Source organism: Oncorhynchus keta, chromosome 28, assembly GCF_023373465.1.
Source record: "Oncorhynchus keta strain PuntledgeMale-10-30-2019 chromosome 28, Oket_V2, whole genome shotgun sequence".
Classification (NCBI taxonomy): domain Eukaryota; kingdom Metazoa; phylum Chordata; class Actinopteri; order Salmoniformes; family Salmonidae; genus Oncorhynchus; species Oncorhynchus keta.
In genome coordinates, this window is record NC_068448.1 from 66,792,522 (window position 1) to 66,864,610 (window position 72,089).

General features: G+C 44.3%; 2 protein-coding genes and 1 pseudogene across 6 annotated transcripts in view; 1 reads left to right on the top strand and 2 right to left on the bottom strand.

Moving 5' to 3' along the window:
* Nucleotides 1-9,020: 9,020 nt before the first annotated feature.
* qtrt2 (queuine tRNA-ribosyltransferase accessory subunit 2) lies at nt 9,021-28,673 on the bottom strand. Its single transcript, XM_052484202.1, has 2 exons — nt 28,464-28,673; nt 9,021-10,238 (listed from the first exon to the last, which is right to left on the bottom strand). The coding sequence occupies exons 1-2, from the start codon at nt 28,586-28,588 to the stop codon at nt 10,007-10,009; spliced, it is 357 nt and encodes a 118-aa protein (XP_052340162.1). The 5' UTR covers nt 28,589-28,673; the 3' UTR covers nt 9,021-10,006.
* Nucleotides 28,674-44,487: 15,814 nt separating this feature from the next.
* LOC118361185 (coiled-coil domain-containing protein 191-like) lies at nt 44,488-67,543 on the top strand (annotated as a pseudogene).
* A 3,242-nt stretch (nt 67,544-70,785) lies between these two features.
* The window catches only part of zdhhc23b (zinc finger DHHC-type palmitoyltransferase 23b), a 7,991-nt gene continuing 6,687 nt past the window's right edge, over nt 70,786-72,089 (bottom strand). For all 5 annotated transcript variants that reach the window (XM_035741883.2, XM_035741881.2, XM_035741884.2 and 2 more), the window contains exon 5: nt 70,786-72,089. This exon is cut by the window's right edge and continues 785 nt beyond it. The gene's annotated coding sequence lies outside the window, so the exon portion shown is untranslated.

Genomic DNA, 72,089 nt, shown 5'->3' on the forward strand with positions numbered 1-72,089 from the left:
TAGGGTGTAGAAAATAACATGGCTGTATAGGGAGTACCAGTACCGAGTCGATGTGCAGGAGTACGAGGTAATTGAGGTTGCTACAGTGCCTTGCGAAAGTATTCGGCCCCCTTGAACTTTGCGAGCTTTTGCCACATTTCAGGCTTCAAACATAAAGATATAAAACTGTATTTTTTTGTGAAGAATCAACAACAAGTGGGACACAATCATGAAGTGGAATGACATTTATTGGATTTTTCAAACTTTTTTAACAAATCAAAAACTGAAAAATTGGGCTATGTCTCTATCAGTTTTGCACATCGAGAGACTGACATTTTTTCCCATTCCTCCTTGCAAAACAGCTTGAGCTCAGTGAGGTTGGATGGAGAGCATTTGTGAACAGCAGTTTTCAGTTCTTTCCACAGATTCTCGATTGGATTCAGGTCTGGACTTTGACTTGGCCATTCTAACACCTGGATATGTTTATTTTTGAACCATTCCATTGTAGATTTTGCTTTATGTTTTGGATCATTGTCTTGTTGGAAGACAAATCTCCGTCCCAGTCTCAGGTCTTTTGCAGACTCCATCGGGTTTTCTTCCAGTCCTGTATTTGGCTCCATCCATCTTCCCATCAATTTTAACCATCTTCCCTGTCCCTGCTGAAGAAAAGCAGGCCCAAACCATGATGCTGCCACCACCATGTTTGACAGTGGGGATGGTGTGTTCAGGGTGATGAGCTGTGTTGCTTTTACGCCAAACATAACGTTTTGCATTGTTGCCAAAAAGTTCAATTTTGGTTTCATCTGACCAGAGCACCTTCTTCCACATGTTTGGTGAGTCTCCCAGGTGGCTTGTGGCAAACTTTAAACAACACTTTTTATGGATATCTTTAAGAAATGGCTTTCTTCTTGCCACTCTTCCATAAAGGCCAGATTTGTGCAATATACAACTGATTGTTGTCCTATGGACAGAGTCTCCCACCTCAGCTGTAGATCTCTGCAGTTCATCCAGAGTGATCATGGGCCTCTTGGCTGCATCTCTGATCAGTCTTCTCCTTGTATGAGCTGAAAGTTTAGAGGGACGACCAGGTCTTGGTAGATTTGCAGTGGTCTGATACTCCTTCCATTTCAATATTATAGCTTGCACAGTGCTCCTTGGGATGTTTAAAGCTTGGGAAATCTTTTTGTATCCAAATCCGGCTTTAAACTTCTTCACAACAGTATCTCGGACCTGCCCGGTGTGTTCCTTGTTCTTCATGATGCTCTCTGCGCTTTTAACGGACCTCTGAGACTATCACAGTGCAGGTGCATTTATACGGAGACTTGATTACACACAGGTGGATTGTATTTATCATCATTAGTCATTTAGGTCAACATTGGATCATTCAGAGATCCTCACTGAACTTCTGGAGAGAGTTTGCTGCACTGAAAGTAAAGGGGCTGAATAATTTTTCAGTTTTGATTTGTTAAAAACGTTTGAAATATCCAATAAATGTCGTTCCACTTCATGATTGTGTCCCACTTGTTGTTGATTCTTCACAAAAAAATACAGTTTTATATCTTTATGTTTGAAGCCTGAAATGTGGCAAAAGGTCGCAAAGTTCAAGGGGGCCGAATACTTTCGCAAGGCACTGTATGTACTGTACATATAGGCTATGTGTGCCAGTTCTGTACTTGAGCAGTTCTTGTCTATTACTGTTCTTTATTATGTTATGTTTCCTGTTTTGTGTTTTCCCCAGGAAGAGTAGCTGCTGCTTTTGCAACAGCTAGTAGGGATAAAAATAAAATACCAAAATACCAAATCGGTAGGGGTAAAGTGTCTACCAGCAGCATATGTGGTGAGTGTGTGTGTGTGGGTGGGTGTGCATGTACGTGTGTCTGGAAGCGTATGCAATGTGTGTGTGTATGAGTCTGTTGGGGTGTCAGTGTAAGTATGTGTGTGTGTGGTTAGAGTTCAGTGTGTCAGTGCAAGAGAGTTAGTGTAAAAAAGTGTCAATGCAGTTAGTATGTGTAGCCATTTGATTAACTATTTAGCAGTTTTGTTTATACGTTTTATGGCTTGGGGGTAGAAGCTGTTCAGGGTCCTGTTGGCTCCAGACTTGGTACCGCTTGCCGTGAGGTAGCAGAGAGAACAGTCCATGGCTTGGGGGTAGAAGCTGTTCAGGGTCCTGTTGGTTCCAGACTTGGTACCGCTTGCCGTGAGGTAGCAGAGAGAACAGTCTATGGCTTGGGGGTAGAAGCTGTTCAGGGTCCTGTTGGTTCCAGACTTGGTACCGCTTGCCGTGAGGTAGCAGAGAGAACAGTCTATGGCTTGGGGGTAGAAGCTGTTCAGGGTCCTGTTGGTTCCAGATTTGGTACCGCTTGCCGTGAGGTAGCAGAGAGAACAGTCTATGACTTGGGTGGCTGGAGTCTTTAAAAAATGTTTGGGCCTTCCCTTGACACCACCTGGCAGAGAGATGGAGGGAGTTCGGCCCCAGTGATGTACTGGGCTGTACACACTACCCTCTGTAGCGCCTTGCGGTCATCAGTAGCCTACAACTATGTTGTCAGTAGCTGCAGGCTACTGATGTTTCAGAAACCAGCTATATTTCCCCAAGAACATTATTTACGCAGACATACAGTAGATTACACTCCATGTTTCCTCAACCAAGGAACAGTAGGCTAAAGGCGTATCCATACATAGGTTCATTTGCTCCTAGCAGAACTCGGCTAGGCGAAGTGATCGTCTGTGCTCGTATACTCCCTTAAAAGACCCTTGCTTGAAAAACTAGAAAAATGCGGAAATATTACAATTTGTCCTTCTTGAGACACCGTAGCCTGTACACTAAAATAACTCAAGAAATCTGTAATTAATTTAGACGTTTTTGCCGAGGAGGTCTAAGTCACACAATTTCACATCTAAATAAGATGTTTTGGCGCAGTATTTCTCAAGTGAAAAAATGTGGAGGAAAACTAGTCATCTGTCATTTAATGACAACAAACACTTCATTGAAGAATACCTACTGTCGACCAATCATCAACGAAAGGGCGAAAGGTCAAATTTTGACAAGCCCCTCCAAAAAAAACGGTTTGCTCGAACAGACAAAAAACTCTGCCGAACAACAAACAAACAAAAACATCAGAAAATGTCACAATATAAGCTGTCATACTTGAGTAAAAGTAAAGATACCTTAATAGAAAATGACTCTAGTAAAAGTAAAAGTCCTCCAGTAAAATACTAATTGAGTAAAATTCTAAAAGTACTTGGTTTAAAATATACTTAAGTATCAAAAGTAAAAGTATAGATCATTTCAAATGTCTTATATTAAGCAAACAAGATGGCACCATTTTCTTGTTTTTTATTTATTTCTGGTAATCCAGGGGGACACTCCAACACTCAGACATCATTTACAAACGAAGCATGTGCGTTTAGGGAGTCCGCCAGATCAGAGGCAGTACACGGGATGACCAGGGATGTTGTCTGTGTTTGATGGTGTGATTTGTTTTCTTATCTTTATTCTCTGGTCTATTTTTGTCCTGTTGTTTTGGACTGGCAACCTATATACGCCCTGTGTGTTGGCGTGATCATTTTTCGGTTGCACCGGTGTACTAAATTTGATAAAGGACAGAACCCTGCTCTCTGCGCCTGATTCCATCCACCACTATTAGTTTTTCATAACAAGTAGTACTTTAAAGTATTTTTACTTTAAACCACTACAAGTGTGTTTTGAAATGTTTTATCTGCGTTCTCTGTGTCATCCAAGATAGATGTCACAATCTCAGAGACCTCCGGTCAACCATGAAAGAAGCCATTGTGGCGGGAGACTGCTGCGGCCGTTGCTAACAGACTTTTTACTTCTCTCCCCTGACCTAAGCCTAGGTTAGTTATGAGGGGTTTTCTTAACTAAATTAATTAATAAATACATCATGAAACCGACACAGAGACACTATAATTATAATTTGATAGGCTACATATGAAGAAGTCATATGTTGCCTAAGTTTACAGTAGTTTACTAAAGGGTAGACTAAATAACCTAGTGTGAATCGAGGGAAAGATGATCAAATCTTTTGTCCATTTAGTTTAATTGGAATTAAGATGACCTTAGTGCTACAATGATTTTAGGAAACCCAAGCGAGAACTCTTATGTCACGCTGGTTTCCATGGGGATTGGAAGCTCATTAACTATGAACATGGTAATCAGAAGTAATTAGTCCTGTTTTATATAAGCCTCATCATGAGCATCATCATCACACAGACAACGTGTTAATCCCCCTGCCTGCCGAGCCTACGGCGTAAACACATGACATTCACAGTGGGTTCTGGAACATATGTAGGCTATACATGACACTCTCATGTGAAGCCCTCATTATGCATGAATTACCCATCATTGTGCAACAGAACTAAAGTGGTTCTCCGGAGTGTGCTCACATCTTACACTTACATGTAGGATCTCTATGGCTCACGTGATGAATTACTTGGGGGATATGAGTGGTCATTTAGGCTCCTACAGATCATACCTAATGCTCAATGGGGTAACGAGTCTCCAGATGGCTCAGGGTGGAACTCCTGTAGCTAATGACTATAGGGGCGGCAGGTTGCCTAGTGATTAGAGAGGCGAGCTGGCAACCGTTCGAATCCCAGGTCCAACTGGAAAAAATCTGTTGAGAAGTGAGTTGGCAACCAGAGGGTTGCTGGTATCAATCCTATATGCCATTGCCTGCTGTTGTACCCTTGAGCAAGGTACTTAACCCCACACAACCCTGGGCGCCCAGTGTGGCAGCACCTCTCAAAAAACCTGTACACTGTATGTGTGTCTTTCAGAGGGGTTGGGTGAAAAGCGGAAGTCAAATTTCGGTTGGATCATTAAAGGCATCTGAATCATTCTGTCAAAGCACGTTCATGCTGTTCCCTCCTACCATATCACTTCTCCATCCAACCCAGACATGAGCTGCTGGATGACAGTCAGCTGCTTAGGAAAAAATTTACGACATACGAGACCTTTTCATTGGTTCCTGCAACAGAAGACACTTTGACCTTTCATACTTCTTCCTGTGACATCTGAGGCCGCGGAATGCCAAGGCCTGGAGGCGAGGGCCTGACCAAGTAACCATAGCAACATAGTACTGTTGTACATACAGCCGACATTCAAACAATGAAATTCCAATGAGTACGGTCAGATGTACAGCACTCCCTTCCCTGCCCCTCTCCACTATAGGGAATCTAAGTACTAGAATTAGTAGAACCTGTCTTCAGTAGTAATGTATTTTTTACCATATACTGTGAGAGGCAGACTACACCTTGCTGTCTGGAGCACAAAAAAGCAGGTTGACCAATGGAGATTTCCCATCAAGTCCTATTTGGATCTACTTCTGCAGTAGGTGAGTGCATAGGGCCTTGGGATGCATTAACCCAGAGCTCTTTGAGTGGTAATGTCTTACAACATTTCAACATATATCGCTCAAACCTTATCCATTTTAATTCTGAAAGCCAGAGCGCCCATGATAAAACATTAACGTTGGGGAGGTATACTGATCCCAGAGGCAGAGATGGGCAGCAAAGGATCCCTGTGGATTCAGAGCCATGCTTCGTGACCATTCTACGTGGCTAAATGAATCCTGAGCCCTATCAGTGGAGTAATCATGACAACTGGCCCCTGGCTCTCTTCCCTCTTCATCCATCATTCAGGCCAGTTAAAACACCCAGGACTGTCACGGCGACAGCTCAACAGCCATTTATTAACTGCCAACGGTCAGGTGTTACCATGGGGATGGTAGGGGTCAGGTCGTCAGGGAGATAACTTAGGAAACAGTTGCCACGACAGTTAGAGATGTCCTGCTCAGTTCCCGTTGGGTGAAATGAGTTCTGGTTATGAAAACTGACAGTTTAACTCAGTGTTGTGTGAATGTGTTTTTTCTGAGATGAAGAAAACCCTGACTGGCCATAATGACACTATGTCAAATCATCAGTTACACAAGCTGACTTGGTGGTGCGTAGTGCTACTAGGAAACTGTTGTCTGCCAGCTGTCAGACACTTCCTCAGTGTCAGTCTGACAACACCAGTCCTGCTCAACATCATAGTCACTTAGCAGCCCTTGTAATGGCTTTATTTTGAAAATGCCTAACTATAAAACAGCACCCTGTGTAACTAACCTCCATGGCTTTATTTTGAAATGGCCTAACTATAAAACAGCGCCTTGTGTAACTAACCTCCATGGCTTTATTTTGAAAAGGCCTAACTATAAAACAGCGCCCTGTGTAACTAACCTCCATGGCTTTATTTTGAAATGGCCTAACTATAAAACAGCGCCCTGTGTAACTAACCTCCATGGCTTTATTTTGAAATGGCCTAACTATAAAACAGCGCCCTGTGTAACTAACCTCCATGGCTTTTATCCTGATTACACACAACCTTCCTAGCTCTGTCAAACAGAGGTTAAAGAAGAGGGCCCATTGTTCTCAGCAGCGTGCTGCTGCCACTGAAGTGGATAACAATCTGTCTGGCATGTGAAGTCCAGAACCGATGTGTGAGACCTCACAAGGGAAAGTTGTGGAGAATGGAGGAAACTTTTAATGATCCTCTGGAGTTGCTCTCAGTCGGTGTAATTAGTTCAAACGAGCTGTGGGTCCCACCTGCTGTGTGTGTCCCTCACGAACGCCTTTTAAATGTAAATACTACCCGCCGTCAATCACACTCAATCACATTACCAATCCCATAGCGAGACACACACACACACACACACACACACACACACACACACACACACACACACACACACACACACACACACACACACACACACACACACACACACACACTATAACTCACACTGTGACACATGTGCCCACCTGCATTAATGCTCACTCACACAATTCAGTGACATTCATACACGCACACGCACACACTATTACACACCAATGCAATAAATCCACCCACCCACCCACCCACCCCCACACACACACACACACACACACACACACACATCCATACGCACATTCGCAGTCCAGCACATTCAATTAGTCATGATCCTTCAAAAGGTTCTGATATTCTCTCCATCCCAAACCGCTGACTGGCTGCCATATCTTTATGTTCTCGGCAGGAGTTGCAATGGAACTGAAAAGGAAACCATCCAGGTAACCTCAACCAAACCTCTGGGGAACAGAACAACCGACACAGCCAAAACCAGCGCATTTGTATGCATCACAGGAGACTGGTGAGAGGAGGACAGACTAATAATACAGTGCCTTCAGAAAGTGTTCACACCCCTTGGCTTATTCCACATGATGTTGTTACAACCTGAATTCACAATGGATTCAATCTATATTTTTTCTCACCCATCTACACACAATACCCCATAATGAGAAAGTGAAAACATGTTTGTTTTAAGTGTTGCAAAGGTTGTGAAAAGAAATACAGAAATATCTAATTGACATAAGTATTCACACCCATAAATCAATACATTAGAATCACCTTTGGCAGTGATTACAGCTGTGAGTCTTTCTGGATAAGTTTCTAAGAGCTGGATTGTACAGTTTTTGCCCATTAAACTTTTGACATTTCTTCAAGCTCTTGTCTAATTGGTAGTTGATCATTGCTAAACAACTATTTAAGTCATGCCATAAATTTTCAAGCAGATTTAAGTCAAAACTGTAACGGCAACATTCCACGTCTTCTTGTTAAGCAACTCCAGTGTAGATTTGGCCTAAAAGGGTAATTAATCTCCCGGTGTCTGGTGGAAAGCAGACTGAACCAGGTTTTCCTCTAGGATTTTGCCTGTGCTTAGCTCCATTGCATTTATTTTTTATCCTAAAAAAACATTACTCCTTAATGATTACAAGCATACCAATAACATGATGCAGCCACCACTATGCTTCATAATATGGAGAGTGGTACTCAGTAATGTGTTCTATTTGATTTGCCTCAAATACAACCGTTTGTATTCAGGACAAAAAGTGAATTGCTTTGGCTTGTTGCAAACAGGACGCATGTTTTAGAATATTTTATTCTGTACAAGCTTCCTTTTCACTCTCATTTAAGTTAGTATTGTGGAGGAACTACAAAGTTGTTGATCCATCCTCAGTCTTCTCCTATCACAGCCATTAAACTCTGTTTTAAAGTCACTGTTGGCCTCATGGTGAAATCCCTGAGTGGTTTCCTTTCTCCCCGGCAACTGAGTTAGGAAGGACGCCTGTATCTTTGTAGTGACTGGGTGTATTGATACACCATCCAAAGGGATATTCAATGTCTGTTCACAAAGAAGGCGCCCTTGGAAACCATCCCTGGTCTTTGTGGTTGAATCTTTGCTTGAAATTCACTCCTCGACTGAGGGAACATATAGATTGTATGTGTGGGGTACAGAGATGAGGTAGTCATTAAAAAATCATGTTAAACACTATTATTGCACACAGAGTGAGTCCATGCAACTTTTTATGTGACTTGTTCAGCACATTTTTACTCCTGAACTTATTTAGGCCATAACAAAAAGGTTGAAGACTTTTTGACTGAACATTTCAGCTTTTCATTTTTTTATTAATTTGTAAGAAACAAAATCTACATAATTCCACTTTGACATTATGGGGTATTGTGTGTAAGCCAGTGACCCCCCAAAATCTCAATTGAATCCATTTTAAATTCAGGCTGTAACACAACAAAATGTGGCAAAAGTCAAAGGGTGTGAATACTTTCTGAAGGCTCTGGAATGGCTGGAATAGAATGGTAACAAACACATAGATACCATGTGTTTGATTCCGTTCAATACATTATTATGAGCCCATCTTCCCCGATTAAGATGCAAACAGCCGCCTGTGGTATGCACGTAGGGGTATGAGTGCATACATAAGACACCAGATAGAGTATCGAACATGGACGTGCCCCAACAGGGAGTCATTCTCCACGGGTGTATAACAGTGTACAGTTATTTTTACATATACATCTGGGTGTGTGTGTGCGTGTGTGTGTGTGTGTGTGTGTGTGTGTGTGTGTGTGTGTGTGTGTGTGTGTGTGTGTGTGTGTGTGTGTGTGTGTGTGTGTGTGTGTGTGTGTGTGTGTGTGTGTGTGTGGTGTGGTGTGGTGTGTGTTTGCATTCGGAAAATAAATGGATAAAACCAGCTGGCACATCTCATAAAATGTATTAGACAGGGGAAAATCACATCCCCATCCTACATCAGATACTTGGATCGAGTGTGAAAAATATGAATTACAGAAAAAAATGCATGTGAGGTTGATGTAAATGAACCAGATAAATAAAGCAGTAGCTGACTGCGCTGACAGCATCAGAGGTAGTGCTCAACGGAGGCCAGGCCACACACCAAAGATCAACATGTCTGCAGTGGCTTCCTTTCCTCTTTACCATAGCCACTGCCCTAGCAGCGGGGTTGTTTCGTACACATCTTGTTAATGTATTTCAGGGAGAAGCAGGGCCATGGAGGTTTCCTGCCTTTTTCTTACAAACTCTATTTGGGTTGTTTGTTGTCCCACTGGTCTGCGCTCCACTTCCCGTTATGTTAATGAGTCCTCGGACCTGGACCCGGGGGCAGCAGGCAGGCTCAATGGGAGAGGGCTCCCATAGTTAAAACGATACTCAACTGTCCTCCTTGGCTCTTTTCACCTCCCACTCCTTCCATCTTCCCTCCTCCTCACCCCAGGTTTCCTCCAGCCCTCCCTCTTGTCATATCGTTTTGATTTGTTGACATGCTTGTTTTGTTTTTATGGATGACTTCCGCCCACTGCAAAGCCAATTTCCCCTTAAAGTTCTCTAAAAATGCATCCTGACTACCTGGAATGAATGACTGATCTGACATGATTGGATAGGTGAGAGCAATTCAAAGGTAATGTTGCTTTCATCTAGTCAACTGTCAAACCCACTGATCACTCTTGAAAGAAGGAGAGAAAGTTCTCCCTACACTTTCACCTGGATCCCTCTACACTCCCTGCTTTTTATGCTATCTTCCCCATTCCCAATAACCCTTCAATTCCATCCTCTCCCCATGCCCTCCCTACCTTTACCTCTCTAACTAATCTACCTATCCTTCTCCCCAGCCGCCTCCCTGCTCACCGCCTGCCTAGTAGTACTCTCTTCTTGAGGAGGTCCAGTCTGTCGCTGGCCAGCACCCCCCTAAGGGCGGTGAAGAAGGCGCAGTAGTGGGCCATGTTGTGGAGCATGAGCAGGACTCCAGCCAGCAGCTCATTGGTCACTAGCAGGTGGCGTAGACACGCCCTCTTGTGGTTCCTGCAGTGGTAGCAGCCACATCCCTCCACTAGCGGACTGAAGTCATCTCTGTACCTGGAAAGGAGAGCGGGGTGGCAGGGTAGCCTAGAGGTTAGAGCATTGGACTAGTAACCGAAAGGTTGCAAGTTCAAATCCCCCAGACAGGTGCACACACACACCCACACACAAACACACCATGTCCCATTGAGTAGAGTGCAAGGGACAGAGGCACGTGTGTATAGTACACACACTAACTGACACTCATGGACACAAACCTCTCATCTTTCAGGTTGATTTTAAAAGGAGTCATCTTGGTTTGGTCTTCTTGGGGATTATCAGTTCCAGTCGTCTCACCTACACCAGCATCTGGCTTGTCCTTGTCCGACTCCACAAAATACGCACCAATCAATAAATCCCTTATGCCACACCCATTAAACTACACCAATCTTATATTTTCACTAAACCCACACATTCCAAAATCCACAGCAGTCAGATCATGCCCTAAAACCATACATCCTAAACCAATTATGGTCCATTGTGTTCTAATTTCACGCTCTTCTCCTCTCCGACAAAGGAATATCAGTATTTGCTGAATTCCACTCACCGTCCACCAAAACCCAACCCCCCCCCCCACACACACACACACACACTAAGTCACACACAAAGATTTACCAGGCATCACCACCCAGAAAGAGCAACTGAGGTCAACAGGAGGGCAAGCAGAATGATACAGAGAGAGAGAGGGAAAGAAAGAGAGAGGAGCAAGGAAGAGAGATAGGGAGCGAGGAAGAGAGAGAGAGAGAGAGAGGGGTGAGAAAGAGAGAGAGAGTGAATAAGAGACAGAGAGAGAGAGAAAAAGAAAGTGAAAGAGGACATAAACAAAGGGGGAGCAGATTGCGGGAGAGAGGACAAACTGATTGATCCTGTTAGAGAGAGAAATAAAGAAGAGAAGAGATAGGAATGGAGAGAGTGATACAGAGAGAGAGAGAGAGAGGGTGGCATAGCAAAGCAGAGATTGGTGGAGAAGAGCCCATGTATATAATAAATAGGTAGGAGAGTGAGAAGGGGATGGATGAAGGTGAAAACAAGAGGGAAGAGAACAAACATGACAAGGAAGGAGGGGGATGAGGGGACAAAGGAGGTGGGCAAAGAGAGAGGTAAAATTGTACATGGGAGGGAGAGAGGGAGGAGAGATGGATGTACAAGGCAAGAGAGAGAGAGAGAGAGAGAGAGAGAGAGAGAGAGAGAGAGAGAGAGAGAGAGAGAGAGAGAGAGAGAGAGAGAGGGGGATTAAAAGAGGGGGGAAGGATGGCAGGTGGATTAAACCAAGGCCTGTGGTGCCAGAGAAGATGGCTGTGACGCCATTTCCTCATGGAGCCCTCTAGTCAGCTGAGAGGGGATTTGGACGCTCTCGCCTCTTTAGCTGATGGACCCCAGTCTTGTCCTCACACTCACCTCCAGTGAACCCCATTACACTCCCCCATACAGAATGTATTACTGCTGTCTGTCTAAACCAGTCTGATCCCCAACTTTTTAATCAGAATCTGTTACTTTGGCCTGATATAGAAACTTTTACAGCTATCAACCAGAAAATGTATTTCTCACGGGAGGCTTCAATTTCCCTCATGAATGCTTTAATCATATTGAGTTTTCTTTTCCTTTATCAAAAACTAACGACGAGCATAATTCAATAGTGATCCATTTCCTGGGGTAACAGTGAGATCGTCCATTGATTTCATTTCACCATCCGACCCGTTGGGTTTGTTTCTTCACCCAGTTATTTTATTTGACTGATACTGCCTCTTATTCCAACAAACAAACATCAATATTTGTGGTCACACACACCTTCTATCTACTAAAACTGCTCTTTTCCAATCTCTCCTTAAAAACCCAATCTAGACCCCCCTCACTGAGCAGTAATAGACCTCTCTCTCTGAACTTCCTTTTTTAGCCAAGATTTTAGAAAAAGTTGTTTTCAAGCAATTGGTGGCTTATTTGAGTATGAACAACTTATTTGAGTATGAACAACTCATTTGAGTATGAACAACTCATTTGAGTATGAACAACTTATTTGAGTATGAACAACTCATTTGAGTATGAACAACTTATTTGAGTATGAACAACTAATTTGAGTATGAACAACTTATTTGAGTATGAACAACTCATTTGAGTATGAACAACTTATTTGAGTATGAACAACTCATTTGAGTATGAACAACTTATTTGAGTATGAACAACTTATTTGAGTATGAACAACTCATTTGAGTATGAACAACTCATTTGAGTATGAACAACTTATTTGAGTATGAACAACGTATTTGAGTATGAACAACTCATTTGAGTATGAACAACTTATTTGAGTATGAACAACTCATTTGAGTATGAACAACTCATTTGAGTATGAACAACTCATTTGAGTATGAACAACTTATTTGAGTATGAACAACTTATTTGAGTATGAACAACTCATTTGAGTATGAACAACTTATTTGAGTATGAACAACTCATTTGAGTATGAACAACTCATTTGAGTATGAACAACTCATTTGAGTATGAACAACTTATTTGAGTATGAACAACTTATTTGAGTATGAACAACTCATTTGAGTATGAACAACGCATTTGAGTATGAACAACTCATTTGAGTATGAACAACTCATTTGAGTATGAACAACTTATTTGAGTATGAACAACTTATTTGAGTATGAACAACTCATTTGAGTATGAACAACTCATTTGAGTATGAACAACTTATTTGAAAAGTTCCAGTGGCTTCCGCTCACTTCACAGCACGGAAACTGCTTTATAGAAAGTCAGTAATGACTTCTTCTGTTGGGTGCTGAATGCTTTAGTTCTATTGGATCTCAGTGCAGTGTTTGATACTATTGATCATAACATCTTTGTTGACTGGCTGGAAAGATGGGTGGGAATCTCAGGCTTTGCCATCGACTGGTTCAAAATTAAAGTAGCACTTTATTGAACTCTGCTTTCCTGCGCCTGATTTCACCCTCACGCCACCCAGGACCTTACAATAGGAGCATTGCGCCGTGATTGGCTCAAGTCCTTAGCCAGGGTAGACATTCAAAATTTCACTGCCATTGATTTAAATTACAACTACCCTTCCAAGAAGGCTCAAGGTCATTGGCCACAGATAAAATTAGGTAAAATCATTTTATAAGTACAGTAGCTTTGATTGGACTGAACATGTCAACATCTTACTTTCAAAGTTTTAGCTAGCAGTCATCATCATGAATCAAGTTGACAATCTACTGGCAAATCATTTTTAATCCTTGTCATATGAAGATAAATAATAAAGAGAAATTAAATATACAAATAATCGGTGCTCATCGGCCCTTGGATATAAAGATTAACGTTACACAACAAGTTGGAAATCGCAAATTCAACAATGAGTGGAAACAGTAGCTAACTGCAAGCATTGCAAGGCAATCACTAGCCTGCTATTCAGTAGAGTGGCTGTGTGGTTTTTTTCAGAGTTCCAACCATAAATCCAGAGAATGACAGACTTTAATAATGACGAAGTTTGATGACGAACACTGCCCACAAAGGACCGCCGCGCCACCTTCACAAGGTGAGTCCAAAAATGTATTGTATGCTGCGGTGTAAATGATGTAATATGCCAGGGAGATATGTATACTGTAGCTAAGAAAGTAATACTAAGTGTATGTTGTGTAGTAAGCTGTTAGTAGCCCATGTGCGTCACCCTAATAATTTGGTCTATTTTCACCAACACGTACAGCTTGACAGTGCTACTGATAGTAGTGGTGGCGCTTGGCTTGCACGTGCAAATTCAGCACACACAACATTCTAGAATAGAACTGTATTATTTCACATATCAAATTATAATCTTATTTAACGTGTCAAAAAGTGTTATATGACGTGTATCTCTCTTTATATGCAAAGACCCAAACGGCATTCAATGTGCCTCACCCTAATCATTTGGTCTATTTTCACCTCTTCATTTGGTCTACTGTTCTAACTTGGTGGTGCACATGTAGACTATAACCTGTTTTAGAGAAATGTAATCATAGAATATTGTAAGAGCTTTCATTGCCCCTTTATTTATCCTACGGTTGTGACTTGTTGTACAGGGAGTACACTGTAAGAACGGCCCATGTTCTGAATTCTGTCGCTGTACTTTTTTCAAAGGTTCTAAACAAATAGTTATATTGACTAACGCTACATCTGTTCTAGCGCACTCATTAATGTCTTAATCAAAATTACGGATTGCCTCTTATCCGCTTGTCGTCCCCTTATCCATAGTTTGTACATCTCAATTGTCAATAGAAACCACATTTGTTTAAGCAAGTCAGCCATATCAGCTATGTTTTTTTAAAGGCAGTAAATGAGGCTGAATGAACTGTTTCGCTGCCAGACAAGGCTCCACTGATAGCCAGGTGTAGCAGTGGTAAGGTGTTGGGACAGCTTTATGTAGGCCCTAATAGTTTGTGGACACCATTTGTCACTGTTATAGTGCAATTAATGTATTGTATAGTGCTGTATTGTGTAGTGGCTTTGCTGGTATGCATACCACATTTGTTTATGGAACACCCTGACCAGTTAGGGATGCCTCTACACCAGCACCTGCGGATTCTGGGTCAGTGGTGATGTTGAAGGGGAAGGACAGGGCACAGCCTCACTTTGTCACCTGAAAGGGGAAGAAGCTTTCAAACAGATCCACCTCCACCTCCACCTCCACCTCCACCTCCACCTCCACCTCCACCTCCACCTCCACCTCCACCTCCCCAAGCCATGCAGCAGCCTGACACACACATACAAACAGACCAGGGTTTCTATTAGTAAAATGTGGTGCCAGACATTTGACCAGCATCATTTTAATTGACCGGACCCATATGAATTGGCTGCGGAACTTGATTAGGCCGTCCAACCACGTTGCTCAGAATGACAGAAATCACATTTAGATGGTATTATGGAAATTAATATTAACAGAACATGCAAGTTGAGGATGCAACGATGTGCAGACCTTCTTACTGAATTCTAATGTACACTTTGAACATGTTAGAACAACTCTCAACAAGACGAGTAACAAACAGCAAAACTACCAGCTTAAATCATTCTATTATCCCCATAGTAGAGAAGTTGACCTATTCTATTGGTCAGCTTGTCGAGAAACAGATAGCCTACTCCAAACACTGACAAGTTGTGGGATGATAGATCCCAAATTCAACCAGTAGGCATAGACTACATTAAAACAAACTTTAAAAAGCAATGAGTCTGATGCAACAGATCAGAACATTTCGCTTAAAATGTTGATTATTTCTTCACATTATCAGTGCATCAATGCACACAAGTCAGGAGCCTATGTGAAAATGTTCGTTCCATGATGCAATTAGCGGGAAAACACAGTTGTCAAAAGCACACCACACATGCAAGCCGTTTCATGTGACAGAGATGGAAATATCCATTAGAAATGTAGAAAGAGGGGAGATCTAAAGATGCAACAACTAACATGGGTTGATAATATGACTAGGATTGTGCCTTTGGCTACTGGACAATGAGAGAAAGTTGATATAAAATAATTGCCTCCGTGGATATGGTCTGATTTTGGCTGCTTTGAAACAAGGTAAGACATGCCTCATAATATGTAGTAAAACAATAAAGTTTATAACTATTAAGTATATGTTTTCAAACTGCAAACTGCCTCCAGTTCATTGCAAAGTGATGTGTGACACAGTAAGGAAGCCTGCCTTCCATTACATATCCATTTTGTGTTTGAGATGCTGTAGTAGCAGCTCTCCTGCTGTCTGACAGATTTTCCTCTCAAAGGCTCTGTATCTGTACGCTGTATGCATGTGATAAGATACATAATGAATATACTGTACACACACACCAATTTAATTCCACTAAATGATGCAAATTTAATCAATAGACTGATAAGCATGACCAGTCACATCTATTTCCATAGACTGGTATTTATCAGCTTTTCTCTTTTTTTTTATAGTCCGAAAGCCGGCTATTACTGGCTAATGGAAACCCTGCTTCAGAGAAACACACATACACGCACGGGTAGGCAGGTAAACAGGCAGACAAACACATATACACACACAGGTAGGCAGGCAAACAGGCAGACAAACAGATATACACACACAGGTAGGCAGGCAAACAGGCAGACAAACAGATATAAATGTATTACACTGTTGATCAATGGTCAATACACATTGGTTGACTTATTAGGCAGTATGCAGTCTATCAGACAAACTGACAACCTCTTACCCATCTATCTCATCTAGCAGTGCTATCCCAGAAGCACTACAGATGCAGCATCTCTCGCTCTAACACGCACGCACACGCACGTAAATAACAAAATCAATACCAACATTGAACATCCACACATAGAGCAGATGCATGCTCACACAGCAGACAAACAGATTGCATCCCCCATCATCCCTCATCCTCCTCCAAGCCACCTCAACCCACCCCACTCTCAAAATCACTCTTTGTTTTCCCCTCTCTCCCGCTCTCCCTTTCAATCTCTCTGTCTTTCTCACTTAGGTTTCAGTTAACCGTCTCTCTCTGGTCCTCTGCCTTGAGGTTCCAGGGCCAAACCCAATTTACCATCCCATAATGAGTCCATGGTGCCCAAAGGGAGGCTGTGTATCTCCCAGTGCCACCACAACCCAGGGGCAGTCTGACCAAGCACAGCCTCTTTTCATTAAGGAATCCCAGTATGGCCTCAAAGGGAGCATCTGGGGGCCTGGGATACGGCATGCAGCACCACTCTCTCTCTCCACTGCCCCTTCGCCACCCCAGAGCCCCAGTCGGCTCCCGCACCTCCAGGGCAAGGGGGAATAGGACAGAGGTCACCCAAATGCTGGGGCACTGGGAGCTCTGGGGGAAGTTTGAGTCTACTCTCCGCCAGGCCAGTATTCCCAGTGCAGCTGGAAGGGGAGTGGGGTTGCCATGGCTCCCAGGAGGGAAGTCAGGGGTTGCCATGGTTTCCTGGGGATTCTGGAGTGAGCACAATGAGCCCAGAGTGATGGGAGAGAGGGGGAGGGAGGGGAGTCTGTATTTTTCTTAGTCTCCTACTGAGAGTAAAATCAGCATGCTTGGGGGTCTTAGGGTTGAGTGTGTGGGGGGTGTGGGATGGGTTAATAACTTATAACAGGAGAGGGGTTAAAGGTAGGACCTGAATGGGGGGGTCGTAATCCGTCACACAGTGAAGGGTGTCACATGATCACTCAATTAGAGCCACTAATTGGCCAGGTAGTCCTCTCCCATCACCTGGTCATATGTCTGTGAGTGAGAGGTGAGGAGAGACACCTGCAGACACACAGACACATTGGAGCAGGGAATAAACAGAGAAAAGTAGAGAGAGATAAGAGAGAAAGAATGCAGAGAGGAGAGAAGAGGGAGATAACTGAAAAGCATTAAGGGGGGTATGGCTTGTTTTGAAAAGCATGCTGCTTTAGGGGTTAAAGGAGTGAGGGAAAGAGAGACAAAGAAAGAATTGGGTCTGTAAGGGTAGGAGTAAGGGAAGGAGTAAGAGTGGGGTGGAATGAAAGAGCATTCATATTATATTTAGGGGAGTGTGGGTGCAAACAGGGAAAGTGTAAAAAGGGCTAAAGCTGGCAACTGGAGCTGGTGTTGGGGGGCACTCAAACCTAGCTAGAGTCTATGAAGAGTTAATGGGCAGGGTAGCCAACTCAGCAGCTTTGATCTTCAGATCCCTGCCAGCTAGTTTTCTTCCCCTCAAAACGATTAGCAACATATTCAGATATTTTTAAGGCAGCCTCAGAGTTTTTAATCTGAGAGTTTTTGATAAATTTAGCCACTAACTTTAACTGCCGTGAAGCAGCCGGGATGAGAGCAGGAGAGAGAAGAGAGAGGGAGAGAAAGAGAGAAAGAGAGAGAAGCTGCCTATTGAACAGGAAGAAGAGCTGCGGCACACGCACACAGACACACACACACACACACACAGGCACACACACACACACAGGCACACACACACAGACACACAGACACACAGACACACACGCACACACACACTGCTGAGAAAGAGCACGGGGGAAGAACCGCAGATGGCTGTTGTGATATGACGGTATAGTCGTAATAGACAGGTTATAATGTCATTTTTGCCAATGCACCCTACAGTGGGAACGGTTATATCACGCTTTATACATTCTTTATAACAGAGGTCCTCAAAGTGGAGTCCACGGAAGTACAGCAGGGGTCTGCAGTCAGATCAATAGGAACACCTTCCTAATATTGAGTTGCACCCCTTTTGCCCTCAGAAAAGCCTCAATTATTCGGGATATGGACTCTACATGTTGTAAAAAAGCGTTCCACAGGGATTCTGGCCCATGTTGACTCCAATGCATCCCACAACTGTGTCAAGTTGGCTGGAAGTCCTTTGGGTGGTGGACCATTCTTGATACACAGGCGAAATTGTTGAGCGTGAAAAACCCAGCAGCGTTGCAGTTCTTGACACACTCCATACCCCCGTTCAAAGGCACTTAAATCTTTTGTCTTGCCCATTCACCCTCTGAATGGCACACACACAATCCATGTCTCAATTGTCTCAAGAATTAAAAATCCTTTCTTAACCGGTCTCCTCCCTTCATCTACACTGATTGGATTTAACAGGTGACATCAATAAGCCATCATAACTTTCACCTGGATTCACCTGGCCAGTCTATGTCTTGGAAAAAGCAGGTGTTCCTAATATTTTCTACACTCAGTGTATGTACAGTTGAATGCGGAAGTTTACATACACTTAGGTTGGAGTCATTAAAACAAATTTTTCAACCACTCCACAAATGTCTTGTTAACAAACTATAGTTTTGGCAAGTTGGTTAGGACATCTACTATGTGCATGACACAAGTCACTTTTCCAACAATTGTTTACAGACAGATTATTTCACTTATATTTCACTGTATCATAATTCCAGAGGGTCAGAGGTTTACATACACTAAGTTGACTGTGCATTTAAACAGCTTGGAAAATTCCAGAAAATGATGTCATGGCTTTAGAAGCTTCTGAGAGACTAATTGACATCGTTTGAGTCAATTGGAGGTGTACCTGTGGTTGTATTTCAAGGCCTACCTTCAAACTCAGTGCCTTTTCGCTTGACATCATGGAAATCAAAAGAAATCAGTGAATACCTCCGAAAATAAATTGTAGACCTCTACAAGTCTGGTTCATCCTTGGGAGCAATTTCCAAACACCTGAAGGTACCACGTTCATCTGTACAAACAATAGTACGCGAGTATAAACACCATGGGACCACGCAGCCGTCATACCGCTCAGGAAGGAGACGCGTTTTGTCTCCTAGAGATGAATGTACTGTGGTGCGAAAAGTGCATATCAATCCCAGAACAACAGCAAAGGACCTTGTGAAGATGCTGGAGGAAACAGGTACAAAAGTATCTGTATCCACTGTAAAATTAGTTCTAAATCAATATAACCTGAAAGGCTGCTCAGCAAGGAAGAAGCCACTGCTCCAAACCCGCCATAAAAAAAGCCAGACTACGGTTTGCAACTGCACATGGGGACAAAGATTGTACTTCTTGGAGAAATGTCCTCTGGTCTGATGAAACCATCGTTATGTTTAGAGGAAAAGGGGGGAGGCTTGCAAGCCGAAGCCCACCATCCCAACCGTGAAGCACAGGCGTGGCAGCATCATGTTGTGGGGGTGCGCTTCACAAAATAGATGGCGTCATGAGGAAGGAAAATGATGTGGATATATTGAAGCAACATCTCAAGACATCAGTCAGGAAGTTAAAGCTTGGTCGCAAATGGGTCTTCCAAATGGACAATGAACCCAAGCATACTTCCAAAGTTGTGGCAAAATGGCTTAAGGACAACAAAGTCAAGGTATTGGAGTGGCCATCACAAAGCTCTGACCTCAATCCTATAGAAACGTTGTGGGCAGAACTGAAAAAGTGTGTGCGAGCAAGGAGGCCTACAAACCTGACTCAGTTACACCAGCTCTGTCAGGAGGAATGGGCCAAAATTCACCCAACTTATTGTGGGAAGTTTGTGGAAGGCTACCCGAAACGTTTGACCCAAGTTAAACAATTTAAAGGCAATGCTACCAAATACTAATTGAGTGCATGTAAACTTCTGTCCCACTGGGAATGTGATGAAAGAAATTACTATACTATTATTCTGACATTTCACATTCGTAAATTAAGTGGTGATCATAACTGACCAAAGACAGGGAATTTTTACTCGGATTAAATATCAGGAATTGTGAAAAACTGAGTTTAAATGTATTTGGCTAAGGTGTATTTAAACATTCGACTTCAACTGTGTGTATGTATATACAGTACCAGTCAAATGTTTGTACACACCAACTCATTCAAGGGTTTTTCTTTAATTGTATTATTTTCTACATTCTGTGAAATAACACATTGAATCATGTAGTAACCAAAAAAGTGTTGTGGAAAGGTAGGGGTGGTATAAAGAAGACAGCCCTATTTGATAAAAGACCAAGTCCATATTATGGCAAGAACAGCTCAAATAAACAAAGAGAAATTACTTTACTTTAAGACACTAAGGTCAGTCAATTTGTAAAATTTCAATAACTTTTTATTTTTTTAAGTGCAGTTGCAAAAACCATCAGGCGCCATGATGAAACTGTCTCTCATGAGGTCCACCACAGGAAAGGAAGACCCAGAGTTACCTCTGATGCAGAGGATAAGTTAATTAGTTAACAGCCTCAGAAATTGTAGCCCAAATAAATGCTTCACAGAGTTCAAGTAACAGACACATCTCAACATCAACTGTTCAGAGGAGACTGCGTGAAATCAGGCCTCCATGGTAGAATTGCTGCAAAGAAACCCCTACTAAAGGACACCAGTAATAAGAAGAGACTTGCTTGGCCCAAGAAACACTAGCAATGGACATTAGACTGGTGGAAATCTGTCCTTTGGTGTGATGAGTCCAAATTTGAGATTTTTGGTTCCAACCCCCGTGACTTTGTGAGATGCAGAGTAGGTAGTAGGATGATCTTCGCATGTGTGGTTCCCACCATGAAGCATGGAGAAGGAGGTGTGATGGTGTGGGGGTGCTTTGCTGGTGACACTGTCTGTGATTTATTTAGAATTCAAGGCACACTTAACCAGCATGGCTACCACAGCATTCTGCAGTAATATACCATCCCATCTGGTTTGTGCTTAGTGAAACTATCATTTGTTTTTCCACAGGACAATGACCCAACACACCTCCATGCTGTTTAAGGGCTATTTGACCAAGAAGGAGGGTGATGGAGTGCTGCATCAAATGACCTGGCCTACACATCACCCAACCGAAACCCAATTGAGATGGTTTGGGATGAGTTGGACCACAGAGTGAAGGAAAAGCAGCCAACAAGTGCTCAGCATATGTAGGACCTCCTTTATGACATTTGGGAAAGCATTCCAGGTGAAGCTGGTTGAGAGAATGCCAAGAGTGTGCAAGGCAAAGGGAGGCTACTTTGAAGAATCTCAAATATAAAATATATTTTGATTTGTTTAACAATTTTTTGGTTACTACATGATTCCATATGTGTTATTTCATAGTTTTGATGTTGTCGCTATTGTTCTAAAATGTAGAAAAAAGTACAAATAAAGAAAACCCCTTGAATGAGTAGGTGTGTCCAAACTTTTGACTCTTACTGTACATAGGGAGTAAAAAAAGAAAAAGAAAGTATGTAGGGAGTAGAAAATAACATTTCCATTGCTATATTTAGGAAGTAGAACACACATACATACGTTTATTTGAAATTTTTTGTCGCTTAGACGATTTACAGTTAGTGCATTCATTTTAGGGGGGGGTGCTTTGAGATTATTTAAGATAATCTTTGAAGAGGTAGGGTTTCAGACGTTTTTGGAAGATGGGCAGGGATTCTGCTGTCCTAGCTTCAGGGGTAAGCTGGTTCCACCATTGGGGTGCCATGACAGAGAAGACTGGGCTGTGTGAGAGCATCCCTCCCGTAGGGGTGGGAGGGCCAAGAGACCAGAGGTGGCAGAACGGAGTTCTCAGGTTGGGGTGTAGGGTTTGAGCAGAGCCTGAAGGGGAAGTTCCTCTTGCACTCCATAGGCAAGGACCAAGGTCTTGTAATGGATGCGACCTTCGACCTGAAGACAGTGGAGTGTGCAGAGCAACGTGGTGACATGAGATTTGGGAAGTTTAAACACCAGGCAGGCTGCAGCGTTCTGGGTAAGTTGCAGGGGTTTGATGGCAAAAGCGGGGAGCCCAGCCAACAGCGAGTTGCAGTAGTCTTGACGGCGCTTCCTGTGTGAGGTAGTGTCATATATTGCAAGCCAGCAGCATACCGCACTGCATCTCACTGCTGGCTTGCCTCTGAAGCTAAGCAGTGTCTTAGTCAGTCCCAGAATGGGAGACCAAATTCTGCTGGAAGTAGTGTTGGAGGGCCAGTAGGAGGCAATCTTTCCTCTGGACTAAAACAAAATATACCAATGCTCAAGGCAGTGATTGATAAAAGTAGGGGTGTTAACCCTGGTGTCCTGGATAAATTAACAATCTGGCCATCATACCATCATGGCCAGCTAATCATCCCCAGCTTCCAACTGGCTCATTCATCCTTTCCCCTGTAACTATTCCCCAGGTTGTTGCTGTAAATGAGAATGTGTTCTCAGTCAATTGACCTGGTAAAATAAGGATGAGATAACATATATAAAAGAATGAACCTGCAGGAGTGAGTCACTGCTTTGATGTTTGCAGAAAACGCCAAGGTTCTTTGCATTCTGGAAGGGGGACAATATGGAGAGGTCTTGAAGTTGGTAGAGCTGCTCTTCCTTGTTAAGGCCTGTCTTGTTAAGCTTGAGGTGGTGGGCCGACACCAGGCTAAGATTCGTGTCCTCACCTGGGTGTCAGAAGGGGGGAAGGAGAAAAGTAGTTGAGTGTCATCCACATAGCAATGATTGGAGAGACCATGTAAGATGTGATGAAGCCGAGTGACATAATGTACAGAGAGAAGAGGGGAGCCCTGGTAGGATCCACCTGCCAGGTAGGATGCAATTCAAGAGTGTGCAGAGACTGCGACATCCAGCCCTGAGAGGGTGGAGAGGAGGATTTGATGGTTCACGGTGTAGAAGGCAGCGGATAGATTAATGAGGATGTGAATAGAGGAAAGAGTAGCTTTGGCAGGGTGGAAAGCCTCGACACAGAGAAGAGCAGTTAGGTTGAGTGACCCATCTTGAAGCCTGACTGGCTAAGGTCAAGAAGATCGTTCTGAGAGAGATAACGAGAGAGTTGGTAAGAGACAGCACGCTCAAGGGTTTTGGAAATAATTCTAGGATTTGTTTTATTTGATTTATTTCACCTTTATTTAACCAGGTAGGCAAGTTTGGAACAAGTTCTCATTGATAACTGCGACCTGACCAAGATAAAGTACAGCAGTTCGACAACACAGAGTTACACATGGAATAAACAAACATACAGTCAATAATACAGTAGAAAAAAATAAAAATCTATACAGTGAGTGCAAATGAGGTAAGATAAGGGAGGTAAGGCAATAAATAGGCCATGGTGGCGAAGTAATTACAATATAGCAAATAGACACTGGAATGGTAGATGTGCAGAAGATTCATGTGCAATTAGAGATACTGGGGTGGAAAGGAGCTAGATAAATAAATACAGTATGGGGATGAGGTAGTTGGATGGGCTGTTTACAGATGGGCTATGTACAGGTGCAGTGATCTACGAGCTGCTCTGACAGCTGGTTCTTAAAGCTAATGAGGGAGATATGGGTCTCCAGCTTTAGTGATTTTTGCAGTTTGTTCCAGTCATTGGCAGCAGAGAACTGGAATGAAAGGCGGACAAAGGAGGAATTGGCTTTGGAGGTGACCAGTGAGATATACCTGCTGGAGTGTGTGCTATGGGGTGGGTGCTGCTATGATGACCAGTGAGCTGAGATAAGGCATGGCTTTACCTAGCAGAGACTTGTAGATGACCTGGAGCCAGTGGGTTTGGTGACGAGGGCCAGCTAACGAGAGCGTAAAGGTCGCAGTGGTGGGTAATATATGGGGCTTTGGTGAAAAAACGGATGGCACTGTGAAAGACTGCATCCAATTTGTTGAGTAGAGTGTTGGATGACATCGCTGAAGTCGTCGCTGACATCGCTGAAGTCGAGGATCGGTAGGATGGTCAGTTTAAAGAGGGCATGTTTGGCAGCATGAGTGAAGGATGCTTTGTTGTGAAATAGGAAGCCGATTATAGATTTCATTTTGGATTGGAGATGCTTAATGTGAGTCTGGAAGGAGAGTTTACAGTCTAGCCAGACACCTAGGAATTTGTAGTTGTCCACATATTGTAAGTCAGAACCGTCCAGGGTAGTGATGCTGGACGGGCAGGCAGGTGCGGGCAGTGATCGGTTGAAGAGCAGGCATTTAGTTTTACTTGCATTTAAGAGCAGTTGGAGGCCACGGAAGGATAGTTACATGGCATTGAAGCTAGTCTGGAGGTTAGTTAACACAGTGTCCAAAGAAGGGCCAGAAGAATACAGAATGGTGCCGTCTGCATAGAGGAGGATCAGAGAATCACCAGCAGCGAGAGTGACATCATTGATGTATACAGAGAAGAGAGTAGGCCTGAGAATTGAACCCTGTGGCACCTCCATAGAGACTGAGGTCCGGACAACATGCCAGAAGTCCGTACAACATGCCCTCCGATTTGACACACTGATCACTATCAGAGAAGTAGTTGGTAAACCAGGCGAGGCAATCATTTGAGAAACCAAGGCTGTTGAGTCTGCCAATAAGAATGTGGGGATTGACAGAGTCGAAAGCCTTGGCCAGGTCGATGAATACGGCTGTACAGTAATGTCTCTTATCGATGGCGATTATGATATCGTATGATATTGGATGCCGGTCTGCAGTTTTTGACATCAGAGGGGTCGAGTGTTGGTTTCTTAAGAAGGGGAGTGACTCAGGCCATTTTAGGGGATGCAGCCAGTGGTCAGGGATGAGTTGATGAGTGAAGTGAGGTATGGGAGAAGGTCTCCAGAGATGGTCTTGAGAATGTTGTCGTGCAGCCAGACCTCACTAGTCGCAGGATTTCATCTGGAGAGACAGGGGGGAACAGGTCAAGGCGCAGGGTAATTCTGCGTGAGTGGAACCAGTGGATTCAATAGGCTGTAAATGAAGAGTAGAAGTCATCAGCCTCATTTTCAAAGTGGTTGACAAAGTCATCCGCAGAGAGGGGGGCGGGGGGGGGGTGGAAGATAAAGGAGGAGGAGGAAAAGAGTTTCCTGGGGTTACAGGCAGAAGCTTAGAGTGACAGAGTGGCTTTAGCAGCGGATACAGAGGAAGAGAAGGTAGAGAGGAGGGAGTGAAAGGATGATAAGTACTCTGGAAATGTAGTTTTCCTACATTGTTCCTCAGCTGCCCTTAACCCTGTTCAGTAAGCTTGCAATGAGTCCCAGCGCAGGAGGGGACAGCCGAGCCAGCCGGGAGGAAAGGGGACAGCGCGAGTTATAGGATGCGGAAAGGGAGGATAGTAGGGTCGAAGAGGCAGAATCAGGAAACAGGAGGGAGAAGGATTTCGCAGAAGGAAGAGATGAGTGGATAGAAGAGGAGAGATTAGTGGGAGAGAGAGAGAGAAGATTGTGACGACGCATGACCATCTGGTTAGGGGCTGAGTGGCTAGGGTTAGAGGAAAGGGAGACAGAAAGGAAAGTAGGGATCAGAGATCTGGAGGAGGGTTGCAGTGAGATTAGTAGGCAAACAGCCTCTCGTAAAGATGAGGTCTAATGTATTGCTTGCCTTTTGAGTGGGAGGGGACTGGGAAAGGCTGAGGTCAAAAAAGGCGTACACATCACGGACAAACTGAAATGGTCCACCCACACAGACAGCGTGGTGAAGAATGCGTAACAGCGCCTCTTCAACCTCAGGAGGCTGAAGAAATGTGGCTTGTCACCAAAAACACTCACACACTTTTTGGCCTTCCTGTGACATCGGGTGCTGTAGCTGTCCTGGAGGGCAGGTAGTTTGCCCCTGGTGATGCGTTGTGCAGACCGCACGTTTGAGGGTGGTGCAATTGCAGTACCAGGCGGTGATACAGCCCGACAGGATTCTCTCTGTGCATCTGTGTGAGTTTTAGATGACAAGTCAAATTTCTTCAGCCTCCTGAGGTTGAAGAGGCTCTGTTGCACCTTCTTCACGACGCTGTCTGTGTGGATGGACCATTTCAGTTTGTCTGTGATGTGTACAACTAGGTAAGATAATCAAGTGAGAGAGTGGTGTGGAGCCTTCCTCTCTTTCCTTCCTCCAATATCTCGGCAGAACAGTCTTTGTTTCGGCCACGGTCTTAGTTGACGACGGGACCACAGTTGACAGCGATTACCAAAACCACAACAGTCACAAATTGTCCTGCCCCTTAATCCTGGTTGATGTGTCAACAATCATCTGCATGTTATGAGCAGTCAGCAGTTCGCACACCAAGTAGGCTACTAGGAAGATGGGCAGGATTTAAAGTAGATGGTCCTAGTTAGCAAAAAGATAGTACTCGACAACAGATTAAGAATTAAAATATAGTGAACAAAAATATAAATGCAATGTAAAGTGGTGGTCCCATATTTCATGAGCTGAAATAAAACATCCTAGAAATTGTCCATACGTACAAAAAGCTTATTTCACTCAAATGTTGTGCACTGATTTGTTAACATCCCTCTTAGTGAGAATTTCTCATTTGCCAAGATAATCCATCCACCTGACAGGTGTGGCATATCAAGAAGCTGATTAAACAGCATGATCAGGACATAGGTGCACCTTGTGCTGGGGGACAATAAAAGGCCACTCTAAAATGTGCAGTTTTGTCACACAACCGAATGCCACAGATGTCTCAAGTTTTAAGGAAGCTACAATTGGCATGTTGACTGCAGGAATGTCCACCAGAGTTGTTGCCAGAGAATTTAATGTTAATTGCTCTACCAGCCGCCTCCAAAATCATTTTTGAGAATTTGGCAGTACATCCCAACCGGGCTAACAACCACAGACCATGTGTAACCATGCCAGCTCAGGACCTCCACATCCGGCTTCTTCACCTGCAGGATCGTCTGATTCCAGCCACACAGACAGCTGATGAAACTGTGGGTTTGCACAACCGAAGAACTTCTGCACAAACTGTCAGAAACCGTCTCGGGGAAGCTCATCTGTGTGGTCGTTGTCCTCACCAAGAGCGTGACCTGACTGCAGTTCGGTGTCGTAACTGACATCAGTGGGCAAATGCTCCCCTTCTATGGCCACTGGCACGCTGGAGAAGTGTGCTCTTCATGGATGAATCCTGGTTTTAACTGTACAGGGCAGGTGACAGTCGTGTGGGTGAGCGGTTTTATGATGTCAACGTTGTGAACAGAGTGCCCCTTGGTGGTGGTAGGGTCATAGTATGTGAAGGCACAAGCTATGGACAACAAACACAACTGCATTTTATTGACGTCAATTTGAATGCACAGAGATAATGTGGCGAGATCCTGATGTCTATTGTCATGCCATTCATCCGCCGCCATCACCTCGTGTTTCAGCATGATAATGCACGGTCCCGTGTCACAAAGATCTGTACACAATTCTTGGAAACTAAAAATGTCCCATTTCTTCCATGGCCTGCATACTCACCAGACATGGTACCCATTGAGCATGTTTGTGATGCTTTGGATTGACGTGTACGACAGAGTATTCCAGTTTCCGACAATATCCAGCAACTTCACACAGCAATTGAAGAAGAGTGGGACAACATTCCACAGGCCACAATCAACAGCATGATCAACTCTATGTGAAGCAGCTGTTGCGCTGCATGAGGGAAATGGAGGTCACACCAGATACGGTCTGGTTTTCTGATCCACCCTTGTAATAATTTAAGGCATCTGTGACAAACAGATGCATATCTGTATTCCCAGTCATGTGAAATCCATAGATTAGGGCCTAATTTATTTATTTAAATTGACTGATTTCCTTATATGAACTGTAACTCAGTAAAATCTTTGAAATTGTTGCATGTTGCGTTTATATTTTTGTTAAGTGTATATTTATCAATTCTGGAGATAACATGAGTCCTCTAGCTATATAATGAATATTACATACAACTACAGATTTAAAAAGGATTTAGGCTGTTAGGTTCTAAATATCAGAGTAAGAAACTGATGGACACAATAAAAGCTCCAACCATGTTAATTCACCCAAAGAATTGAACAGTTGAACAGACAAAAACATATTTCCACCAGTGGTACGTACACCTGTCGTATTCGGTGCATGTGACACATACAAATTTGATTTGATTTAAAATAGTAATGGATAAGTTAAAACCAAAACACTACCTCTGACCTTGTTGATGATGTGACCTGGGGGCCTGAGGTCACAGGGTCATGGCGAGAGCAGTACAGCACTGTGTCATGAAGACCTGTAAAGGTAAACCGCAGCATTACAGCATGCATAACACTACAAATCATTCATCCTACTGCAGAATAGACAGCACAGCAACCATGTTTACAGAAGCAAGAGTAAAAGGTGCCTTGACTACTAAACTAGACAGTGTAAGAGTGCACACAGCAGCAGGAGACAGATACAAAGAGCTGGTGGTAATGTCACATAGTTAGTTCATTCTGTTAATTACACAGTGAACCTGGATGGCGTGAAAGAGAGGAGGCGTGGCCTTATCACAGAGGCCAGCTGTGAGAGAAAATCAAAGGGTGACAAAATCAGAACCCAAACAACAACAACAACAAGCACTGGTGACATGCTCACGTTTAATTAGCCAATCAGGTTGCTCCCTTCCTGCCCTCCTCAAGACAAAATGTAATAATTCCCTGCGTGTGAACAGGTGCTGGGACGGTAATTACATTTTGTCATTTCAACTTGGCTTGCCCAGGGGCAGGAAACATTCGGCTCAGTGGTGCCACACTAAAGCTAGCCATCTCTGTTAGAGCATGATGAGGTTTTACTCTCCAACATGAGGGATGCTTCAAAGCCATTCAGGACTTATCAGGGGAATATATTCGGTGCTCAAAGGCTGCATTTAGACAGGCAGCCCAATTCGGATCTTTCTTTCAATCTTTTGACCAATCAGATCAGTGCTGAAAAAGTGATGTTGTGATAAGATCTGATGGGATTGGTCAGCAGACCAATTAGTTGAAAAAAGATCAGAATTGGGTGGTATGTGTGAACTCAGCTTTAGAAAGGTCTAAGGTCTAAGGCGGATTGCGATTTTCAATAACGCACTTCTGCCTCTACCCCTCCTAAATATTCAGGAGCACAGTAACTTTTCTCTTTATGTCCTTAGCATTTTGTAGTTAAACTGAGAGAAAGCATATAGAATGTTCCGTACATAAGCGTGTGCTTGAAACTAAAGACGCTTTTACCAATGTGCATTTGCATGAAATAATACATGGTCACACAGTACTGTGTGTATAATAGGATATGCACTAAGCTAGAGGTCTGCATTTGTTGCGGGCGAGTCAGGATAAAATATGTTTTATCGTGTTTGAATTCTTTTTATATGTACACTATATGTGTATTGAAAGGCGAGGCTACTGTGTGTTTTTGTGCATTCATGGACAGGTGTGTTGTGGTCTGTATCGGGTGGTTATGTTATGTTCAAATCAAATTGTATTTGTAGTGGCATATTTTCTCTATTCCATCCAATAAATATGACCACTGCCCTGGCGAGAGAGGGGCTGTTTCGGACACACACTCGTCACAGGTTTTACTGCACGTCGGTAGAGATGATGGCAGTGGGGCACTTCGGATTGCAGTGTGGCACTTCGGATGGCAGTATGGCACTTCGGATGGCAGTGTGGCACTTCGGATTGCAGTGTGGCACTTCGGATGGCAGTATGGCACTTCGGATTGCAGTGTGGCACTTCGGATTGCAGTGTGGCACTTCGGATGGCAGTGTGGCACTTCGGATGGCAGTGTGGCACTTCGGATGGCAGTGTGGCACTTCGGATTGCAGTGTGGCACTTCGGATTGCAGTGTGGCACTTCGGATGGCAGTGTGGCATGGCAGTGTGGCGGGATTGCAGTGTGGCACAGTGTGGCACTTCGGATGGCAGTGTGGCACTTCGGATGGCAGTGTGGCATTTCGGATTGCAGTGTGGCACTTCGGATTGCACTGTGGCACTTCGGATTGCAGTGTGGCACTTCGGATTGCAGTGTGGCACTTCGGATTGCAGTGTGGCACTTCGGATTGCAGTGTGGCACTTAGGATTGCAAGTTACAAACAAAAGGATGCTTCTTCGTTCAAGCATTTAAACTTATATAAAATATGGGAAAAAGAAAATGTTCCTTATAATTCCTCTAATTCTAATAACTTATAAGTGCAATAAATGAAGGCTATTCACAATATAATGTGAGTAAGTGCGAGCAAATGCGATCAAAAAACGAGTCCACAATCATAGAGGTTGTTGTCCTTGCACCACACTGTCGGGTCTCTGACCTACTCCCTATAGGCTGTGTCATCGTTGTTGGTGATCAGGCCTGACCATTGTTGTGTCATCGGCAAACTTAATAATGGTGTTGGAGTCGTGCCTGGCCGTGCAGTCATGAGTGAACAGGGAGTACAGGAGGGGACTGAGCACACACACTTGAGGGGATCCTTGAGGATCAACGTGGCAGATGTGCTACCTACCCTTACCACCTGGGGGTGGCCCATCAGGAAGTCCAGGATCCAGTTACAGAGGGAGGTGTTTAGTCCCAGGGTCCTTAGCTTAGGGATGAGCGTTGAGGGCACTATGGTGTTGAATGCTGAGCTGTAGTCAATGAAAAGCATTCTCACATAGCTGTTCCTTTTGTCCAGGTGGGAAAGGGCAGTGTTGAGTGCAATAGAGATAGCATCATCTGTGGATCTTTTGGGGCGGTGTGCAAATTGGAGTGAGTCTGGGGTTTCTGGAATAATGCTGATGTGAGCCATGACCAGCCTTTCAAAGCACTTCATGGCTACAGTCGTGAGTGCTACGGGTCTGTAGTCATTTAGGCAGGTTACCTTAGTGTTCTTGGGCATAGGAACTATGGTGGTCTGCTTGAAACATATTGGTATTACAGACTCAGACAGGGACAGGTTGAAAATGTCAGTGAAGACACTTGCAAGTTGGTCAGCGCATGCTCAGAGCACACATCCTGGTAATCCGTCTGGCCCTGCGGCCTTGTGAATGTCGACCTGTTTAAAGGTCTAACTCACATCGGCTACGGAGATCGTGATCACACAGTCATCCGGAACAGCTGATGCTCTCATGCATGTTTCAGTGTTACTTGCCTCGGAACGAGCATAGAAGTTATTTAGCTTGTCTGGTAGGCTTGTGTCACTGAGCAGCTCGCGGCTGTGCTTCCCTTTGTATTCTGTAATAGTTTGCAAGCCCTGCCACATCCGACGAGCGTCAGAGCCAGTGTAGTATGAATCGATCTTAGTCCTGTATTGACGCTTTGCCTGTTTGATGGTTCGTCGGAGGGCATAGCGGGATTTCTTATAAGCTTCCAGGTTAGAGTCCCGCTCCTTGAAAGCGGTAGCTCTACCCTTTAGCTCAGTGTGAATGTTGCCTGTAATCCATGGCTTCTGATATGTATGTACAGTCACTGTGGGGACTGATGTGGTGTACTCCTCAATGCCATCGGAAGAATCCCGGAACATATTCCAGTCTGTGCTAGCACAACAGTCTGCTTCATCTGACCACTTTTTTATAGACTGAGTCACTGGTGCTTCCTGCTTAAATTTTTGGCTTGTAAGCAGGAATCAGGAGGATACATTACATTACATTTAAGTCATTTAGCAGACGCTCTTATCCAGAGCGACTTATGGTCAGATTTGCCAAATGGAGGGCGATGGAAAGCTCTGTATGCTTCTCTGTGTGTGGAGTAAAGGTGGTCTAGAGTTCTTTCCCCTCTGGTTGCACATGAACATGCTGATAGAAATGAGGTAAAACTGATTTAAGTTTCCCTGTGTTAAAGTCCTCTGCCACTAGGAGCGCCACCTCTGGATGAGCATTTTCCTGTTTGCTTACGGTGGAATACAGATAATGGAGTGCGGTTTTAGTGCCAGCGTCGGTCTGAGGTGGTATGTAGACAACTACGAAAACTACAGAAGAAAACTCTAGGTAGATAGCGTGGTCTACAGCTTATCATGAGATACTTTAAATCAGGCGAGCAAAACCTAGAGACTTCCTTAGATATCGTGTTGTTTCTGTTTGTTTGTGTTAATATATTTTTATAAAATGAAAATATTTTTTTGTCCCACAGAGTATTTGGAAACGGTCGTCATTTTGCTTTGTATGCGTAAGCCGACCTATTGTTCTAAAAGCACCTCTTTGTTGCATTATTCCCACACTCTCAGCATTCACTGCTTCAAGTTCAGTAACCTACCTCTCCTCGTTGGGCGTGTGAGATCAAGTGCACCTATGTGTGTGGTCTTAATTAAATAGAGTAGGTTGCCTATGCATGGGCAGAGAATCACATGGCAGTTATCTTTCCAAGGAAATTAACTAAATATGATTAGACTATAGTTTACTACAGTGTCTGTAAATAAAATACTCTATTGTAGTCATGGCTCCTATATAACTACTGCTGTACACACCTTTTCTATTCATATACTGTCCATATACTGTCCATATACTGTCCATACTGTCTATACACACCATATACAGTGCTATTCAAACCCCTTGACTTTTCCCACATTTTGTTACGTTACAGCCTTGTTCTAAAATGTATTACATTTTTCCCCCTCATCAATCAAACAGATCTGGAGAAAAAGGTCCCCAAGAACACAGTGGCCTCCATCATTTTTAAATGGAAGAAGATTGGAACCACCAAGACTCTTCGTATGAACTGGCCACCCGGACAAACTGAGTAATCAGGGGAGAAGGGCCTTAGTCAAGGAGATGACCAAGAACCCAATGGTTACTCTGAAAGAGATCCAGAGTTCCTCTGTGACGATGGGAGAACCTTCCAGAAGGACAACAATCTCTGCAGTACTCCACCAATCAAGCCGTTATGGTAGAGTGGCCAGACGGAAGCCACTCCTCAGTAAAAGGCATATGACAGCCTGCTTGGAGTTTGCCAAAAGGCACCTACAGGACTCTCAGACCATGAGAAACAAGATTCTCAGGTCTAATAAAACCAAGACTGAACTCTTTGGCCTGAATGCCACGTCTGGAGGAATCCTGGCATCATCCCTAAGGTGAAGCATGGTGGTGGCAGCATCATGCTGTGTGGATGTTTTTCAGCGGCAGGGACTGGGAGATAAGTCAGGATTGTGTGAAAGATGAACGGAGCAAAGTACCTTGACACGAATGAGGTCTGGCAGCCGATGACCTTCCATTTTTTGCAGCAAAAAACAAGAAACTGCGGTTGCAGTGGGCTAGGGAACTAAAACACTGGACACTGGAGAATTGGAAACAAATTGCCTGGTCTGATGAATCTTGGTTCCTACTTTTTCATGCTGATAAGAGGAAAACCAAATGAGTAATTGCATCCATCATGCCGCTTGTCAACATTGCAGGCTGGTGATGGTGTGGCGTGTGTTTTCATGGCAAATACTGGGTCCCTTGATAAAGATGGAGCGGCATTTGAATGCCACAGGATATCTTAACATCATTGCTAGTCAGGTGCATCCCTGGGATGAGATGGAATGAGCTATGAGCTACTCCCACATGCGATTGATATGTGCATTGAGATCTTGGGAGAATCAGCCGCCAACAAACTTAAAACCATCCCCCTATCCAATGACACCATGAGGAGGAGAATCCAGGACATGTCTGAGAACATAACTCGCCAGACATCAGAGAGCATTAGTGCAAATGGCCATTACCCACTGCAGCTTGATGAATCCACGGATGTGGTTACAAACTGGTTAAAAACGTACACCGTTAAAAGCACTTTTCAAGGTTGTAAAACTATTGACATGATAATTGATGATTAAGAATTCCAAATGATTGTTGTTTTTTCTATTTTAAACACTGGTAAATGTTACTGTTCATTGACGTTATTGGACTGGTATGTGTTACTTGGTATGTGTTACTGTTCATTAACATTATTGGACTGGTATGTGTTACTGTTCATTAACATTATTGGACTGGTTTGTGTTACTGTTCATTAACATTATTGGACTGGTATGTGTTACTGTTCATTAACATTATTGGACTGGTTTGTGTTACTGTTCATTAACATTATTGGACTGGTATGTGTTACTGTTCATTAACATTATTGGACTGGTTTGTGTTACTGTTCATTAACGTTATTGGACTGGTATGGGTTACTGTTCATTAACATTATTGGACTGGTATGTGTTACTGTTCATTAACATTATTGGACTGGTATGTGTTACTGTTCATTAACATTATTGGACTGGTATGTGTTACTGTTCATTAACGTTATTGGACTGGTATGTGTTACTGTTCATTAACATTATTGGACTGGTTTGTGTTACTGTTCATTAACGTTATTGGACTGGTTTGTGTTACTGTTCATTAACATTATTGGACTGGTTTGTGTTACTGTTCATTAACATTATTGGACTGGTATGTGTTACTGTTCATTAACATTATTGGACTGGTATGTGTTACTTAACATTATTGGATTGGTATGTGTTACTGTTCATTAACATTATTGGACTGGTTTGTGTTACTGTTCATTAACATTATTGGACTGGTTTGTGTTACTGTTCATTAACATTATTGGACTGGTTTGTGTTACTGTTCATTAACGTTATTGGACTGGTATGTGTTACTGTTCATTAACGTTATTGGACTGGTATGTGTTACTGTTCATTAACGTTACTGGACTGGTATTGTTTGGACATCCCCAAAGAATGATGTTTCCACCTCCATGCTTCACACTTGGGATGGTGTTCTTGGGGTTGTACTCATCCTTCTTCTTCCTCCAAACACGGCGAGTGGAGTTTAGACCAAAAAGCTCTATTTTTGTCTCATCAGACCACATGACCTTCTCCCATTCCTCTGCTGGATCATCCAGATGGTCATTGGTAAACTTCAGACGGGCCTGGACATGCGCTGGCTTGAGCAGGGGGACCTTGCGTGCGCTGCAGGATTTTAATCCATGACGGCGTAGTGTGTTACTAATGGTTTTCTTTGAGACTGTGGTCCCAGCTCTCTTCAGGTCGTTGACCAGGTCATGCCGTGTAGTTCTGGGCTGATCCCTCACCTTCCTCATGATCATTAATGCCCCACGAGGTGAGATCTTGCATGGAGCCCCAGACCGAGGGTGATTGACCGTCATCTTGAACTTCTTCCATTTTCTAATAATTACGCCAACAGTTGTTGTCTTCTCACCAAGCTGCTTGCCTATTGTTCTGTAGCCCATCCCAGCCTTGTGCAGGTCTACAATTTTATTCCGATGTCCTTACACAGCCCTCTGGTCTTGGCCATTGTGGAGAGGTTGGAGTCTGTTTGATTGAGTGTGTGGACAGGTGTCTTTTATACAGGTAATGAGTTCAAACAGGTGCAGTTAATACAGATAATGAGTGGAGAACAGGACGGCTTCTTAAAGAAAAACGAACAGGTCTGTGAGAGCCGGAATTCTTACTGGTTGGTAGGTGATCAAATACTCATGTCATGCAATAAAATGCTAATTAATTACTTAAAAATTATACAGTCTGATTTTCTGGATTTTTGTTTTAGATTCTGTCTCTCACAGTTGAAGTGCACCTATGATAAAACATTACAGACCTCTACATGCTTTGTAAGTAGGAAAACCTGCAAAATCGGCAGTGTATCAAATACTTGTTCTCCCCACTGTAGTTAGGTTTCCATCCAATTGGCAACAGATTTTCATTTGAATATTCTAAAATATGAATTAAAACAATATGTCACGTTCTGACCTTAGTTCTTTTGTTATGTCTTTGTTTTAGTATGGTCAGTGCGTGAGTTGGGTGGGTTGTCTATGTTCTTTTTTCTATGATTTGGGATTTCTGTGTTTGGCCTGGTATGGTTCTCAATTAGAGGCAGCTGTCAATCGTTGTCCCTGATTGAGAACCATACTTAGGTAGCCTGGTTTCCCTTTTGAGTTGTGGGTGGTTATTTCCTGTTTAGTGTTTTTGTCTTTCACCTTACGGGACTGTTAATTTGTTATTTATTGTTTTGTTCAGTGTTCTAGTACGTCATTAAAATCTATGAACACTTACCACGCAGTGCATTGGTCCTCCTCTCTTTCTCCCAACAAAGAACATTACACAATATGCCATTTCAGAGATTACTTTAGGAAAATGTGGCACCGGACAACATGACAGGGAAGATTTTAATTAACCAGACATTTCCGAAACTTAATGGACACCAATATGCATTCAGATCCAACCTGGCACAGCCAGCATCATCAATAAACAAGGGATGTTGACCAAATGAGCCACATTCAGTCGGTACAGTTCGTGGACATATTATGACAACATTTTGTGACGTTTTTGTTTGTTTTGGAGTTCGGTTAGCGTTTTGGCGGCTGTTTGGGCAGACACATTTTTTTCTAAAGGATCAGTCAAAGTTCGTAAGCAGAAGTCTACGCCCCTTTGTTCTAGCCATGCATCATATAAAGACCAGCACATAAATGCCAATTCATGGAGGGAGATTGCTGAGACGCTGGGGTCCATACCCAACATCTTTTTGGGGGCTGGGGTTCGCGACAAGTTCGTCAAGGAAAATAAAATAAACAAGGCCTGTCTTCTTTTGCACGCTTTGTACAAATTAATAAAATGCAGTACTGCATGATATTTCTTAACATAGCTCTTTATTATCTAGCTACAACTGGCATGTTCACATATCTGCAACCATTTTTTTATTTTTTACCTGATTTGACAGATTTGTACCTTGTCAGCTCAGGGGTTTGAACTTGCAACCTTCCGGTTACTAGTCCAACGCTCCAAACACTAGGCTACCCTGCCGCCCCATGATCAACTGACCATAACCTAACCATCTGGGTGGTCCTAACCAATCATAGCACAGTATGATACGGCGGTAAAATGCATTCGATTTCAATTAAGTATGTTTACACATATGAATATTACAAGGCAAGGCCGCAGTGGAGATGCCAGTGGAAAGGCTACTCCAGAAATGTTGCTGCTGGCTTGTTCGGCACATGAAGCATGGGAAGACTGAAAGCAACATGCCGTCTTCACCAAAGGATGGGGTATGTTGTGTTTTCTATTGTAGTCGACGAAAAGAGGAGCCATGTTTTTCTTACAATAGCTAGCGCTATTTACTTGGCTAGTTAGTGGCTAATCTAGCAGCATACTCATGTAGGGTAAGCAAGCCAACTAACTAAACTAAAGATCTTTACAACTTCTGATCAAACAAAATGTTGTCATAGAAAAAAAGTCAGAATCTTCCCACGTTGATAACACCAAAGTCAAGTTTGGTAGGTCTGGCTAATCAAAATGTTGCAAATGTTTGAGCAGAGTTGAGTAGCTAGGTACACAACTCTGCTCAAAGTTTGGAACATTATATAGTCTACTGTTTTCTTGATAAATGACATTTTATGTTCATTACTGTTTGGGATATGTGTACTAAATAGCACTCTACTTTTTATTTTCAAGGCATAAACACCAGTGAATGGAGACAGCACCTGCTCCTCAGCGAGGCCACAGAGCAGCAGCAGTAGTAGCAGGGGTGTGAGAAGAAGAGAGAAAAGAGCTGCAGACTCAGTCCTTGACACATCTCTCACAAAGGCCTTGCAAATGATCTCAAGATCTGGAAACTGTCATGCACAGAGTCACCAGCTTGTCCCAGAGGTAAATAAATAAATACAAATCATTTCAGACTTTACTCTAATCCCCTTTCCTCTCTTCTGGTGTCCTTTTTCCTCCACACCTCACCATGCACACTGCTCCTCAGACACTCCTAATTTTCTCTCCACAGTGTCCTGGCACTAATAGCTGATTTCATGGACGAACTCTTGCCAAAACTCCGGGAAGAATTTGATCACCAGCTGCATGAGATTGTGCCCTCAGCCCACAGTGAAATGTTCTGTTGTTGTTCAGACATCTCAGTAGTCAGATACTAGACACTTTCATGTTATTCCATAGACACTTATTTTATTATTATTTGTTATTTACATGTCTGTTCATAAGACAGTTTTGCTATTGTTGCAAAACATTTATATTGCTCAAAAATATTTGTCTCCACTCAACACTTTATATTTGACCCTTTTGTTGTTTACATGTCTGTTCATAGCAGACACTGTTGTACAGTCGTGGCCAGAAGTTTTGAGAATGACACAAATATTAATTTCCACAAAGTTTGCTGCTTCAGTGTCTTTAGATATTTTTGTCAGATCTTACTATGGAATACTGAAGTATAATTACAAGCATTTCACAAGTGCCAAAGGCTTTTATTGACAATTGCATGAAGTTGATGCAAAAAGTCAATATGTGCAGTTTTGACCCTTCTTTTTCAAGACCTCTGCAATCCACCTTGGCATGCTGTCAAAAGCACTTCTGGGCCACACCCTGACTGATGGCAGCCCATTCTTGCATAATCAATGTTTGGAGTTTGTCAGAATTTGTGGGTTTTTGTTTGTCCACCCGCCTCTTGAGGATTGACCACAAGTTCTCAATGGGATTAAGGTCTGGGGAGTTTCCTGGCCATGGACCCGAAATATTTATGTTTTGTTCCCCGAGCCACTTAGTTATCACTTTTGCCTTATGTCAAGGTGCTCCATCATGCTGGAAAAAGTATTGTTCGTCACCAAACTGTTCCTGGATGGTTGGGAGAAGTTGCTCTCTGAGAATGTGTTGATACCATTCTTTATTCATGACTGTGTTCTTAGGCAACATTGTGAGTGAGCCCACTCCCTTGGCTGAGAAGCATCCCCACACATGAATGGTCTCAGGATGCTTTACTGTTGGCATGACACAGCACTGATGGTAGCACTCACCTTGTCTTCTCCGGACAAGCTTTTTTCCAGATGCCCCAAACAATCGGAAAGAGGATTCATCAGAGAAAATGATTTTACCCCAGTCCTCAGCAGTCCAATCCCTGTACCTTTTGCAGAATATCAGTCTGTCCCTGATGTTTTTCTTGGAGAGAAGTGGCTTCTTTGCTGCCGTTCTTGACAACAGGCCATCCTCCAAGTCTTCGCCTCACTGTGCGTGCAGATGCACTCACGCCTGCCTGCTGCCATTCCTGAGCAAGCTCTGTACTAGTGGTGCCCCGATCCTGCTGCTGAATCAACTTTAGGAGACGGTCCTGGCGCTTGCTGGACTTTCTTGGGCGCCCTGAAGCCTTCTTCACAACAATTGAACCGCTCTTCTTGAAGTTCTTGATGATCCGATAAATGGTTGATTTAGGTGCAATCTTACTGGCAGCAACATCCTTGCCAGTGAAGCCCTTTTTGTGCAAAGCAATGATGACGGCACGTGTTTCCTTGCAGGTAACCATGTTTGACAGAGGAAGAACAATGATTACAAGCACCACCCTCCTTTTGAAGCGTCCAGTCTGTTATTCGAACTCAATCAGCATGACAGAGTGATCTCCAGCCTTGTCCTCGTCAACACTCACACCTGTGTTAACGAGAGAATCACTGACATGATGTCAGCTGGTCCTTTTGTGGCAGGGCTGAAATGCAGTGGAAATGTTTTTGGGGGATTCAGTTCATTTGCATGGCAAAGAGGGACTTTGCAATTAATTGCAATTCATCTGATCACTCTTCATAACATTCTGGAGTATATGCAAATTGCCATCATACAAACTAGGCAGCAGACTTTGAAAATTAATATTTGTGTCATTCTCAAAACTTTTGGCCACTACTGTACTATTGTTCAGAAATATTTATATTCAGAAAGATGTGTAACTACTCTGACAGTTACATTTGATTCCATAGACAATTGTTTACATGTTTGTTCTCAGCAGACACTTTTGAAGGTTTATTTGTGTGCTGAAACAGCTTTGTTGGCATTTCTTCATCTCAACACTAGGTGTTTCAATGCATTCTATTTGAACATCATGTGTTGACAATGTAAAGAAGAGCAGTGTGCTGCAGTCTTCACAGGCTTTCTTCTACTTGTGGTGTAGTTCAATCTAATCTAAATTACTGCACACTGAGATGTCCCAGAATCAGGTTCCATTTTATGAACAAGATTAAAACTCTACTGGTTCACAGTGCACACATAGAACTGAGTCTGTGTGTCTATCAATAATCCTCATCCTTGCAGCCATGATGCCAAATGCATTCTCTGACTCTCAGACAATGAGTGTGATATGGTACTCCCAGGTTTATTGAGATGGACACCTGTGAATGAAAGGTAACTAGAGAATGTCAGATATACAGTACCAGTCAAAAGTTTGGACACACCTACTCATTCAATGTTTTTTCTTTATTTGTACAATTTTCTACATTATAGAATAATAGTAAAGACATCAAAACCAAGAAATAACATATGGAATCATGTAGTAACCAAAAAAAGTGTGTGGAGTGCCCCTTGAATGACTAGGTATGTCCAAACTGCAGTAGCTAAATCTTAATAATAGCCACACCATACCAAACGTTTCAACTTTATTAGGGTCAATGGCAATTTTAGCATGTAAATGTTTCTGGGGCAAACTCCCCTAAGTTTGTTTTTAGATGTATGATGCCAGTTTCTTTTAACGGTTCAAATGTGGTTTGGCTGAGGCCTCTCTTCATAAACAGTAAAACCATCCTAAAGAGGTTACGAAATATACCTCCTATCCCCGAACCGTAGTGGTCGGGGATCCGTGATAGCCGGGTAACCCATTACCCACTTGGTCAACATAGTATGAGACATATCGGTTAGGGTCGAGATGGTGGTTGTGTACCATAACCGGTCTCTTTTTTGCTTTCTTGAGTAAGGCCGCTCCAAAATGCACTGTGATAGTCTCAGAGGTCCGTTAAAAGCGCAGAGAGCATCATGAAGAACAAGGAACACACCAGGCAGGTCCGAGATACTGTTGTGAAGAAGTTTAAAGCCGGATTTGGATACAAAAAGATTTCCCAAGCTTTAAACATCCCAAGGAGCACTGTGCAAGCGATAATATTGAAATGGAAGGAGTATCAGACCACTGCAAATCTACCAAGAACTGGCCGTCCCTCTAAACTTTCAGCTCATACAAGGAGAAGACTGATCCGAGATGCAGCCAAGAGGCCCATGATCACTCTGGATGAACTGCAGAGATCTACAGCTGAGGTGGGAGACTCTGTCCATAGGACAACAATCAGTCGTATATTGCACAAATCTGGCCTTTATGGAAAAGTGGCAAGAAGAAAGCAATTTCTTAAAGATATCCATAAAAAGTGTTGTTTAAAGTTTGCCACAAGCCGCCTGGGAGACACACCAAACATGTGGAATAAGGTGCTCTGGTCAGATTAAACCAAAATTGAACTTTTTGGCAACAATGCAAAATGTTATGTTTGGCGTAAAAGCAACACAGCTCATCACCCTGAACACACCATCCCCACTGTCAAACATGGTGGTGGCAGCATCATGGTTTGGGCCTACTTTTCTTCAGCAGGGACAGGGAAGATGGTTAAAATTGATGGGAAGATGGATGGAGCCAAATACAGGACCATTCTGGAAGAAAACCTGATGGAGTCTGCAAAAGCCCTGAGACTGGGACAGAGATTTGTCTTCCAACAAGACAATGATCCAAAACATAAAGCAAAATCTACAATGGAATGGTTCAAAAATAAACATATCCAGGTGTTAGAATGGCCAAGTCAAAGTCCAGACCTGAATCCAATCGAGAATCTGTGGAAAGAACTGAAAACTGCTTTTCACAAATGCTCTCCATAGGGTAATATCAACATTTATAGGGAAAATATGAGCAACATACCAAATATAAACCAGGTAAAAACACACTACCCTTGCCTGTGCCCAATATATATATATATTCTTAAACACAACACCAAAGCAAAATAAATACTAACAACCCTCCTTTATTTTGGACCACTCCCCCCAGTCAATTTCAATCTGTCCCTTATCTTTCCAACTTCCCAAATATGATTAGGCTATAGTTTACTACATTGCCTAGAAATAAATATTGGTCAGATATGTGTCTCTGTCTAAAAGTCGTCCCTCTCCTAAAAGGTAGGCTATATGCAAAACGTAACTCAAGAAAAAGTTAATGTGATCTCTCTCCAACTCTGCTCTCTCCAAACTATGTTTAGCCTATTGGCTAATGTAGCCTAATACTACTGATTGCCTAATATAATAGGCCACGTAAGGATCTCTGGTAATATAACCTCTTTCTTATGCTATTTTAGCATATTTTGATATTGCCTACAGGGTGCAAAATAGCTGCAAGCAAGCTCTGTCATGCACACCGAAAATAACATTGCGGTACTTGTGGTTGGGTCCCACCGATCTTGCTGAGTGGGTGGGAATCGGACAGAAGCCAGCGGGAGCCGGTGGGTGCAGTATGAAAAGCTGTGTGTGCGGGCGGGCGGGCGGGAGCGCGATGACCAAATCCGTCCCGCTGAGACCTTTACACCAGTGATGGAACTAGAGTTTTATACATGGGGTGGCCATGGCTACTTCAGGGGGTCCACAGACTGTGACAGAAAATGACTGTGTAACCCTAACCTGGCATCTAAGGAGCATGAATGAATCCTATGATTGCTGATAAGTGATAATTCCCTGAACCCAGAGTTCTTCAATGTGGCAGATAGTGTGGTTCAAAGGGTTACTTCACTAGAATTCTTTAACATAATATGAATAGACTCACTCACTCACACAGTACTCACATACTGGAGAGACTTGGGCCACTGTTTTCATGAATATAAACTCAGCAAAAAAAGAAACGTCCCTTTTCAGGACCCTGTTATTCAAAGATAATTCGTAAAAATCCAAATAACTTCACAGATCTTCATTGTAAAGGGTTTAAACACTGATTCCCATGCTTGTTCAATGAACCATAAACAATTAATGAACATGCACCTGTGGAACGGTCGTTAAGACACGAACAGCTTACAGACGGTAATCAATTAAGGTCACAGTTATGAAAACATAGGACACTAAAGAGGCCTTTCTAGTGACTCTGAAAAACACCAAAAGAAAGATGCCCAGGGTCCCTGCTCATCTGCATGAACGTGCCTTTGTATTACTGCATGGAGGAATGAGGACTGCAGATGTGGCAAGGGCAATAAATTGCAATGTCCGTACTGTGAGACAGCACTACAGGGAGACAGGATGGACAGCTGATCGTCCTCGCAGTGGCAGACCACGTGTAACAACACCTGCACAGGACTGTCCACAATAGGCTGAGAGAGGCTGGACTTAGGGCATGTAGGCCTGTTGTAAGGCAGGTCCTCACCAGACAACACCGGCAACAACGTCGGGCACAAACCCACCGTCGCTGGACCAGACAGGACTGGCAAAAATTGCTCTTCAATGATGAGTCGCGGTTTTGTCTCACCATGGGTGATGGTCGGATTCGTGTTTATCGTCAAAGGAATAAGCGTTACACCGAGGCCTGTGTTCTCTGGAGCGGGATCGATTTGGAGGTGGAGGGTCCGTCATGGTCTGGGGCGGTGTGTCAGAGCATCATCGGACTAAATTTGTTGTCATTGCAGGCAATCTCAAGGCTGTGCGTTACAGGGAAGACATCCTCCTCCCTCATATGGTATCCTTCCGGCAGGCTCATCCTGACATGACCCTCCAGCATGACAATGCCACCAGCCATACTGCTTGTTCTGTGCGTGATTTCCTGCAAGACAGGAATGTCAGTGTTCTGCCATGGCCAGCGAAGAGCCCGGATCTCAATCCCATTTAGCACATCTGGGACCTGCTGGACCTGCTGGTGAGTGCTAGGGCCATTCCCCCCAGAGATGTCCGGGAACTTGCAGGTGCCTTGGTGGAAGAGTGGGGTAACATCTCACAGCAAGATCTGGCAAATCTGGTGTAGTCCATGAGGAGGAGATGCATTGCAGTACTTAATGCAGCTGGTGACCAGATACTGACTGTTACTCCGTTTGTTCGGGGACACATTATTCAATTTATGTTAGTCACGTGTCTATGGAACTTGTTCAGTTTATGTATCAGTTGTTGAATATTTTTATGTTCACACAAATATTAACACATATTACGTTTGTTGAAAATAAAAGCAGTTGACAGTGAGAGGACTTTTTTTTGCTGAGGTTATTATCTGGGTTTATGAGTGTGAAACATCCAAAATATTTTCAGAACATAAAGCTCAAGTACCAAGGACATAAGATACACAAATGCAGTTACATAAATTGCATAGTTTATTTACAAAAAAGTGTCCTAAAAACATGACACAAAAAGGATTGAGGAAGAGAGAGAGTGTGTGTGTGATAATATAACAGGTTCTCACAGTGTGTCCAAGGTGAGCTGTGTGACGGAGGGCAGGTTGTTCAGTGTGTGCAGAGTGTCATGGGTAAGCTGTGGCATGGTGCAGCAGCGGGTGTACATACAGCAAACACCTCCAGGGAGTGCTGTCCTGCCATGTCCCGTCAGCACACCCACCCAACAGCCCTGCACCACCAGGGACAGCTCCAACTTCATCTTGCTGCCTGACAGGCAAGGGAAACAGGGGGATGATGAAAGAAGATGAAAGAGAATGGGCTTGTTCAACATTGCAGCTGACATTGCAGGCGACTGGTGGCTGACTGATCTACAAATCACATGCATCTTAAACAACTAACTAGTACATCAGTCAGACCCACAATGCATCACGGATTTGATGCTGTCAAACACGGTCAGTGTAAATAATTTTTATGATAGAATATTTGTGGTGCAAGCAAAAATGTTACAGAAGACCATGTAATAGCATATACTAGAAACGGATATATACCAGTTAACAAATAGGTGTTCCGTTCATTATATGGGCAAACAACTGGCTAGCTTGAGGATGTTATCAATTGCTTGCACTAGTTCAATTAAGTACTAGTTAAGAACAAATTCTTATTTTCAATGACGGCCTGGGAACAGTGGGTTAACTGCCTGTTCAGGGGTAGAACGACAGATTTGTACCTTGTCAGCTCAGGGGTTTGAACTCGCAACCTTGTCCAACGCTCTAACCACTAGGCTACCCTGCCGCCCATTGGCAGTCTTATAGAATCCGGCAGACTAACAAAGGTTTCCATTTGTCTGATTTAAGCATTCCTCTACAAAGCGCAACAGAAAATATTTTAAAATAACTTTTAGATATTTTTAAAACATAAATTAAGGACGTTCAGCATATTTTTGCTTACCAGGAACCAGTGGTGGAAAAAGTACTCGATTGTCATACTTGAGTAAGAGTAAATATACCCTAATAGAAAATGACTCAAGTGAAAGTCACCCAGTAAAATACTACTTGAGTAAAAGTCTAAAAGTATTTGGTTTTAAATATACTTAAGTATCAAAAGTACATGGAATTGCTCAAATGTACTTAATTATCTAAAGTAAAAGTATAAATCATTTCAACTTCCTTATATTAATCAAACCAGGCAGCACAATTTATTTGTTTATTTTTATTGACAGATAGCCAGGGGCACACTCCAACACTCAGACATAATTTACAAATGAAGCATTTGTGTTTAGTGAGTCCGCCAGAGGCAGTAGGGATGACCAGGATGTTCTCTTGACAAGTGTGTGAATTGGACCATTTTCCTGTCAAAATGTAATGAGTACTTTTGGGTGCCAGGGAAATGTATGGAGTAAAAAGTACATTATTTTCTTTAGGAATGTAGTGAAGTAAAAGTAAAAGTTGCCAGAAATATAAATAGTAAAGTAAAGTACAGATACCCCAAAAACGACTAAAGTATGTTTTACTTAAGTACTTTACACCACTGCCAGAAACCAAATCACGTCGCGGATTATTGAGCAGCACGCGCCTCGGTCACTTCTATATAAAGTGTCATTTTGTGCGTTTGCAAAGATCTCATTAGAATATCAATTTTGCTGTTGAATAAACATTACTGAGAGTGTGTGCATACTTTATAAGATCTGCAAACATTTTCTGTGGGACTATAATATTGTTATGTGGACTTTGCACATTCAATGTTGACTTTGGCGTCTTTTTACAACACTCAAATGTTTAACATTTGGGGAAGGGTCCAAAGTTACTATAGTTACCAGACGCTTCGGTTGACAAAAAGTTTAAAGGGAACTTGTAGTTTACTAATGCCACTGTCAAGCAGCCAGTGCGTTTGATGAACGTGGCTAATTGACTAGATTACCCACGCACCTCGTTCTATTTTCAGCGTTTTGAGCAGTCGCAGTACCAGCAACTGTATAACTAGCAATACATTACTTTTGTATTAGCTTAAAAAAGTGACTTCTACGTTGTTTTCTGTAAGTCTAGTGTTATAAGTTGTGGTTAATATAACTTTGATGAAGGTATATACATGAGGTTTTCTGTATTAGCCAGTAGTAAATAGTTTCTTGGTTTAAAAAATTGCATACTCGCATAATCCTGATATGTTTCGCTGGAAAAGATTCACGGAGACTAAAAACCCCACTGCAGATAAGGTAAGGTGTTAATGATTGTGTGTACTTTTGACAGGTGTGAGGTAAAGTAAAATGTTGATGACTGTCACCTAGAAAGTGGTGCACAAATCATTCATTGATTACAGGGTTAGAGCGTTGGGCTAGTAGAAAAAAAAGGTTGCTGGATCGAGTCCCCTGAACAAGGCAGTGTTCCCCGGTAGGCCGTCATTGTAAATACGGATTTGTTCTTAACTGACTTGACAAGTTAAATAAAAGGTTATTAAAATATATATTTCCCCCACCGGTCTATGACTGCAAATAACTTTTCTATACATTTTCTGTCTCCATCGCTCAGACACTTCCTTACTGTGAGAAAAACGATGTAGGATGTACATAATAAAAGTGACCTCAAAGCTATCTTTAGAAATAAAGTGGTGCTTCAGAACGTATGGATTTATATGTCTCAGTGACCGGAGAAGGCTGAAGAACCCTTAAAAAGTTTAAATGGCCTTTCTGAGACCCGCTAGTAGTAATCCGGGTGACACAGGGATACTTGAAGCACTCTTAGTCAGATAAGTGCTTTTTTTTCAACTGCTATAGAAAATTCATCTGAAATAACCTGCTGACATTAGGCACTGTCTGAGCTCTACTTAAAAATAATCCTCAGACATTAGGCATTGGCTGGACTCTTGGTTTTGCAGACACCTGTTTACCACGCTCGCAGTCTGTGAACCTGCCTGGGCATAGTAATGACTAAAGCTGAAGTGACAAAGCACCACACTTTTTTTGATAGGCCCTCTTTGCTCCTCCTCTGAACTCTCTGCCTGATAAATATAATCTTAATCATCCTAATCTTCACACATTTTCTACAATAACAAGTGAGGCACAGTAATGGGGATATTGACCAATGGCTGAAGGTGAGAGCTCTTTCTTTCACTTTGTCTCACTGTACCTCCTGAAACAGGAGATGGACTGTATATATATGTGTGCGTGCAGTGGATATTATTGTGCTATGTCTGTCTATAAGGCCATATGTATTCATGATGTGTACTTTTGTATCCCCAGACAATGGAAATGCCCTCAGACTTTGCATTGACTGAGGTGTTTTCCCTGAAGAAGGCCCATTCTGGGATAAGCAGCCAGACAATGGCACTAAAAAATACAGAGCAGCTGCTGGATGATGACGAAGCATAAGGGGAAGGTAGGCTATTCACCCCCCCCACACACACACACACACACACACACACACAAGTATCACAGACCTTTACAAATGGTGTTATGGACATTTTTCCTGTAGCTCAGGCTCTTCTTAGTGATTGGATGAACAGCAAGTTGCGTCTGGAACTGGAGATAGAGGAGGATGTGATTGTCTCCCCTGAGAAGAACAGTCCAGCAGCCATGGCACCTGCCCAGCCTGTCTCCCTGGACTACAGTAAATTTGATGGTACAGAGACACTAACCTACACAACAACACTTAACTCCTACCTGCCATCTGACATTCTCTAGCAAACAGTGGAACTCACACCTGCTATACCTTGTTTTCTAAAGTTCAGTTAATAAATCATACTACAGTCAGTGGGTCTATTGGGACCATACGGCATACACCCTCCGTCTCTCTCTCAGACCTGTATTCCCACCTGGCTGAGGAGGAGGAGAGCTCAGTGGTCAACAACTTCCTTCAAGACCTCATGGAGTGGGAAGTGGTGGATTCTGGGATAGTGCAGGATCTGGCACTAGACTCAGAAGAGCGAGACAGGAGGAAGAGAAGGGGGATGGGCCTCACCTTGGAGGCGTGTCAACGACAGGTACAAAACCAGATTGACATAAAGCAGAATTGGGCAGTCTCAAAATTCCCGACAAAGTTTAAGCTACACTGACTGTAGTATCTGCATTGGGAGCCAAATGGCCCAGTGAATGGAAATTAATTAACTGTTTGCTAAAACAGCTGGCTTCCATTCATACTTCCTGCTCTCTTTTATGACATAATTCCTTATTTTTTTCTCATTCCAGGTACGTGAGAACCGTGCAATGAGGGATGCGGAGCGGGAGAGGCTGCACAGGGAAAGGGAGGCGCGGAGGCAGGCCAGGGAGGAGGCGCAGAGGAGGGAGCAGGAGGGGGAGAGGCTGCACAGGGAAAGGGAGGCGCGGAGGCAGGCCAGGGAGGAGGCGCAGAGGAGGGAGCAGGAGGGGGAGAGGCTGCACAGGGAAAGGGAGGCGTGGAGGCAGGCCAGGGAGGAGGCGCAGAGGAGGGAGCAGGAGCGGGAGAGGCTGCACAGGGAAAGGGAGGTGTGGAGGCAGGCCACGGAGGAGGTGTAGAGGAGGGAGCAGGAGCGGTAGAGGCTGCACAGGGAAAGGGAGGCGCAAGGCAGGCCAGGGAGGAGGGAGCAGGAGGGGGAGAGGCTGCACAGGGAAAGGGAGGTGTGGAGGCAGGCCAGGGAGGAGGCGCAGGAGGGGAGAGGCTGCACAGGGAAAGGGAGGCGCGAAGGCAGGCCAGGGAGGAGGGAGCAGGAGGGGAGAGGCTGCACAGGGAAAGGGAGGTGTGGAGGCAGGCCAGGGAGGAGGCGCAGAGGAGGGAGCAGGAGGGGGAGAGGCTGCACAGGGAAAGGGAGGTGTGGAGGCAGGCCAGGGGGAGGCGCAGAGGAGGGAGCAGGAGCGGGAGAGGCTGCACAGGGAAAGGGAGGCGCGGAGGCAGGCCAGGGAGGAGGGAGCAGGAGGGGAGAGGCTGCACAGGGAAAGGGAGGCGTGGAGGCAGGCCAGGGAGGAGGCGCAGAGGAGGGAGCAGGAGGGGGAGAGGCTGCACAGGGAAAGGGAGGTGTGGAGGCAGGCCAGGGAGGAGGCGCAGAGGAGGGAGCAGGAGGGGGAGAGGCTGCACAGGGAAAGGGAGGCGTGGAGGCAGGCCAGGGAGGAGGCGCAGAGGAGGGAGCAGGAGGGGGAGAGGCTGCACAGGGAAAGGGAGGTGTGGAGGCAGGCCAGGGAGGAGGCGCAGAGGAGGGAGCAGGAGGGGGAGAGGCTGCACAGGGAAAGGGAGGTGTGGAGGCAGGCCAGGGAGGAGGCGCAGAGGAGGGAGCAGGAGGGGGTTAGGCTGCACAGGGAAAGGGAGGTGGGAGGCAGGCCAGGGAGGAGGCGCAGAGGAGGGAGCAGGAGGGGAGAGGCTGCACAGGGAAAGGGAGGCGTGGAGGCAGGCCAGGGAGGAGGCGCAGAGGAGGGAGCAGGAGGGGGAGAGGCTGCACAGGGAAAGGGAGGCGCGGAGGCAGGCCAGGGAGGAGGCGCAGAGGAGGGAGCAGGAGGGGGAGAGGCTGCACAGGGAAAGGGAGGTGCGGAGGCAGGCCAGGGAGGAGGCGCAGAGGAGGGAGCAGGAGGGGGAGAGGCTGCACAGGGAAAGGGAGGTGCGGAGGCAGGCCAGGGAGGAGGCGCAGAGGAGGGAGCAGGAGGGGGAGAGGCTGCACAGGGAAAGGGAGGTGCGGAGGCAGGCCAGGGAGGAGGCGCAGAGGAGGGAGCAGGAGGGGGAGAGGCTGCACAGGGAAAGGGAGGTGTGGAGGCAGGCCAGGGAGGAGGCGCAGAGGAGGGAGCAGGAGGGGGAGAGGCGGAGGAGGCAGGAGGCGCGCAGACAGGAGGAAATGGTGCAGCAGGAGATGGTGCGACTGCGCCGCGAGATGGAGGAGAGGAGGAACCTGGAGCAGCTAACCAGGTAAATTAGTAACCATGGAAACTAAGAAATAACTTCACACAATGGTACAACCACTTGTATTACGCCCCTGCAATAAACTCTTATTCGGGTCAGTAGGTAGGCTAGTGGTTAAGAGCGTTGGGCCAGTAACCGAAAAGGTCGCTGGTTTGAATCCCTGAGTCACCTAGGTGAAATATCTGTTGATGTGCCCTTGAAAAAGGCACTTAACCCTAATTGCTCCAGGTTCGTTGTCAGTAATGGCTGATCCCTGGCCGTGAGCCCACTCTCAGAGGGTGTCTCGGGGAGTGGGATATGCAAAAAACACATTTCCATTTTTGAAATGGGACAAATATAAGCACCCACCTCATTCAGAATGTTGTGTCTTTAAAATAAGCCAGTCTATTCAGTGCTAGGTCAGGGTCCTGTGGGTCTGACTTTCTGGATGTCTCTGCCATAGGGAGAGGGTTGCCAGAAAGACGGCAGCTAATAAGAGCTCTCTGGCGCTCCAGCCAGGCCCCTCACTCTCTACTACACAGAAACAAGGCCAGAGACCATTGATCATCCTTGAGATTTGATTGGAGTCTACAACTTGATTGGAGTCTACCTGTGGTAAATTGATTGTAGATCATTTGGAAAGGCACACACCTGTCTATATAAGGTCCCATAGTTGACAGTGAATGTCAGAGCAAAAACCAAGCCATGAGGCCAAAGGAATTGTCCGTAGAGTTCTGAGACAGGATTGTGTTGAGGTACAGATCTGGGGAAGGGTGCTAAAAAAATGTCTGCAGCATTGATGGTCCCCAAGAAAACAGTGGCCTCCATCATTCTTAAATGGAAGAAGTTTGGAACCACCTGGTCGCCCCGGCCAAACTGAGCAATTGGGGGAGAAGTGTCTTGGTCAGGAAGGTGACCAAGAACGAAATGGTGACTCTGACAGACTCACGACAAAACCTATTCCCCGTCAGGAGACTGAAAAGATTTGGCATGGGTCCTCAGATCCTCAAAAGGTTCTACAGCTGCACCATCGAAAGCATCCTGACGGGTTGCATCACCTGTTATGGCAACTGCTCAGCCTCCGGTCGCAAGGCACTACAGAGGTTGGTGCGAATGGCCCAGTACATCACTGGGGCCAAGCTTCCTGCCATCAAGGACCTCTATACCAGGCGGTGTCAGAGGAAGGCCCTAAAAAATTGTCAAAGACTCCAGCCACCCTTGTCATAGACTGTTCTCCCTGTTACCACACGGCAAGCGGTACCGGAGCGCCAAGTCTAGTTCCAAGAGGCTTCTAAACAGCTTCTACCCCCAAGTCATAAGACTCCTGAACATCTAGTCAAATGGCTACCCAGACTATTCACATTGCCCTCACCTCCCTCCCCTCTCCACACCACTGCCACTCTCTGTTGTCATCTATGCATTGTCACTTTAACTAACTCTACCTACAGTGGGGCAGAAAATCACATTGTAGGATTTTTAATGAATTTATTTGCAAATTGTGGTGGAAAATAAGTATTTGGTCAATAACAACAAAAGTTTATCTCAATACTTTGTTATATACCCTTTGTGGGAAAAATAAGCAATGGAAGGCAGGATTCAGAATGAGACTGACTGAAACCAGGTGCTGTGCCGAGTGTGGATGTGAAGCCTGCAACCTCTATTTCCTACTGGTGTGACTGTCAACAGTGATGGAGATAAACTGGCTAAATTCAATGTGGATTTACCTCACAATATCACTTTTGGATTAGCCTCTCCTTGGCTCTTCTTTGACTTTGGTAGCTAACTCAGCCATCAAATGGTAAGTCTCTGCACTCTCTACTTTATATCTGCTGTCTTTTTGTTGTTGTGTCCTTTTGTTTCCTGCCTGTGGTAGACTTGTTGTTCTAGCTTCTTAGCAACTTAGCTATGTTGACTGTGGTGGTTAGCTAGCTAGGCTAGCTAGCAGCCTAAAATAATTAACTTTAGCTGGCTGGCTTGCTGTCTGTTATAAAGTCGCTCTGGATAAGAGCGTCTGCTAAATGACTTAAATGTAAATATACCGGTAACGTTATTTGACAACTGTTAAGATGGCGTTATGTATTTCCAAAACTTTGGTTTAGTTTAATGTAGCTATAAACTAGGTGTTGATAACATTGTGTGAGTCAGCCAGTTGCTGACGCAACGTTACCAGGCTAGTAGGGCTAACGTTAGCGGGTTAGTTGTAGCAACCTTGCAAGTTGATTTGTAACAATAAATGTTTGCTTGTAAGGAGGTAGCTTGGCGGTTAGGAGCGTTGGGCCAGTAAACCGAAAGGTTGCTGGATGGAATTCCTGAGCCGACAAGGTATAACCTGCTTTTCTCTACCATATCTCCGTATTCCTACCGCAAGCTCTGAACCTTTACTCCGGATCATCGCAGTTCGCTAGCTGCTATCTGAGTGGCTGCTCCTGGCTAACGTCTCTGTCCCGAAGCAAGCACCAGTTAGCCTGGAGCTATCAAGCAATTCCTGGGCTTCAATTACCTCTTTTGCCAGTTGGCCTGGACCCTTTGCTGGTGACACGGAGCCCCGCTGATCCATCACGACTGGTCTACCGACGTAACTGTCTGAGGGGGTTTCTGTCCCGAAGTAAGCACCAATGAGCCTCGAGCTAGGCCCATCTCTCGGCTAGCCAAAGAAATCCATCAGATAATCCCTGGGCTTCAATTATCTCTTTTGCCAATTTGCCTGGACCCTTTGTTGCCAACACGAAGCCCCGCCGTTCCATCATGACTGGACCAAGGGGGTTTCAACAGGCTCCCCCGTTGCGACGTCCCCCTGAGGCCCATCTGCTAGCCTGCTGCCAGCCCCGACCTGCTAGCTGTCTGAATCTCCATGCCTCCAGCTCGCCTAGCTACTCACTGGACCCTATGATTACTCGGCTACACATGCCTCTTCCTAATGTCAATATGCCCTGTTTATTGCTGCTTTGGTTACAATTTATTTTGTCTTATTTCACTGTAGAGCCTCCAGCCCTGCTCAATATGCCTTAGCTAGCCCTGTTGTTCCACCCCCCACACATGCGGTGACCGCACCTGGCTTAAATGGTGACTCTAGAGACAAAACCTCTCTCCTCGTCACTCAATGCCTTGCCTCCACTGTACTCACATCCTACCATACCCTTGTCTGTACATTATGCCTTGAATCTATCCTTCCGTGCCCAGAAACCTGCCCCCTTTACTCTGTTCCGAACGCACTAGACGACCAGTTCCTTTGGCCGTACTCTTATCCTACTCCTCCTCTGGTGATGTAGAGGTTAACCCTGCATGATGTGGAGGTTAACCCTAACCCTAACCCTCCCATTCCCCAGGCGCTCTCATTGGTTGACTTCTGTAACCGTAAAAGCATTGGTTTCATGCATGTTAACATTAGAAGCCTCCTCCCAAAGTTTGTTATATTCACTGCTTTAGCACACTCCACCAACCCGGATGTTCTAGCCATGTCTGAATCCTGGCTTAGGAAGCCCACCAAGAATCCTGAAATTTCCATCCCTAACTATAACATTTTCCAACAAGATATAACTGCCAAAGGGGGCAGAGTTAGCCAAATAAATAGGTGCCTGCAAACACCTGGTGAAAACAATTAGCAAATCTGGCCCCTCAAGCTCATCACAGTCACAGCAGGTGTTTGTCTGTAATTAGTACGCTTATCGTTGTAATCCCTCATAGACGCTGCCAGGTGGCGATGGAGAGTGACTGGAGGCGTATGCTAAGGCGATGCCTGAGTGATTGGCGGTTGTGGTGTCGGGCGGGAGAGAGGACGCCGGGAGCTGTTTGCACAGCAGGAAGAAACACGGTACAAGATTGCCTCACTGATCAATGCTGTGGCAACTGGGAAACTTAAGGCTCCTGAGACACCTGCTCCTGAGCAAATTACAGCCCTTCCTGAGACTTTTGACCAATCATAGACCACAGAACCGGTGAGTGACAATTGTGGACCCCTGCCACTGAAGAAAGTGAACACAAACAAAGCACAGGCATAGATGCATAGGAGGACACACAAAACATGACAGATAAATACTTGCACACACAGTGTTGTCTGCCCATTGGATATACATTTGCTGGAGCGTGTCACATTAGAGACTGAAGTCCCGAAGGTGGTAACGATGTGTAATTATGAAATAAACATTAGCTAATTCTCCAAATGAGAATAAATGTGCTTTTTGTATTCATTTGGTTAAGTCATATATTAGTCTATCACTATTTCCTGAATAAACAAGTTCCGTTTCAGAGTTCCTCTCCTCGTATGAGTTGGCCAGCACTTTTCTCACTGATTTTATCGTCCGGGGAGAGAAACGTTCCCTGCATGACGAGATATTCACAACACTGCAAGGTTCACTTTCTCCTCAGAGAGAGAGAGGAAGGGACTAACAGAAAGAAATAGTTGAATAGAGCTTAAGGAAGAGAGGAAAAGAGAATTAGGATGATCAGCTTCATCCTATTTTCATGTGACCCTCAACTGTCTCTGCAGAAAGGTCAGGTGGGGTCATGACCTGCTGGCCCCGCCCCCTCTCCTTCCTGTCAAGGTAACGGACAGCTGGGGGCTGTGGTCCAGCTCACCCTTCCCTGGCAGGGGACACGGCGTCACGCAGCTCCGAGTGGAGGTGAGCAATCAAAGGAAAAGTTGAAATACTGTATATGACCCTGTATCTGTGATTAGGGGAAATTTCAACAACAAAAAATTGATTAGTTCCAGTGTTCTAGGAAACTCCGACCTAGATGTTGAAATATATCGGTGATTAGGGAAAACCCTTTACTTCTACCAATTATTTTTTAAATGATGTGCAACATTTCACAATGGATGATAAAGTTCTGTTCAATATATGAGCTGAGGCGAGCACGGCAGAGGGGTGAGGTGGGTGAGGAAGGTGGGGACGGCGGTGTAGGTGCTGTCCCCCGTTCTCGTAGTGCAGAGTTGCGTGGAGGACGGTTTGAGCGTCGCCACGTCTGTTGCTGGCTGGCCATCACAGTGCAGAGGAGGCTCCTCCGGGAACAGCAGGAGCAGATCGCACGCCTGCAGGGGATGGGATTGAAGCAGGATTCACAGATTGCTCAGTTTGCTGTCCCAGCAGCCCAAGGGCCCAGAGGGATGACCTCTGACCACAAAGAACCCAGGTAGGCCCCTCTTCACATTATCATGGGAACTTAGGAGAGGCCCACAGGCTGCCTGTGTGGGGGTGTGGTGTGTCTGTTTGTTCACGCACGGTCCTCTGGAGTATTCTCAAGACCCAAGCCAATCGATACCATGTGGGACTGCATAGAAATGACGGTTCCGCTTGGACGGAATGACGTGATTGTGGATGAAAGTGGCTGTCTTCAGTCACAGAGGTCTGCATAGGACCCAAGGGGATCAGCACACTTTCATTGGTAGTGCAAAACTTAGTATGCAGTGAACAGTTTGTACGAAAGCTCATGACTTGTGGACACTCATCCATGACTTGAAGCAGGCAGCTAAGCATTTTCTAATTTTGGAGTCTGTAAGAGGCTTTTAAATAGTGCTCAGGTCTGAAGACAAGTCATTATCCTGGTGAAGGTTTGGTTTTGGGTTCATAAAGCAGGAGTGTTTAAAAAAAAAAACTCAAATAGTCCCATTAAAATTGAGGTGGGGGAGTCATCAGTGGAGGATATATATAGAGGAGGGGGTTTAATTAAAGCAACACACTACTTCTGCTTGAGAATATCAATCAAATGTATTTATAAAGCCCTTTTTACATCAGCTGATGTCACAAAGTGCTATGCAGAAATCCAGCCTAAAACCACAAACAGCAAGCAATGCAGATGTAGAAGCATGGTGGCATAACTCCCTAGAAAGACAGGAACGTAGGAAGAAACCTAGAGAGGAACCAGGTTCTGAGGGGTGGCCAGTCCTCTCCTGGCTGTGCTGGGTGGAGATTATAACAGAACATGGCCAAGATGTTAAAACGTTCATAGATGACCAGCAGGATCAAGTAATAATAATCACAGTGGTTGTAGAGGGGGCAACAGGTCAGCACCTCAGGAGTAAATGTCAGTTCAGATCATTCAGAGTTAGAGACAGCAGGTGCGGTAGAGAGAGAGTCGAAAACAGCAGGTCCAGGACAAGGTAGCACGTCCGGAACCCTATGAACAGGTCAGGGTTCCATAGCCGCAGGCAACACAGTTGAAACTGGAGCAGCAGCACGACGAGGTGGATTGGGGACAGCAAGGAGTCATCAGGCCAGGTAGTCCTGAGGCATGGTCCTAGGGCTCAGGTCCTCAGAGAAAAAGGTACAATTAGGAGGCCTGCGTCTTGTGACTGTAGTGTATGTGTAGGTTTGTATGGCAGGACCAAATTGGAAAGATAGGTCCGAGCAAGCCATGTGATGCTTTGTAGGTTAGCAGTAAAACCTTGATATCAGCCCTACCCTTGACAGGAAGCCAGTGTAGTCAAGATTCTAGCAGCCATGTTTAGCACTAACTAAAGTTTATTTTGTGCTTTATCTGGGTAGCCTGAAAGTAGAGCATTGTAGTAGTCTATTCTAGAAGTGACAAAAGCATGTATACATTTTTCTGCATCATTTTTGGAAAGAAAGTTTCTGATTTTTGCAACGTTACATAGATGGAAAAAAAATGTCCTTGAAACAGTCTTTATATGTTTGTCCAAAGAGAGATCAGGGTCCAGAGTAACTAGCATCTCTGTTTTGTCCGAGTTGAAAAGTAAAACATTTGATGCCATCCACTTCCTTATGTTTGAAACACAGGCTTCCAGGGAGGGTAATTTTAGGGCTTCACCATGTTTCATTGAAATGTACAGCTGTGTATCGTCCAAATAGCAGTGAAAGTTAACATTATGTTTCCGAATGACATCACTAAGATGTAAAATATATAGTGAAAACAATAGTCGTCCTATAACGGAACCCCGAGAAACACCGAAATGTACAGTTGATTTGTCAGAGGACAAACCATCCACAGAGACAATCTGATATCTTTCCAACAGATAAGATCTAAACCAGGCCAGAACTTGTCCGTGTAGACCAATTTGGGTTTCCAGTCTCTCCAAAAGAATGTGGTGATCGACGGTGTCAAAAGCAGCACTAAGGTCTAGAAGCACGAGGACAGATACAGAGCCTTGGTCTGACACCTTTAAAATATAATTTACCACCTTCACGACTGCAGTCTCAGTACTATAATGGGGTCTAAAACCAGACTGAAGCATTTCGTATACATTGTTTGTCTTCGGGAAGGCAGTGTGTTGCTGTGCAACAGCTTTTTCAAAGTGTTTTGCGAGGAATGGGAGATTCGATATAGGCCAGTAGTTTTTTATATTTTCTGGGTCAAGGTTTGGATTTTTCAAGAGAGGCTTTATTACTGCCACTTTTAGTGAGTTTGGTACACATCCGGTGGATAGGGAGCCATTTATTATTTTCAACATAGGAGGGCCAAGCACAGGAAGCAGCTCTTTCAGTAGTTTAGTTGGAATAGGGTCCAGTATGCAGCTTGAAGGTTTTGAGGCCATGACTATTTTCATCAATGTGTCAAGAGATATAGTATTAAAAAACTTGAGTGTCTCCCTTGATTCTAGGTCCTGGCAGTGTTGTGCAGAATCAGGACAACTGAGCTTTGGAGAAATACGCAGATTTAAAGAGAAGTCCGTAATTTGCTTTCTAATGATCCATAATCTTTTCGTCAAAGAAGTTCTTGAATGTATCACTGCTGAAGTGAAAGCCATCCTCTTGGGGAATGCAGCTTTTTAGTTAGCTTTGCGACAGTATCAAATACATTTGGGATTGTTCTTATTCTCCTCAATTAAGTTGGAAGGATGATCGAGCAGCAGTAAGGGCTCTTCGGTACTGCACGGTACTGTCTTTCCAAGCTAGTCGGAAGACTTCCAGTTTGGTGTGGCGCCATTTCCGTTACAATTTTCTGGAAGCTTGCTTCAGGGCTCAGGTATTTTCTGTATACCAGGGAGCTAGTTTCTATTGACAAATGTGTTTTGTTTTTAGGGGTGTGACTGCATTTTGGGTATTACGCAAGGTTAAATTTAGTTCCTCAGGTATTTAACTGATTTTTGTACTCTGACGTCCTTGGGTAGGTGGAGTGAGTCTGGAAGGGCATCTAGAATCTTTGGGTTGTTCAAGAACCTATAGCATGCCTTTTGATGATCCTTGGTTGGGGTCTGAGCAGATTATTTGTTGCTATTGCAAACGTAATAATGGTGGTCCGATAGTCCAGGATTATGAGGAAAAACATTAAGATCCACAATATTTATTCCACGGGACAAAACTAGGTCCAGAGTATGATTGTGGCAGTGAGTAGGTCCAGAGACAGGTTGGACAACCCACTGAGTTGATGATGGCTCCGAAAGCCTTTTGGAGTGGGTCTGTGTACTTTTCCATGAGAATATTAAAGTCCGATCGGAATTCAGGGAACTCCGTGAGGAACGCTGTATATGGCCAAGGAGGCATGTAAACAGTAGCTATAAAAAGTGATTGAGTAGGCTGCATAGAGTTCATGACTAGAAGCTCAAAAGACGAAAACACAGTTTTTTTGGGGGGTTGTGAAATTTGCTATCGTAAATGTTAGCAACACCTCCACCTTTGCGGGATGCGCGGGTTTATGGTCACTAGTGTAACCAGGAGGAGAGGCCTCATTTAACACAGTAAATTCATCAGGCGTAAGCCATGTTTCAGTCAGGCCAGTTACATCAAGATTATGATCAATGATTAGTTCATTGACTATAACTGCCTTGGAAGCGAGGGATCTAACATTTAAGTAGCCCTATTTTGAGATGTGAGATATCACAATCTCTTTCAATAATGACAGGAATGGAGGTCTTTATTCCAGTGAGATTGCTTAGGTGAACACCGCCATGTTTAGTTTTGCTCAACCTAGATCGAGGCACAGACACGGTCTCCATGAGGATAGCTGAGCAGACTCCACTAAGCTGGCAGACTGGCTATCTCATTGTGGAGCTAGAGAAGTTAGACAGGGCTCTAGGGTGGAGTCCGTCACTCCTCAGCAGGCCAGGCTTGGTCCTGTTTGCGGATGAGTCCCAGAAAGAGGGCCAAGAGAAAAAGGGTTTCATCCTAACATCGTTGGTGCCGATGTGGATAACAATATTCCTCCTATATATTCTACCCTCGCCAGTTTTTGCTTTAGCCAGCACCATCTTCAGATTAGCCTTAACGTAGGTAGACCTGCCCCCTGGTAAACAGTGTTTGATCGCTGGATAACCATTTTTAAGTCTAATACTGCGGGTAATGAAGATTTCAATGACTAGGGTTTTCAATTTGTCAGCGCTAAAGGTGGGAGGCTTCTGTATCTCATACCCCGTAATGGGTGGAGGAGAGACCAGAGAAGGCTCGGCCTCTGACTCTGACTCGTTGCTTAATGGGGAGAATTGGTTGAAAGTTTGTCGGCTGAATGAGCGACACCGGTTGAACATTCCTACAGCATTTCCTTCCAGAAGCCATGAGAAAATTGTCTGGCTGCGTGGACTGTGTGAGGGGATTTATACTACAATCTGCACAGATGCTGTTTCATCCTTTCCTACACTGAAATTACCCTTGCCTAACGATTGCGTCTGAAGCTGGTCTTGCAGCACGGCTATCCTCAAAATAAGGCGGTCGTTCTCCTGTATATTATGAGTACAGTGACTGCAATTAGAAGGCACTTATCTTCGGCTCGTGTCCAGATAAAGGGTCCGGGGTGAAAAAGTTGAATGAAGAAAGTCAAGCAAGGGGAATTTAAAAAATATATATATATATAAAACAGTAATTAAAAAGTAAAAAGCGTAATGTTGGCAGGTAGCAAAGTAAGGTTAGCAACAAACCGCACAGCAGCACGTAAACAAGTCCACAAGTTGTGACCGGGAAATGACATATCACACCTCCCTCAGAATAAAACCCAGGCTAATTTAAAATGTACTATGATAATAAAAGTGTTATTCTCCCTGCATACTGTATTTCCCTGCATATTATTCCAGGTGTGACAATGTGTCTGCTGAAGGATTCACTCATTAAAAGTTGGTCCGTTGATCACTATTGAGATGTACTCTCCCTTTAAACAAAAACAAGTCCTTAGAATGTCCCCTGTGTGCAGGGCTAGTTGGGTCAGTCTGGGAAGTTGGGAATTGAGTAGATCTATATTAGAGAGTGAATATCTAATGATGTGTGTTTCTGCTGGGCCTCCCGAGTGGCACAGTGGTCTAAGGCACTGCATCGCAGTGCTAGCCAGTCCCTCCAGGATTTCGTGACATTTTTGTGTGATATCTGCAGCATTTTTTACGGCAGATTTTCAGAAATTCTGTGACACATTTTGCAATGTTTTTTTCACGTTAATTTCATATAAAGCAATAAGTCGTATGTGCTCAGTTTTAGGATGATTTTAAGCAGAATACATAATACAAAAACAATTAAACATCTAAAGTGCTCAATTTTGTTTATTTTCCTGAACAAACAGCTCTGTCATAATCCACTCACACACACCTCTCCATCAGGCTTGGGTCAATTCTTGATTGATTTTTTTCTGAAAGGTCGTAAGGGAGATAAAGAACAGAAAACATAAAATAGATTTGTGGTTGATTATTATTCAATTTCTCCAGAAAGATTGCGCTTTCCGTGACAGTGTTTAAAACCAATGCTGATTGCACTCAGTGCTTTGACAGTGTTTAACAGACTGGGGAAAACAGATGCCGACAACTAAAGCCAAGGTTGCTGGGGACTCAGTGCTTTGAGCAGTGCTCTATAAACCAAGAGACTGGGGAAAACAGAGTGCCAGACCACCCTACTAAAGCCAAGGTTAGACTGGGAGAGCAGAGTGCCGACCACCCTACTAAAGCCAAGGTTAGACTGGGAGAGCAGAGTGCCGACCACCCTACTAAAGCCAAGGTTAGACTGGGGAGAGCAGAGTGTCGACCACCCTACTAAAGCCAAGGTTAGACTGGGGAGAGCAGAGTGCCGACCACCCTACTAAAGCCAAGCGGAGTAAAACCCACTCACCTTGATACTTTCAGTGCTTCCCACAGTCTTCCCTGCTACCACTTCAGTCATGGTGATCTGGGGAGAGCAGAGTCGCTGATTTGCTATTTTGATTGTTGACTTTCTCTTGTTTCCAAAAACATTTGGAAATAGTTTCGCACGGTCATTAGCTGTTTTTTGTTGGCAAATGAGATTGATTTCTGTTCATTGTACTGCTCATTGTACTGCCTGTCAGCCATCAACAATCAGCCATCATCTTCGCACGTGAATACGCTGACAGGCCAGGGGGGGAAACCGTTGTTGCCGTGTGGTTGGATTGGGCCATTTTCCACGGTAACAGTGCAGGATTTGGTCAAAATTACGAACCTGCTTTTGATTGGACCTTTTTACGCCCTAAAAATGTGGGAATTGGTCAAAATTGCAAGCTCTTGCATAATATGCGCTGATTGGTTGATTTTTGCTTGAATTATGCGATCGCACAATCGCGGAGTCCTGGAGGGACTGGCTAGCTGTGCCACTAGAGATTCTGGGTTCGAGTCCAGGCTCTTTCGCAGCCGGCTGTAACCGGGATTGGCCCATTGTCTTTCGGGTTAGGGGAGGGATGTGCTTGTCCCATCGCGCATTAGCGACTCATGTGGCGGGCCGGGCACAGTGCACGCTGACACGGTTGTCAGGTGTACAGTGTTTCCTCTTGACACATTGGTGCGGCTGGCTTCCGGGTTAAGTAGGCATTGTGTCAAGAAGCAGTGGGGCTTGGTTGGGTTGTGTTTTGGGGGACTCTCGATCTTCGCCTCTCCCGAGTTCGTACGGGAGTTGCAGCGATGAGACAAGACTGTAACTACCAATTGAATACCATGAAAAAGGGGTAAAAATAGATGTGTTTCTGGATGATGTTCTGTGTTCCAGGGCTGGGAGTGTCTCTCAGGGGAACGTTGGCCGCTCCTCAGCCTCCAGGAAACTAGCCGTCCGTCTGTAATGTTGTCATCCCACTGTCATGGGTCAGTCAGCACATTAACCTCCATGTTTAGCTCTGATGGGCTAAACCACACACACATAGACATCCATTCCAGATGGTTGACCTTACAATGGTCTTGTTATGAAGTATAATAGAAAAGAGTAGAAAATGAATTTTATTGCTGTGAGTCGATTGTAGGGGAGAGTGGGGTAAGTTGAGCCACCCTTGTTTCTAGAAAATCATACCCACAATTAAAGCATTTACCAAATATATCATATAGTCTGGAAGAAACCACACGGGAGAAGTGCTAAGCAAGTTAAGTACAACAAACTGATTTTCACCAAGTCAAATGAATGTATTGTGTTAGAGGTTTCATGATGCTTGTATCTAAACCAAAGTAGGTAATTTTAAGATTGTTCTATACATCAGTTGTGTCTCTATGAGCTTCAGTATTGGGTCCTAAACCTAGCATGAAAATGCATCCTTGTAGCTGTGTGGGATTATATCGTCAAAATGTTTGCCACGGGGTAAATTGAGCCAATGGCAAGATGAGAAAATTATATGAGGAAACATCAGGGCCTGGCCTATGTTAACAATGGGGTTTTTTAAGCACAAAGTGTTTGTTAGGTGTTAAGCCTGTGTTAAAAAAAGGCGATTGTCACTGTTGAATTGTGTTTGGGAAATAAAGATAGACATGGTTTTAAAAAGGTAGTGGTAATTTTTCATCCAGTACGGGGTAAGTTGACATGAATTCTGATTATTTCCAGGGATACACATCGTCCTGAAATATGTAGATACTATATTTCCCTTGACAGAGTGATGCTGAATGTAAAAAAGGTCTCTACTTGCCCCACTCTCCCCTATAGAGCCGTAGCTGTATAGATCCATAGCTACGGTAGCTTACATGGAGGAATACAGTTTCACTCAATTAAACTATGTTTGGCTAATATTTCCTCTACGTGCGAGGAATAGGAAGGGGGGGATTTGAGAAAGGTGGAGAGGGACTGCGGATACACACAGATACATACTGACAAACGCACACACAATACTTTAGAACATTCTATTTTGACACAGAACAACACCAAAATGTAAGTACCCAGCCTTTACCCCTTTTTTTCTATTATCTCCCTTCCTCGTTCTCTCTCCCTCTCTCTCCCTTCAACAGCCATGGAGGAATGTGCTCGTCAGCGAGCGGAGCGCAGGAGGGAGGTGGAGAAGCTGAAGACAAAGAAGGAAGAGGAGAGAATAGTGAGGAATGAAGTGTTTAGGCCAGTGGGGGATGTGGAATAGTTTGGTGTCCAAAAAGATGTATAGGTCTTCAGACGGGGGGAATTAGAGAGGCTATTCAACTTTATATGAAGTTTTTGGGTACAATTAAAAGTGTGTTTGGGGAAGTGTAATAGTGTGCAGGCATTAAATCAATCAACTTTTTTATTTTCTCAGGCCCAGCTGAAAGCAGCAGAGGAGGAGAGGCAGAAGGAGGAGGAGGAGCAGAAATGTAGAGCAGCTGAAAGGAGAAGGGAGGAGAAGAGACAAGAGAGAGAGGTGATGCAATGTTTACATGAAAACTGTCCTGGGGACAACTTTCATTTCATATTTGAAAGAAAATCTGTCAGTTCACTAAGAGTGTATATTTAGGACTTCAGGGGCCATATATGTATTACGCATTTTAGAGTAGGAGTGCTGACTTGGGATCAATTAATATGATTACATGGACAGGGGGAAGCTGCTCTTAGATCACCCCTCCTACTCTGACACTTGATACCCACGGACCCAGATTTCCATCACAGGGACCATACAGAAAAATAGATGTCATCAACACCTATACAAAGCAGAATTATATATGTAATATACATACCGTATACACATTGTCCATTCTTTCCTGTCCAGGTTTATTGCAGTTGGAATTTCACAAAAGAGACTCACATCTGTACAAGTGATGATTTGATGGCAGCTGTTCAAAGCAATGATGCAATGGTTGTTCAATGCCGTGGGTGATAATGTTCGCCTTACATCACTGTCAAGGCATGGTGTTCAGATCTAATTTAGATGGGCGAAGCTCTTGAAATGTGGCTCCTTGCTCTGATCTTACAACAGCTGAAGTCCAAACATAAAACAAAAGCTATAGATTAAAACAATAAATACAAGTTGTGTGTGTGTCTATAACTATGTGTATGTATTCAGAGGGAGCAGGAGAACCAGCAGAGGTTTGAGCGAGAGCAGCAGCTCCAGACCCAGGCCCAGCAACACTACCATAGAACTCTGTTACTACTGCGAGGCATGGCGCCATGGAAGCGCAGAGTCGCCATGAGCCAAGCCAACACTCGGGTAATCACCAGTGCTATCAGCCTTGGCCAATCAGAGTCTGCACAGAGAGACTGTCAAGACACTCACACTCTCTCCTGTAGAGTCACACAGCTCAGGACAGCCAATCATACACAGCAGAACTAATGTATTCACAGCTACACTCAAATACACAGACAGAAGAAAAATACTCTCTCCCTCAACACACACATACACTCTGTATCTAAAGCGTAAACCGAGCACACAAACACCTAGACACACACCCTAATCCCAGACATCACGGTCAGAGCTGTAATGATGTTTACAGGATGCTGTTGGTATGAGCACCTGCTTGACCACCTGTCAGAACCCGCGGGACAAATTGTACTGGCAGAGAGATGGAACAATGCTAGAGCGAGAGGCTAGAGGAAGTGAGAGGCTAGAGGAAGTGAGAGGCTAGAGGAAGTGAGAGGCTAGAGGAAGTGAGAGGCTAGAGGAAGTGAGAGGCTAGAGGAAGTGAGAGGCTAGCGGAAGTGAGAGGCAAGCGGAAGTGAGAGGCAAGCGGAAGTGAGAGGCAAGCGGAAGTGAGGGCCTAGAGGAAGTGAGGGCCTAGAGGAAGTGAGGGCCTAGAGGAAGTGAGGGCCTAGAGGAAGTGAGGGGCTAGAGGAAGTGAGGGCCTAGAGGAAGTGAGGGCTAGAGGAAGTGAGGGCCTAGAGGAAGTGAGGGCCTAGAGGAAGTGAGGGCCTAGAGGAAGTGAGGGCCTAGAGGAAGTGAGGGCCTAGAGGAAGTGAGGGCCTAGAGGAAGTGAGGGCCTAGAGGAAGTGAGGGCCTAGAGGAAGTGAGGGCCTAGAGAGGAGGTGAGAGGCTAGAGAGGAGGTGAGAGGCTAGAGAGGAGGTGAGAGGCTAGAGAGGAGGTGAGAGGCTAGAGAGTAGCGAGAGGAAGTAAGAGGCTAGAGGAGGAGAGAGGCTAGAGTGAGAGGCTAGGGGAAGAGAGGGAGGATGTGAGAGGCTAGAGGAGGAGAGGCTAGAGTGAGAGTCTAGAGGAGGCGAGAGAGGAGGCGAGAGAGGAAGTGAGAGGTTAAAGTAGAGAGCTACAGGAAGAGAGGGAGGGAGTGAGATGAGAGAGGTTATAGGAGAGGAATGATTGGACAGGGAAATGAAGTAGAAGTGAAAATAGATGGTGTGACATCACAGCAGCATGTGCCAATCTACTGTATGGAAACTTGAGCAGCTGAACAGCTTGTTCAATGTCTCATGTTCTATTCTGCTACTGGTTTACCTTGACTCCCAACAGCATACCTTGACTCCCAACAGCATACCTTGACTCCCAACAGCATACCTTGACTCCCAACAGCATACCTTGACTCCCAACAGCATACCTTGACAACTATCTTTATTTACTAGTGGTCAAAGTCCTAACTTCTTTAAAGACCATGAGTTTAAAAAGAATGCAGTATAGCATCTAGGGTCAAATTTATATTATAAACTGGGTGGTTCAAGACCTGAATGCTGATTGGCTGACAGCCGTGGTATATCAGACCGTATACCACGGGTATGACAAAACATTTAGTTTTACTGCTCTAATTACGTTGGTAACCAGTTTATAATAGCACTAAGGCACCTCGGGGTTTGTGATATATGGCCAATATACCATGGCTAAGGGCTGTATCGTAGCCCTTAGCCGTGGTATATTGGCCATATATCACAAACCATCTGTCCTTATTGCTTAAATATATTTTTACCACTTGGCAAGGAGATGCCTTAATCCTTTATACCATGCCATTGTGTGTTACCTGACACGTGAATATGTGTGGATGAGTACACAGTATTATTTTAATTCCCCTCCAGCTGGCCAGGGCTCATCACAGGCAGTCTCTCCTGAAACGGTGCATCCTGTCCTGGCAGCAAGTAACAGGCGAGTCCCTGGCTCAGAAATGGGCCTCTGCCAAACAACTGCATCAACATATCCTGCTACGGAGGAGCCTGGGCAACTGGAAAAGGGTTAGGGCATGAACATGTACAAACACAAACTCTCACATGCACAAGTAGAAACACATATAAAAGGCCACTGTCTTTTTTCCAACACACAAAACATTTGAATACTGATTAGTTTAATAGTGATGTGGTGGATAGTCTTTTGTATATTTGTCTCAATGAGATGGACAGTCTGTCCATGATGTGTACTGTATCCCAAACCTGACTCGTTCTGTCTCAGCTGAAGGACCACCGCATGGTTGTAGAGGGGCGGGCCGACCGGTTCTGGCGCATGCACACTCTGAGGAGGGCTCTGATCGCGTTACTAGATCACGTGACCCAGGAGAGGATGGTGGAGTGGGACCGGGAGCAGCAGGCTCAGGGACACAGTAATAGGTGGGTGTGTTTAACTGGGCCTTACTTCCTTTACCAATAACACCTGTCCTAGAAGCATTCTACCTGTCCTAGAAGCCTTTACCCGGTCCTAGAAGCCTTTACCCCTGTTTCAGACCTTACCCCTGTCTCAGACCTTACCCCTGTCTCAGACCTTACCCCTGTCTCAGACCTTACCCCTGTCTCAGACCTTACCCCTGTTTCAGACCTTACCCCTGTTTCAGACCTTACCCCTGTTTCAGACCTTACCCCTGTCTCAGACCTTACCCCTGTCTCAGACCTTACCCCTGTCTCAGACCTTACCCCTGTCTCAGACCTTACCCCTGTCTCAGACCTTACCCCTGTCTCAGACCTTACCCCTGTCTCAGACCTTACCCCTGTCTCAGACCTTACCCCTGTCTCAGACCTTACCCCTGTCTCAGACCTTAGCTAGCTCACTTTGTTACTGTATAAGTTCTGGTTGTTGTAAGGGCTTTTTCTCTTTTTCCCTCTGTTCCCTCACTGTCGTGTGTGTTCCTCTCTTCTCCACCCCAGGCGGGCAGTGCGGAGTTGTTTCCAGGCCTGGAGACGGTATCCAGGGTGACTGCGTGAGGAGAGAGAGAGAGGGAAACCAGGAGGGAGAAGGTGAGACGCAGAGTGGCAGAGGTCCTACCTGACTTTCGCTCCTCTCCTCTGAACTGTCAATGGGTACAAGCCCTGCTGTGACTCACAGAACACACACAGGCAGACAGACGGAATACTTCAATACACGATAATCCAGCAGATGGGAGCCAATAAATGTGTCTTGTTGCTGGTGTAACAAGCACACACACAGGCTGTTTGTCATCCTTAATGACCAGAGAAAGCTGGATATAACTTTAATGAAGACCGTTTGGAAAACTTTTGTAACACCAATGACTCGTTTAAAACTGAAACGTATGTTCAGGTTATTGAATTTGTTTATTTGGGTATCATTGAAGTCACAGTTTGATGTAATTTGACAGAAGCTTGAAGGCATCAATAAGGATTTCTTAAAAAGTATATCACCATAAGCCAGTTGCACTGTGGTTTGTGTGTCGGTTGTTTTTGTTGCTTTATTCAGTTAATGCAACAACACTAATGATCCTGATCCTGACCAGCCTCAGTCTACAGAGATGTATCAACATGATGCTGTTTAATAAAAACCCATGGGCTATTTCTGAAGCTCACAGGAACCGGTACACACAAGAACATCTATTGGCAACAGCTGTTCCTTTCTACAGGAGTATTAATCAGTGTTGAAAGGAACATCATGGCCGGGGCCTAGGTTTTTTGGGGTCAAGTGGTTTGTTTGCGTTCCCTCTCCCAGCAAAGAAAGGCACTACAACCAGGGTAGCACAACTACATTTAGGAGCACCAGAAAAGCAGATGCTTTAATGGATTGAGATAAAGCCTCTGAATTCTAGCCAGTTTTGAAGCACAATGCTGTGCCCTAGAAACTAATGACCCTTTAAAGACGTTATTATAAAAAGCAAAAATGTTGATACATTACCTGTCATTTGTGGAATATTATGTTTTTACATTGGGCACGATTGAAAAATATGGGTTGTTTATGAATTTGAAGGACTAATAAAAAGGACTAAACTTAGAGGTGCTGGGTTGTCCTTCGGGGTGTCCTTCAGAACACGAGGAAGCAGTAGTTCCAGTTCAAGGGTTAATTAAGCTCCACACACACACACACACAACACCACTCTCTCTGATCCTAATTATGCTTCTGGAAAGAAAGGAGAACTTAGGCTATCGCACAGTATGAATATATTTCCACATCAACAACTAAACGCATGCTAGATGCACAAAGGACAATAAAGCAATGTTTGAAATATCTACACATTATAAGACTGCATGATGACGATGATGATAATGTATGACGATGCTTGCGGGAGTACACGAGCTAGCAGGCAAGTTTAACACAAATGGTACATGCAGTTGAAGTGGGAAGTTTACATATACCTTACCCAAATACATTTAAACTCAGTTTTTCACAATTCCTGACATTTAAAAATTCCCTGTCTTAGGTCAGTTAGATCACCACTTTATTTTAGTCGCCTCCAAATGTGTTGTACATATTTGCTTCAACTGACAAGCCAACTAAGGGTCAGTTGCTTCTTGAGGAATGGCGGGCAGCTGGATGAGCCGAGCAACAGGCCTGACGTATGTTCTGTCCTTGACTTGGATCTCTGCTGTCCTCACTTTCCTGTCTGCTCCAGGGATAACTGACTTGACAGCTCCAACTTGCCAAAAGGAGACTGATCATCCACAATCATCACAACAGTCCCATCTACAAGGTCTTCCTGATTCCTGTGCCACTTATGGTGGCCTTGAAGTGCAGGTAACTAGTTCTATGTGAAGCACTTCCAGAAATGGTTGGCTAGAACCTGGCTGTGTCTCCATCTTTTGCGACTTTAGGAGTGATTGGATCCGGATCTGCAATGTCCGACGACACATATCCCAAGGGCCTGGAGTTCAAGAAATCTTCTATTTCAATTAGGACAGTCCTCAGCACCTAATCGGAGATGGTCTGTGCACCAAGGGTGGTTTGCAGGGCAGTCTTGATGGATCTGATCTCCCTCTCCCAGCATCCTCCAAAGTGTGGTGCACTTCGTGGATTGAAGGCGATGCGAATCTTCTGACTGGCTAACTGGAGCTGTGAGTGGAGAGTCATGAAGGCCTCCTGTAGCTCTCGCTACCTTCTGTTGAAATTTGTTTTCTCTGGTCGGACAGGATCTTAAAGGGCTTTCCTATTTGAGCGATGCAGCGTCAATGCCATTAGGAACTAATCGGAATCCATGTTCGTCAGTAGATCCACATGTACAACTCGGGTGGTCATGCACTTAAAAATGATGCCCCATCTCTTTTCATTTCTCCTGCCAATCTTGATGATATACGGTCCAAAGCAGTCCACGCCTATAGAATAGAATGCGGGTTTGTGGAGACACAGTCGGGTTGGAGGCAGATCAACCATCCTAGGCACATCTGGCTGGCCGCGCCACTTCCTGCATTCAGTGCAGCCAAACTGAAAATGGCGATAGGCTGCCCTCCCCCTCAGAATCAAGAACATTCGACACAACTCGGCAAACACCCTACATCAAGGAGAGACCACTACCTACAAATAGGTTGTACCTGTCTGACTGGAGCCAGGTTAAGACGGTTGTAGAATCCGACCAGTGCATGACCTCATGGATTTCCAGGGTGATTTATTTTCTCATGACCACAGCCAGCTGGGCACCGGTGAGTGCAGCGCAATGCTCGAGTCTTGGCATCGACTGTTGTCGTTTCCGGGCCACTCTTGTTCTTGCCGTCTTCAGTACGGAGGTATGCGACGGCAACGTACGCACGTTCTGAGGCATCACTGAAGACATGAACGCTTCTTGTGCTGGTTGGGAGACCCATGTCGGGGCAGACGTAACACCATGGCAGCGTGACCTGAGACAGCTGTGGAAATTTGTTCTCGCAAATAAGCCACACTATTTGTTTTTTGGAGAAGATCTTCAGGTGAGTAGGATGACCCCAGGTAGGTCTGGGTCATCCCACCCTCTTTTATCCCAGAGCCTCTGGACTTCAACCTTAGACCGCGTGGTGTATGGGACGATGAAGCCGAGCGGATCATACTGGCTGGCAAGGATCCAATATATGTTGCGCATGGTGGGTTCAACTTTCTCCATGTGACCATGCTTATTTCCAAAAGTGTCAGACAGACATTGCCATTGTAATCCAAGGGTGTGCTCTTGAGGTTCCACGCCATCCTGGGTTAACCACAGCTCACTGCTCTCCGACCTGGACTCTTGAAGTAGGTGTTCAATGACTACTGGAAGGTTGCTGGCCCACTGGTGGACAAGGTCAAGCAGAGATAAAAAGGAAAGGTAGAGTTGAGATTGGGGCTGTCAGTCACGGTACCATACGTGGTTGTGTTATTGTAGTTGTAGGAAATGGTTTAGCTAAGGGACAACAGAACCGATCACTGTAGGCAGGGGTCCCATTTACAGGTTTATTTGGGGGACAAAACAATGTCGCCAAAAAACATGTGTTCTAAACATCGACAACACTTTAGGGGTAGGTTTTTATTTTGTCAAACTTTGAGACAAATGATGGAAATGGTGTTTTTCAAATAAATGATGATTGCAGAATAATTTAAGGTGCACGTGATGTCATCAATGATAAAGCGCCACTCCACATGTAATTATAAATACCTACTGCCTTGCTCAATCTATTTTTCCAACTATAAAAATAATGATTCTTTGCAGAACAAGGATTTTCCTGACTTTCAAGAATCCTGAATTGATTCACCTTGTTTTTTCTGTTGGCTAGTTTCACCTTTACATTTTTTCAGATCTACAGGAGTGTACGTTTCACCTTGGCGCGAACTGTGGCGATACCAATGATTTTTAAAGTATAAACCCTGGATTGCTGTTGCTATATATTCGCCAATGAGAGACTTTGAAGACACCGGTCAGCCATATTGGCCCTTCCCAGTAGCAGCAGTCCTCCATAGAAATTAATGGAATTCTACAGTATTTCATTTAAATGTTTCAGGAACAAAATTGTGTATTTAGGATTTTTTTTAAACTTAGTCACAGTAACATTAGTACTTTTAAAAAATAAATAATTTAGCTCAGCCAAAATCTCTAAAATGACAGAGGCAGCTTATGGTAGAGAAATTAACATTCTGTTCTCTTGTAACAGCTCTGGTGGACAATCCTGCAGTCAGCATAACAATTGCACACTCCCTCAAAACATCTGTGGCATTGTGTTGTGTGACAAAACTGCAGATTTTAAAGTGGTCTTTTATGATCATTCTGTTTAATCAGTGTCTTGATATACCACACCTGTCAGAATCCTGAATTGATTCACCTTGTTTTGTGGATGGATTATATTAGGAGAAATGCTCACTACTAGGGATGTAAACAAATTTGTGCACAAAATTTGAGAGAAAATGCTTTTTGTGCGTTTGGAAAATGGCTGGGATTTTTTTTATTTCAGCTCATGAAACATGGGACCAACACTTTGATACTGCGTTTATGTTTTTCTTCAGTGTAATTTATTAGCAGGGTTTCCCAAACTTGGTCCTCGGGATCCTAAGGGGGGCACATTTTGGTTTTTGCTGTAGCATTACACAGCTGATTCAAATACTCAACTAATCATCAAGCTTTGATCATTTGAATCAGCTGTGTAGTGTTAAGGCAAAAACCAAAACATGCACACGTTGGGTTCCTGATGACCGAGTTTGGGAAACGCTGCATTAAGCCGTCTGTAACAGAATAATGTAGACATTTGGTAAATGCATTTCTATAGTTTCCAAAATATTTTTTACAACGGTGGGGCAGTGCCAAGATGGAGGTGCTTCA

Bases quoted from the DNA above. Each gene is read 5' to 3' on its own strand.
- qtrt2 (XM_052484202.1), bottom strand. From the start codon at position 28,588: ATGATTTGTAGTGTTATGCATGCTGTAATGCTGCGGTTTACCTTTACA. The intron at 10,239-28,463 runs GTCAGAGGTAGT...TCTCCTTTCCAG, and splicing joins CAGGTCACATCATCAACAAG to GTACAGAGATGACTTCAGTC.